Raw genomic sequence first — 69,040 nt, 5'->3', positions numbered from 1 at the left:
TGGGCTCACAATAATGTGTGCGGAGCCATCCCAACTGCCCGGTGGCTTCATTCCTGAAAGCTGAGCTGAATAAATGGGGAGCGCAATATATCTCCCTTGGTGGAGCCAGGGCTGCGGCTCTGCCATGGGAGTGCGATGTGAAATACTTTGGTCTTGTCAAAATTATTTTTTTTTACTTTTTTGAGGTTTTTTTTTGGCTCACAAGCACTATCAATGGCACAGCACGGGCAGGGAGACCCCTCAGAGCAGGAGGGACCTGTCTCAGAGCACAGCCCATGGACAGACACAGAGCAGAGGCAGTGTTTCAGCAGAGATCTAATTAGTGGTTCTAATTAGCCCTGATTTCCTCATCACCTGCAGGTCTCAGCTGCTGCTCAGGCTGTGTTGCAGAGTTAAAACATCAAGGGGTACATATGGGCAGGGGATCCCCCACAGTAAAAGCACCCTGGGATGGCACAGCCCCACTCACCTCTCTGTTCCCATGTCCCCTGCTGCAGTGACACCAGTGGGTGCTGGGGAGCAGGCAGTGATGGAGAAAAGTGCTAATTAAACCATTCCCTGACTTCTACCATGCTTTGGCTGGCAGGGAGCTACTCCAAGGGGAATAGAGAGGCATGATAGAGTAGAAAAATGAGGGCATGGGGTAGCAGGGCAATAAGGTATAAAATCGCAGCTGGGCAAAAGGGGATGGAAAACACAAGCAGTGACCTTTGCTCTCTCTTTTTTCCATCCCTGAGCAGCCATGGGAAGTGATGTTCCCAGGTCACAGCCAGCCCATCCGTCCTGCCGCATCTTGTCCCATACAAGAAGCAAGAACCCAAGTCCTGTCTGTATCTCAGACCTGTTGGGAAGCGGCTGGGACAAGCAGTGTGGTGGTTGGGATGCCCTTTGAACAACGTAGAGCAGGAGAAAGCAAAACCAAGCTTAAAGTATCCCGGTTATCCTGGTGAAGAGGGAACGACAGGAGCAGTGCAAAGTGAAAGGAGAGTTCATTCCCCCTTGGAGAGGTGGACGGGCTCTGGCCACGGCACTGGGAGCCTGCGGGCAAAAGTCTTCATCCCCCGTCACGCTTTCTTCCCCGCTCTCTGGAGATGCTCGTGCTTCCTGTGATTGCTTGGACAAACTCTTGTGAGCGAGCCAGCAGCTCTCCTCTTGTCTCTTGTAATTACTGTCCCAGCGTTCTCCTTGAGAGACGCCATCTGCTACTCCTCCATCACCAGTCATCTTCCCATCTCCCCAGCGTAGCCTTTTCCTTGGAGAAAGTGGCTAATCGTGCTGATGGTGCATCTCCCGAGATCCCACATTGCTCGTTATGCTCAATCAGATCAGAGGCGGCTGCTCCATCAGCTGATGCACCAGCCATGTGCTCTGGGAGCTCTGCTGACCCCCCCAGCCTTGAACAGGACACGTTGGCCAGGAGATGAAAAGCCAGGCTGGTGCTTCTGCTATGGGCAGCAGGAGCTGGTGACCCTGTAAACCCTTGCCCCCCCAACCCCGTCTTGTGTGGCTCATGAGCAGAACAAGGCTGTGGCTGTAGGGACCCCCACCAACTTTTCAGAAGTCAGCTGGGGGTGGTGGGATGTGCCCGAGGAGGCAGGGGCTGGGTGAGGATGGGCAGCCCATGGCAGACTTTAGGGGGCCAGCCCAGCACAGTCAGCTAGCAGTGCTGGGGTGACACTGGGTGCTGTTTGGGGGTGCAATAGCTGAAACAAGTAGTTTGGTGATCAGAAACTAGGTGTGTTTTGGAGAGCTTTGGGCTCCCAGGAGCAGCAGGGCTGGGCTTCAAGTCGCTGCAGAAGTGGGGTGGGAAGCGGCACAGCACTCGGCTGCACCACGGTGCCCGGTGCTATTAGTCTCTTGCTTTTAATCAACAGCAAATGAGTCTCTGGGGGCCTACTCTCATGCTGCAGGACACCAGAAACTTTCACTGAAGTCAATAGAAGTTACTTGAACCCTTAGGCAGAAGACTGCAGTCCTGGGAAGTTGCTAGGGAGCTGTGATTTATGCTGCGTGTCGCAGACTCGACCAAAGCTAGCGCCTGCCTCTTGGTATAATTCAAAACTAAATGTACATTTAGATAAAAAATACAGTTAAACCATCACATTTTATTAGGGAAGGGTGTGCGATAAATTTTTACGTCGAAGCTTCCAGCAGCCAAAGATGAAAAGCATCTTCAGGAAAATCACTGCCATGGAGATGGGCTTTCATCCTGCCGTATCAGGTGGCTCGTTTGTGTTTTCAAGGAATCTCATTAGAGCATTAAATGATCTGTAAAGGGTAAAACATCATTTTTTTTTTCAGTGGCTCTGGTGCTGCCCAAGCTTTGAGCCACCACGGAGCAGGGGGTGGTGGACACGCAGTCCTGGGCACACGCTGAGCCCACCGAGACTCGCTCTGCCCCACAGCCCCGTTCCCAGCCTGTCCTCGGAGCCAGGCGAGAGCGCTCGTTGTTTATTCATGCTGGCAAATGTCCTCCTAAAAGCCCCTATAAAACTGATTTTCTGTCTGTTAATCAAAATTATTGTCTACAAAAATACACGTGCACCTCCTCCAGGATTTATCGCACCGCTTTAGCTGTGTATTTATATCCCGGAGCCTGCGGATGAGCCAGGTGCCACCGGTGAGTCTCCTCTGTCCGGCTTGCCCGTGGCTTTGCACTGGTGCACAACTGGTCCCGTTTGCCGAGCGCCGTGTGCCGACTCCTTGCAGGCAGCTTCCAACCCTCCGGGCTGGGAAACCCGGCTCCTGCCTCTTGCTCCCGCGCTCTCCCCCCAGTCCTGCTGTCCTCGTGTCGTTCGCTTCCGTCCAAGACCTTGCGCCGCTCTCTCCTCGTGAAAGCGTCTGCTTGCCCATCTGCCAGGCTTTGAGAAGGGCTTCGCGGGCTCCCAGCGGCCCTTCTGCTCCAGCTCCTGCTCTCCTCTCCCAAATCCCACACCGTGACTTTGCAAGGCGATCGTAAGCTGCGAAGGAACGATTTTGAAAGACGACCAAGCACCTGACATCAGAAATTCTTAAACTGTTCCAAGGCCAGAAATAAAACCTCCACCTGAAGTCATGGGAGTATTTCAATGCAGCATTTCAGGTTTAAAACCGCTTCAGAGTTGGCGAGGACGGTTAAAGCGTTTACAAGCTACGAGGCTCACTGCATGAAGGAAGAAATAAAATGGTCGAGATGGTGAGAGATGAGCGGTTCTGCAGACATTTGTCCCTTTAGCGGCGTTTCAAGGACATCTGGCCCCACCTGGACTGGAGGAGCTGAGGGACCTTCTGCAGCGAGACAATGCACCGAGGGGATGTGTCTGCAGCAGGGATCAGCCCTGGTACAAAGGAATCCTTTGCGATGAGCCCCAAAAGCTCCAGTTCATCCCAGTCTGGAGTGTGTGGTTGCTGCAGCTCCAGCAATCTGGGGCCACCCACAAGATGCAGCCTGTCTGGGTTGGGAGAGGTGTGGGGAGGGACCCCATCCACAAAACTCTGCAATATCTCCGTTATCTCCTGGTTCCTGGCAGCACGCAGTTAATTCCCATGGAAAGCTTCCGATTCATTATTCCATCAGAAGATTGGTTTTCACAAACGAGCAGCTTTTGAAAACGCCTGCGCGTACGTAATCGGAGGCGTCTGAACTTAGCTACGGGTGGACATAAAAGAAACAAAGGTGTGTGGTTGCTTCTCTTGCACACGCTGTAATTTTTTAAAAACGAGTAATTCATAGCAAATTACCCCCGTTCCTGCACGAGAAGCACTTGCAAAATTTGTGAAGTGCTCGATATTTTTTATGAAGTGTTTCTAACCCTCCTTTTTTTGTGAAGAAAAGCTTGGCAGGGGAGAGGCTTACCTGGTCGTAAATTAGTAGGCAAATTAAAGAGGATGTACAATCTTAGGGTTTTTTTTCTCACTGTGTTTAACCCAGCTCATGCTTTTGAAATGTTTGGGGTGCTGCAGCGGTGCTCCAGGAGGGGAGATTCGGGTGCCAGGCATGAAGCTGGGACCGGTCAAGCAGCAAAGCCAGCTGTGCCCGACTCGCCTCCGTGGCATCCCTTGGGTCCCTGCCCTGCATTTATTACGAGGAAAAGAGAAGCGTCGCTGTGTCATTAGCCACCAAAGTGCTGACTGATGGAGCCTGGGAGCGTGTACCAAGGGCAGGATCGTTTTGTACGTGGCCTGGATCCTATATTTTTCTGCTGGCTTTTGCTCCCAGGCTCTGTGACACTTGGCCGGGTCATGAGCAGCTCAGCTTTGGAAGCCTTCGCCCTCCAAACATGCTCCAGGGTTGGTCGCCGGTGTTGCGAAGCTCCGTTAACCAGAGTTGTAGCCTCTCATTAAAAAGGGGGAGGAGGCTGGAAAAAGGAACCTCAATTAAGAGAGGTGAAAGTTAAAAACTTCAAGAAAAGCTTTTAATCGAAGAGCAGCCCTGCAGGGAAACGCAAAGGCGAGCCGCTTGTTTGGCAGTTTTACAGATGGTGCTAATTTCACACTTTTTTGGAGAAAGGAGAGGAAAAAGAAAAGCCAGTCGGAGTGGTCAGGAGCTTTGCAGACGTAGGACGTGCACAAAGGAATGAGAGGGAAGGGAGAAGGCGCTGTGGCGTGTTGGCTGCCGCTGCCCATTGCAGCGTGTCACCCAGGGATGGCTCTGTCCCCGGGACTGGCACCTCCGTCCCTCCAGCAGCACCCCGGGCTTGGGGTGCCACGGGGCTCCTCGGAGCCGCCCAGCTCAGCCAGCACATGGAGAAGCCCCGTTCACCCTACTGAGTGTGGGTGACTCCCCAGGCTATGGAAAAGCTCTCCCTATTTAATGTTAAGGAAAAACACAGTTCCCTGTTAATCACACCACGGGTCTCGCACATGGCATCGGCGTGGCAGCCCCAGCCGGTTTGCCGTGCGGATGCCGGATCCTGCCTCGGCAGCAGGGACTCGAGGGAGCAGGACTGCCGCTACAGCCCTACAGTTCTTCTCTTCCCTATTCTCGTTTGACTTTGTTTCTTCTCCACTTTCCACTCTTTTCTCACTTTTATAACTCTAGCTGCTTTTTTTGTTCCCCGGTCCGGTCCCTGGGGGCTCGTCCCGAGTGAGCAGACACAGCCAGCAGCAGTGATTTGCACAGAAGTATCTTCCACGTCTCTACAGTTTATGACCTGGAGGAACAATTAAAGGGAGGTTTGAAATCCCCCTCTACATCCTTAGAGAAAGCATCCTCAAAGCTCCTTCTCAAACGAAGTGGGAATAACTCAGATAATTCCGTGTTTTGCCACTGCTGGATTTTGGTGAGCTCACATTTTTGCTTGCAAGGTTTCACCACTAATAATTGCTGGTGGGCTCTCAGCGTTTGCTTGCTGACATCCTGGATCCCCGACAACCACTCCCAGGAGACATTGTCCTTCACAGGACAGAGTTGAGATAGCTCTTGCCCATGATCACAGAATTCCCAGGAAGCAAGCAACATTTTATTTTTTTTAGGATATAGTCACCAGGTTTTCATTTCTCTGGTTACAAGCATACCAGCACTACCTCATCCCTGTGCTCCCTCACTAATACACAAAGCCAGCATGGGCTTACTGGTGGAAAGCACCTTGAGGAGTGCAAGGCATGGCTCAACCCTGGCTTAATCTGTCCCAGGAACATAAGTACTCCTGGAGGAAGGAGTTATGGTCGTGAAGGTCCCACAGCTCTTGAGATTCACCTAGGTTTTATCTCAGCTCCAAATTAGTGGGAAGAGGCAGCTGCCATTCTCCTTAGAAAGATGTTTCTCCGAAGGGCACCTTGCAGTGAGGAGGTGGAAATCTTGGAACAGGCTTGCAACAGGAGTGTTAACAAAAACTAGGACATTTTACCAATCTGATCCTGTACCAAGAACCACGAGATTGGTAGAGGATCATGAAGAGTAACACTGAAACCATAGAGATCTCAGGGCAGGCTGGGAGCCAAATCCAGTGCTGGATTTGTGGTGAGGCAAATTATTCCCTGAAAGCCTTTTCTAGGTTTCATGCTTATTAAATCAAGGGAGGAGATCTCCACCTCCAACCAAAACTAACCAGTCTGGCTCAATTCTCTAATTCTGGCTGGCACACGCTTACAGCCAGATGCTGAGGAACAATCTGCAGCTGGGGAGTTATTAGCAAAAATTATTTGGTGAGTAGTTTGGAGCAAGGGATAAACTTGAAAAACTTCAGCACTTGTTGGCTGATCACAGGGAAAAAGAAAAGAGAGAACTCGGCGCCTGAATTATTTGTGATGAGTTAATTACGCCGGCAAAGGATGATGGAAGATAGGAACAGCAGGCAAAATTTTATGCCTTTTTCCACCTACGCAGTTTTCCTCAGATCCACTCAAAATTAATGTGGTGTTCCACATCAGGCCCTCTCAAGTGCCGGGTGACTCTGAGCCTAAACCTTTTTTGATTTACCACTCTGTCCAGTAGGACTGTGCATTATTTTTTTTTGTTGTTGTTCTCTCCAAGATGTAAATCAGGTGGGAAGTGAAAGGCTTTGATAAACCAAGGTCCTGCTTCTGCAGGGGAGGTGACAGCCCTCCCTAGACGACCCTAAACACTTCAAGGTGGGACAGAGCTTTCACCTTGTAAGACCAGCCTAGAAATAATGCGGTCATACGAAACCAGAAAGCAAAAAGCAAAACCCAGGAGGTGGTGGGAGAGGAAGATGAGGCACGAAGACCATGAGCTGAGAGCTCCTGGGGACATTTAGGGTTTGTAGACTCGAGGCCAGGAGTTGCATCTCCCATCAGGGTTGAGCTTGGTGAACCAAACGTCCCCGCAGCCCTGAGCAGGTTCGTCCATCCTCAGCCCCTCGGGACTGGCACTGGGGGTGGTCTCTCCCCAGGTACTTGCAGGATTTACGCAGCTCTAATTTTCCATCCCACTAAAAACTGCAGATCTCACAGCAAAGCTGCTTTCCCACGAGACTTCCCACTGCATCTTGCACATCCCGGGGGGCCGCAGAGCACCCAGCAAGCTCCGGTGCGTGTAGGCTAAGCTAAATCCAGAAGCACACAAGGTATTCCCCACGGGGGGTGCGTTACCTGCTCCTGTGTGCACAGCAGCCACCGTTGGAGCAGAGATGAAAACCCTGCCGGGATGGGTGCACCTGTAATTAATGGCAATTTTGCAGAAAATACTGCATGTCCAAAACGACCCTGTGAAGAATTGAAGCACACTCTCTTGCTCTGTGGCTTGGTTTTTTTTTTTTTATCACATGCATCAGGATTTATTGAGACATCCAGGCTGTGTTTTCTGAGCTTTAGGAGGCTCTTTCTATTACAAATCCATGGATTTCCATGCATTTGGTAATGGATTTCTGATGGAATTTTGAAACTGGAAAGAAGCCACTAGCGGGGACTCTGTAGGGCATTGCTCTTGGCACCTAAAGAAGAAAAAAAAAACGGAGAGGGAAAAACTTAATGAAAATATATATTTGTATAAACAATCAATGAAGATCGCGTTTGTGTGTTAAACAACCACCTTGAAATTGGCCTGTCTCAAAGGGCTGAGCAATTGCAGACTACCTTAGCATGAATGATTTATGACATTCATGATCTTGGCAACTGCATCAGTTTTCCTAAACCTGGCAGTGAACACCACCTGCATATTAAGTGAAGATTTATGATTTATAAAACTCACCTCATTATGCAGAGGAACATGAATTGTCTTATGTGTGCAGTCTATAACTCCTGGGACAGATGAAAAGGCAGCTATGACACACGATTTATGTGTTCTTGCTGCTGAAGTCAGTGAGGGAAAAACAGGCAGAGTAACTAGGTCTTTGAGTCAGGTATCTTCAAAGCTGTCCATGTCCCTCTCCCTCCCTGCAGAATGAGTTTGTGGCTAAAATTGCCTGCTCTCTTGATGGGGAAAAAAAAAAAAAAAACCTTGCAAAGATTAATAGTGGAGGTCATTTGAATCAATGTGCTAAATGATGGCCTCTCTCAAAAAACACAGGGCTAGGAAGCATCTGAGATGCCTCCATGGTGTTGAGCTCATTGCTTGTGTTTTTCCCCACCTTGTCCTTTTCTGATCTTTCTCACCCAGGGATGCAGGTGCCTGGTTTCAAAGAGTAAAGAGTTTTGGTCTTGAAGAGAGCGAAATGTGGCATGTAGTTGGGTGTGGAGCTCGAGCTGCCAAGAAAGGACTGAAGCGGAAAGCGCGTGAGCCCAGGGTCCAGCTGGTGTCCCTCATTCTGGGTCAGGAGAGCATCTGAGAGGCTTGAAACAGGGAGGGCTGATGAACTGAAAAACAAGTGATGTTATCCAAGGAGAAAACACCCCAGCTTGGAATTTAGCCCTGATCTACCACCTGAGCCTGAGTGAATCGTGGTGTGTGTGATGTGTTTCCTCGCTTGCTTAAAAAAAAAAACATGCCCAGACAGCAGATGTTGGTACAGTTTGACAGGTAGAGGTGTTGCGGGGCTGTTGGAGGGCCCTGGAGCACTCTGGTTACTGCTGAGAGCAGGAGAAATCCCAGCCCAGGGCTTCCCCTGCCTGCCCAGGGCACCAGAGGACATGGACTTCCCCTCCTTTGCTGTCCTGGCTTGGGCAGGGCTCCCACAGACTGGACAGGGGTGTCTGTGCTGTCCCCAGGCTCCTGGACACGTGCCTGTGGAGTGGTCACTGCAACAGGGCTGGGACCCCCATGGGACATCGCTGCTGGGGGCCAAGGTGTGATGCCCACTTGCCCCACTGACCGCAGACCACTCCTGGACCTGGCCAGCAGGCTGCAGACAGGACACGGGTGCAACAAGGACATGAGGCTCCTGCTATGCAGTAGGGCAGCTGTGTGCAGGTACCTCTGATCCAGCCAGGCAGCACCTCCCCTGCATCCTGGCTGGAGCAGCCTCCTTTCCAAGGAAGGGATGTGACCTGCAAGCAGCAGATCTGAGCTGGCCACTCAGCCGTGCAGCGCGTTGCTAATTACACCCGGGTGCTTTGGCTTCTCCTGCAGGAGCAAAACATGTGTGAAGACTTTGGGGTTGATATTGGCTGCAGTGTTACTTAAATCAATTTGAGCCGTCTCGGTGCCCAGCCTAGCCTGGCTGTTTGTGTCCACCCTGTGCTGCAGGTGCCTGTGCAGGGAATTGGCGTGGGGAAGTGGGCTGGGGAAAGGCAGCCTGGCAGAAGGTGAAGGGGCAGAGAGACCTCCAGCAACCCGGGTCCACGTGTGACCCCACCGCCTGAGCACCCCCTGCTCCCAGCTAAGCAGGGGCTGCAGGAGCTCCCGGAGATCAAGACATGGAAGTCTCAGATGTGTCCTGGAGCAACAAAGGGGTTGGCTTGTGGCAGACACAACTGTACCCAGGGTGATGGTGAGGTTTGGCTGCTCGGGGAAGGCTCAGCAGGAGGTGAGGAGCCGAGGCTGGAGGCAGTCAGGGTGTGTTCTCCTGCTGCTGCTCGTGGGGGGGACACAATTCACTGTTTGTTTTCTGCATTGAAGCTTTTTGAAATATATGTTGGTGCTACGGTAAAGGAGGGAGTCGGGCATGTGAACGATTTTATGCTTTTGCCCCTCATTGTCTTATTGCCAAGGTAGCAGAGAAGGAGCATTTCTTCTGCCTAAACCCAAATCAGGAATTTTTCTCCTCCAAATGTTACTCTTTTGTTTCGTGCCTGTTTCATGAGGCTGATTTCAGAATGAAATTGTTGTAACTGTACGTATTAAACAAATTGCTGGCTCTACCTGGGCCGGATGTGTTGGCAGCGGCTGATCCAACAGGAGCTTGCTGGCACGGGCCCTGCCAGGCAGGGAAGAGTCTTTCTCTCCCGGCTCCATATTCAGGCAGTCAGCACAAAGCAAAGCGCGTTTGCACAGAGGAGCTGCACAAGGTTCCCAGCTCTGTAGCTTACAAAGGAAAGGACATGTATTTAGGCAATAACAAAGGAAATGGCAAGTATGTATCAATGGAGTGATTTAGATTGTCTTCAGAAAAAACAAGCTGTGTTCTTTCTCAAAAGACGCTGCCTTGGGACTTACGTGCTGGCTGGAGAGTTTTCCATCCTCCAAGCTGCATCAGGAATGCGAAGCGATGGTTCTTGGCTGGTGGGTACAACTCCAGAGGGTGGGATAAACCAGCCCAGGTAAAAGGACTGCAGGCAACAGGTGCTTCGAGGAACCAGCTCAGAGGGAATAGTGCAGTAACACACCCTCGTGATGGCCTGGAGGAGGGAGTACAGAGCACTCTTAAGTTCCTACACTGTAAATTTGGTGACTCTGCAAATACCAGAGAGGGCAAAAAGAGTGGAGAGGCTGGGGAGGACAGGAGGCTAGCAGCGAGGGAGATTCACGCCAGCAGAGGCATGAGTGCCACGGGAGTGATCTTTCCAAAGCCATTTACTGATCTTATGCAGCCAGTAAGATCACCTAAGGGTGATCTTCCAGCAGCCTTCCAGTACTTAAAGGGGGCCTACAGGAAAGCTGGAGAGGGACTTTTTACAAGCGCGTGTAGTGACAGGACAAGGGGCGATGGCTTTAAACTGAAAGAGGGGAGATTTAATATAGATCTAAGGAAGAAATTTTTTACGCTGAGGATGATGAGGCACTAGAAAAGGTTGTCCAGAGGAGCTGTGGCTGCCCCATCCCTGGAAGTGTTCAAGGCCAGGTTGGATGAGGCTTTGGGCAACCTGGTGTAGTGGAAGGTGTCCCTGCCCATGGCAGGGGGGTTGGAACTAGATGATCTTTGAGGTCCCTTCCAACCCAAACCATTCTGTGATTCTATGATTTAATTAGGGAGAAATTAGGAAAGTAGAAATGGGGAAACGTGTCTGGGTCTCACACCGGTGTGCTGGAGGGTATGTGGGAGAGCAGACAAGCCCATTCCGAGACACGGGGCAAGAGCAGAGGACTGGTCTGTGCTGGAAAACCCACCATGAGCCAGGGGCAGAGGACGAATCCAGCCCTGCTCAGCAAAGGGCAGGGGGAGACTCGTGTCAATGCACGTACAACGTGAACCCTGAGTGGGGGGGTCCCCAGGGGCTTCCCTTGCCTTAGAGGTCAGCTGGCTGACCCCCACCAGCCTTCCCACCGTGCCACAGCCTGGCTACAGGTGACCTTCAAGCCAGCCTGTCCCCTCAGCAGGGCTGAGACCAGCCTTCAGAGCCTCAGCATCCTTCCCAAAAACACACTCTTTGTACCTCAGCCGCTTCAGATCAGGGTAGAAAAATCTGCGGAGTCCAGCATTTGGAAGTTTTCATTTGTAAAGCACTAATTGCCCTCATTATTACGGTTCCTGGAGGCACCTCAAATCCTTATTACGGCAGCTGCAATCGTGAGGGAGTGAGATGTGGTTCGCTGCTCCCTCCAGTCGCCCGCGTCCTCGGCTGAGTGACAGGGCTATGCCACACGCACTGCAGGAAGAAGGGCTGGTGAGCTGCTGGCAGACTCGCAGGCAGCCTTCACAACTGTCTTGCTGCTGGTTTGTTGCTCCTGTGTCGCTTTCTGATTTATTTGGGGATGTTCTACAGGCTGATGCTTGTTGCCAACCCCACTGGAATCACAGGGTGAAACCAGGGAAGCCTGGAAGGATGCTGCGGGGTTGACCAGCTGTGTTGAAAGCCCACCCCAAACCTTCATGTCCCTGCTGCGAGCCCCCTGAGATGATTACCTAGCCAAGCATCTGGCTGGCAGTTCATCACAACACTGGTGCACACAAACTACTAAATACACCAGTCAAAGACAAATGCCTGCATCCTTCCCACCCCCGCAAACGGGAGGGCTTATTTCTGTCCTGCTGCCCTCTTCTCCTTGCTTCTGCATGCCATAGCCTCCCTTTTCCCCAGCCAGCCCTCCGCTAAGCATTTGGGGACAACCCTGAATTCAGATGTGACGCTCTCCTACTGCGCACCGAGCATGGTGGGACCCGGGTGGTGACTCACCCTGACTCAGGGTGCAGACTGATGCCTCGCTGTGTTTGATCCGTCGCTGCTTTTTCCACGAGACTTCATCTCGGTGAGCAGGAAAGCGACTCAAGTGCAGCTGTTCTGGCAGCTGCCTCGACGAGCCGTTTCACACCGGGTCACCTAAAGTCACGCCGTCATCACTCGGAGTAACTCCGACGCGCTTCGGAGCCGCAGCGCGGGAGCTGCCCTCAAACCCCTGCCGGTGGGAAATTACGAAGGTGGAGAAGCTGATGCAGAGCTCCCCGCGGGCCTCGTCACGCCGCCGGCAGCCCCGGCCTGCCTTGGCACTGGCTGATGCCTCCAACATCCTGCTTCCACTGAAAACTCCATGCAACCTCCTCGCATTTTTTGTCACTTACGGTGACATCCTTCTGAGACGGATGCTTACGGAGCTGACAAACACAGCCGAGCAGCTCGAGGCTTTGCAGGAAAGGAGTTACAGCCCCGCTCCGCTGCTGATCTCTGTAGGAGCGGGAACGGGACATCCACGTGGAGTCCGGCGTTTGCGGCGGCCAAAGGGCTGCCCTGCTGCGAGACCAGCCTCTGCGCTGCTTCAGAGCAGCCTCACGTCTGGCAAGAGTTACCAGGAAGGAAATTAACTGGGTCCCCACAGGGCAGCTCCTTCGCACCATTTCTGTGTCACTGTGCCTGGTCCTCACTGCAGGTTGTCCCAGAGGAACTGTATCACCCTGCCTTGCAGTCCCCTCCCTGCCAGCCCCTCGCAGTGTTTCCCCTTTCCCCAGGAAGGCTCCAGGGCAGGGAAGTGCAGGCTCAGGGGCCAATCCTGCCTGATGCAGAGCATCCTCTGGGTCACCTGAAGCCAGCAACCTGGAAGCTCTGGATCTCTTGCAAGGGGTGCTCAGTACGTCACCCCACTGCCTGAGCACCACGGGGTACGGCCGTGGGTTTTGCCAACACTACTGGCTCCGTAGCGTGATTTAGGGAGCAGAGGGGTACTCGAGGCAGATCCCTTGTGAGGGGAGCAGAAGGTGCAAAAGATGCTGCAAGCGGTGCAGCCGAGGGCGACAATCAAGGGCAATGTGAATCTTAGTGAGCAGAAGGTGAGCATCTCACATCTCAGGAGTGGAGACTCGAATGGTCTGCTGGCCTTTCACAGGGGGGTTCTGGGGGCTCTCCTGCCTGGAGCTTGCTGTGCCTGGAAGGTGGACCCCAAGGTGCTGTGCCCAAGGCTGCTGCTGGTCACACCTGTCTTTTCTCAAGCAACCGGAGGGGGAATTTCGAGACCTTCAGAGCAGAATTTCCTCTTTCTCTTGTTTTCACCACCTCTGCAGAGACTGCTGAAGCAGATCTGCCTGTTGCGCTGTCGGAAGTGCTCCGAGGGGCTCCTGTCGCAGCCCTGCGGGACGGGACAGCCTGCGCTTCTCTCCTGAGACGCGGGGAGATCGGGGAGGAGCGGTGCAGTCAGAGCTCCCGCAGAGCCGCTTCTGAGCGCGTTAGGGTTTTAATTGCAGCCTTGCCAACACTTGGCAGTTGGCAGGGATGTGAATTAAGCTGTCGTTCTCCCAGGCTTATGATTCACAGGAGCAGCCTGGAACAGCGCTAGCACGGCTGGCTGCTGCCCCTTCCTGGTGATGGCGGAGGATGGCACTTGCACGTTCCCTCCTGCCTCGCTGGACTGGAGGTGGCCCATGCGAGGAATTGGCATTTACACAAGCAAAGGTGCGTGAGGGATGAAATCAGGAGACACGGTCTGACTGAACGGTTACCGGGAGCGGATGCCAATCCCAGCTCGGTTATACTGGCTGGTGTTTACCGTGCCCCAGCGATGGCTGCTGCCCACCCTGCCCCAGCGATGGCTGCTGCCGCTGCAGAACGAACCCGCTGAGGCAGCAGGGAGCAGCCACAGCCACAGCCAGCCGTGCCTGCCCCACCACGTACCGCAGGCGGATGGCAAACGCGCCATGCTGGCGGGGAACGGCAGCCACGGCCCGTGCTGCCTCCTCCGAAGAGCGGCTGCCGGGTGGAAGCAGCTCTGCGTGCGGCCCAGCAGCCCTCGGCACACCGAAAGGCAGTTTCTGGGAAGCAGGGAGCGCGTGTCAACGGCGCACCAGCGCCGGGCTCCGTGCTTCCTGCTGTGCAGGAGTAAGGCACGGACCCCGCTGAGTGCTCCAGGCGAAATCGTTTATTGAGCCAAGCTGGCGATCTCATATACACGCAACAAGCCCCCCTGCTGCATTTGGTCCCAGTCCTGCATTTGGTCCCAGTCCTTATTTACTGTAAGAACATCTTTTTTGTTCTTCCTCCCAAGCCGGCCGTTCCCAGCCCCGTGCCCAGCACACCTGTGGTTACTTATTGCCTGCAGTTCCCATGCACTTGTTTTTTTGTGTTCCATGATCTCATGGGAAACTCTTTTGCGCCCCACGGTCTCAGGGGAATTCCGTCTCCCACATCCTGCTATCGGAGGCACTTAGCTGAGCGCGCCTTTGGGAACCGGGCACAGGACTGGGAGGACTGGGAGGGGAAACGAGGAGACGCCGCAGACAGCGGCCTGTTGCGCGCCAAACCGACACGGCCGCGCTGCCAGCGGCCCCTGCGCGCTCCGGGAGCTGTGTGCACGCTCGGCCCGGCCCGGCCCGGCCCCCCCGGGCCCGCCCCTGCGGGCAGGGAGCGCTCCGGGGCGGCCCCCGCCCCGCGTCCCGGGGCCCGTGTCGGCCCGCCCCACCCCAGCCCCTCGCGGCCGCACTGCGCATGCGCGCCCGCCCCTGCGCCGCCGGGCAGCTTCCCGCGCCCCGCGCATGCGCGACAGCAGCGACAGCAGCTGCGCATGCGGCACGCCGGGAGCCAGCGGCGCACGCGCGCCGCCCGCCCTGACGCAAGGCCGCTGCAATCGCCCTGCGCTTTATCCTGTCCGACCTTGAGTGCGCGGCTGCGCCGAGGACCCGCGCTGCCCCGGCTGTGCCGGTGTCCAGCGGGCCGACTCGGCGCCCGCCTCTCTCCCCAGTCCCCATCGGCGGAGGTAGCAGCCTCCCTCGCGGGCCCCGAAAGGCAGCGCGCAGCCGTTCGCCGGGCGCCGGTGTCCGGGCGGGGCGCCGAAAGCAAGCGGAAAGATCAGGCGACCGTCGGAACAGCCCGCGTCAGGGGTCCTGCCGCCGCTCTGCCCCCCCCCCGCGGCCCACGTGGGTGGAGGTTTCCAGAAGAGCCGCGGCGCCGCGCGCACGCTCGTCCTTCCGCCGCTCCGTTCCGCCGCCGCCCGCCATGCTGAGCGCCCGCCGCGCCGCCGCGCGCCTCCCTTCGCTCCTGCCGCGCGCGGCCCCCGCGCCCGCGGGCCCCGGGATGGCGCAGGTGCGCGGGGGGGGGGGGGGGGGGGTAGGCCTCGGGGGCGCCGAGAGAAGCGGTGGGGGGGAGGGTGAGCGTGCGAGTGCCGGCCCCGCAGGGACGGGCCCGTCGGGCCGGCTCTAGTGCGGAGAGAATTTATTATTTTTTTTTTTTTTTAAATAAAACTGTTAATGGCGGCGAGAGCGTAGCAGCAGGCGGTGGGCGAGGGTGGCACCCCGGGAGCGCGTTCCGCAGGCCTGGGGCTGTTTCCAAGGAAGTTTGTCGTGAGATTGAATCACGGAACGGTTTGGGTTGGAAGGGATCTCAGAGATCATCTAGTTCCAACCCCCCTCGCCCCCCTGTGGAAGCGGCAGCGGAGGTGGGGCTGGGAAAGGCACGGGAAAGCGATGTGCGAACGGGCAGGGACACCAGATCCTGCAGCTCTCCGTGCTGGTCGCTGGTCCCAGTTCCAGACACGGTACTGGCCCTTGTAGCCTTACCCGTGCACGGAGCGCGGCTCGGCCGAGCACCTTGAGGAATCAGCAAAACGTTCACGGTGCGGTCTTGCTTGCGTTGGGAGGTTTTGTTAAAAACTCGTTTCCGGAGCAGGAAAAGGGATAATGCTTCCAGAGTTCTCCAAGATACTCATTTGCACGTGCAAAGTTATGGCCGCTGCAAAAAAAAAACCCAAACTGGACAGAGTTGCTGCGAAACACGGGCTGTGAATGCCCGAAGGGATGCAGTGGATGGCTGGTTGCTGATGGTGCACAAAGCTTTGAGAAACGGGGTTAATGTTTATCTGCTGCTGTTCGCTGAAGGTTCGGAGTTATTTTACTGAAATGCCTTTTGCCTGGTAGGGTGTTTGTTGGCTGTTTTGTAGGAGGGAAATCGCTCCGTTCTGGGAACAAAAGTCAGGGTTGTGCCAGGTGAATGGGAGTAGTGATTGGTTTTCCACCAGTCTCAAATCCTTCCTTAGTTTACACTGAAGATTTTAGAACTAAAACGTTGTAGTGGGACTGTGTCGCTTCAGAAGTTGTCTGCTTTTGAAAGTCTTGGGTTGAAGATCAAGTCATGTTGAGAACTGAATCTTAATTGGAATGTCTTTATTTTGTAGACGTTTTGGAATGGTCTCAGTCAAAACGTCCTCAGAGCAGCCTCCAGCAGGAAATATGCGTAAGTCATTTTCTTTGGGTTTGTTATGTTTGGCTGTTTAATATTTATCTTTGCTCTCCTCCTGATACCAGAAATGATTGTTGGAGTAACAGAGCGAAACCAGCAAGACAAGAGAAAACTAGAACCTATATGTGTAGATTCTCTAAGGCTATTGCTTTATCTCTTAACTTTTTTTCAGAGGACCTTTAAGAATTGTTCTTTCCCCGTTTTGACCACCAGCAGCACCCACAAAATGTGGATTGTTGAGATTGATTTGTTTGATTAAAAAAAAAAAAAAAAATCCCAAACCTGAAAGAAAAAAACCAACCCAGCAAACAAAAAAAAGTACTCCAAGCACTGGTGCAACAACTTGTTTTACACTGGCGTGAAATGAGGGTTACGAGTGGCTCCGTTTCACTACAGATAAAGTTTATTTTAATCGCTTGCTCTTCTTGTTGCATGATAATGGGAAGAGCAGCAGTTTGTTGTGCAACTCAGTCAGGTGTTTTATGGCTGATGCTGATTCAGGACGCAGACTGAGAAATCTGTTTGTGTGAGGAAAACTGCCCAGTTCTGGTTGGTAGAGAGAAACCGAGTGGTTGCCCATTTCCAGATTGCTGATTTGTGTTACCTGAACTGGAGTGAGGGTGACTTGGCATCTTGGGGAGTGAGGAGGTGGTAGAACAGGACCCTTCTCTGCCTTCAGCATGCTTTCTTCATGTTCCTAGAACGTGGCTTTGTTTGTAATGCTAAACTCTGACTCAGGAGTTCTCCCTAGCCTTGAAAGGGGAATACGTCCTCCCTAGAAAGAAGGAAGGAGTTCACATCTGTCTTGTGCAAGGACCACTTCTGTTTCTCAGAATCGAATGAACTTGTTGCTCCTCAGGGTCAAAAAGATGGTTATCTTTGGCTCTGGCTCCCAGGAGCCTGCATGGGTTGAGTAATTTGTTGTCTTTTTGAATTATGCTCTTCGTGTGAAGTAGTAATAAATAAACCAGTATGATTTATTATCAGCATTTTGACTCCAGGTGGATGTTTTCAACCAAGTTTGAACATCAAAAGTAACCCAGAGCAAGTCCTGTGTAGGGACAGAGTAAGTTGTGGCTTGGTTTTATACCAAAATCTTAAGGCGTGTTGAGAATATACGAAGTAAAGATTATTCTGGTGAAAAATAGTATTTTATATGTTTATTGAAGCGAGCGAGGATTTACCTATAAGTGATCTGATGGAAAACAGGCACAAGGTTAAACTCCTGCATAGGAATCAGAGAACACCTTAGGTCAAATTACAATGTGTATTTGCTTCAGCTTCTAGTGAAACATCATTTTGCCCTGCCTTCAGGAAAGAAAGTCATTTTGCCATCTGGTTATTGTCATTTATTAATAATTTTGTTTTTCTTACAACGTGCCTTACAGCTCAGAAGCGATTAAAGGTGCTGTTATTGGAATCGATTTGGGTACAACAAACTCCTGCGTGGCCGTTATGGAAGGAAAGCAAGCAAAGGTAAGGAAAAAATGAATACAGCTTATCACAGAATCACAGAATGTTGGGGATTGGAAGGGACTTCAAAGGATCATCTAGTCCAATCCCCCTGCCAGAGCAGGACCACCTAGATCAGATCACACAAGAACGTGTCCAGGCGGGTTTGGAACATCTCCAGAGAAGGAGACTCCACAACCTCTCTGGGCAGCCTGTTCCAGTGCTCTGTTACCCTTATTGGGAAGAAGTTCTTCCTCATGTTAAGTGGAACCTCCTATGTTCCAGCTTATATCCATTTCCCCTTGTCCTATCATTGGATGCCAGTGAGAAGAGCCTGGCTCCATCCTTTCCGTATTTATAAACATTAATGAGGTCCCCCCTCAGTCTCCTTTTCTCCAAGCTAAAGAGACCCAGCTCCCTCAGCCTTTCCTCAGAAGGGAGATGCTCCACTCCCTTCATCATCTTTGTGGCCCTGCGCTGGACTCTCTCAAGCAGTTCCTTGTCCTTCTTGAACTGAGGGTCCCAGAACTGGACACAATATTCCAGATGCGGCCTCACCAGGGCAGAGTAGAGGTGGAGGAGAACCTCTCTCGACCTACTAACCACACCCCTTCAAATACACCCCAGGATGCCATTGGCCTTCTTGGCCACAAGGGCACATTGCTGGCTCATGGTCATCCTGCTGTCCACCAGGACCCCCAGGTCCCTTTCCCCTGTGCTGCTCCCCAACAGTTTAGTCTCCAACTTGTACTGGTACATGGGGTTGTTCTTACCCAAATGCAAGACTCTACACTCGCCCTTGTTGTCTTGCATTAAATTCAACGTCGAATGTCCAAATCAGTGTTTTCAGAGATTTTTTCCATGGCATCCTGTTACCTTTTTTCCACAGGTGCTGGAGAACTCGGAAGGCGCCCGGACAACGCCGTCGGTGGTTGCGTTCACGGCCGACGGCGAGCGCTTGGTGGGCATGCCGGCCAAGCGGCAGGCGGTGACCAACCCGCACAACACCTTCTACGCCACCAAGCGACTCATCGGGCGGCGCTTCGACGACTCCGAAGTGAAGAAGGATATGTGAGTGAGGGGGAGGGCAGTTCCACTTCCAGCAGGAATGCGTAAAATCCAGTGCTGTATAACGTGACGCGTTGTGGTTGGAAATAGAATCCTCTTCTGGATGGAGTAGTTACGCCCTCATGTCTCAGAGTTTCGTTGCTTGTATTCTGAGGGCCAGGCTGTGATTTACTGTTAGTTACTGATTGTTGTAAGGTTTTCAGAGAAGAAGAAAAAAGCTTTACATGCTGTACAGTATGGTCAGCGTCAACCAGTGAAGACTTTTTTGATTCTTGACGTTTAGAATCAAAGCTGTACGATCATGCATGTTCATCTGCTGATACTGATTGTAGGGGCTTTGTGCTGTGTGCTGATACAGAAACTGAGTTTGGAATTATTCTGGTTTTTAGTAAGAACGTTCCATTTAAAATCGTCCGTGCCTCCAACGGTGACGCCTGGGTAGAGGCGCATGGGAAACTCTATTCTCCAAGCCAGATCGGTGCCTTTGTACTAATGAAGATGAAGGAGACAGCAGGTTGGTACAGTTTGGTCTTTTCCATGGGTGAACACACTTGTGACCTCGGTGCTGGGCAGTGGTAAATGGAAGTGCAGCAGCTGTAAAGCTACTTTTTTGCGGTGGGGATGCTTGTATAGCAGGCCCTTCGGTGGGGCAGATCATGGAACGTTGCAGCAATTTGCTATTAGGAAACCTCAAGGGGGATCAGTGTCTCTACCTTGGTCTCTGGGCACTTAAAACATGTTCTTATCAAAACTGAATGCTAATTGAGTTGATACTCAGTTTAATTGAATTGAACGCACAATTACTCAGAAGGGGGAGCTCCTTTTCCTTGTGCCTCCCTGGCTGCAGCTGAGCAGCCAGGATTTTGAGTGGCTTTGTTCTTGTTCAGCTGCTGGGTACGTAGCAAGAAAGGCAGTGTTCAAGGGACCTGATTTTTGCTCTGAAGGAATAGCTTCTCAGCCAGTGGTGACTTTAAATCTTCACTAGGGGAAGATATCCATTGGCCTGGAGAAGCTTTTTTTTCTCCTTTTCAATTCCTAATGCGATTCTTGGGGAAATTGAGTATAATGCAAAGAGATAATAGTCAGTAGCTGCCTTCCACAGCCTCATTTGGTAAACGTTGTGCCTACAGTGATAAATGCTTGCAGGGCAGGACTAAAAGTTGTTACTGAAGCTTCTTTTAGTGTTAGGTCCTGGACGTTTACTAAAACTCCACCCAAGGGTAAAAAAACAAGCATGTGGTGCATGAGCATCTAGATGTGGTGAATCTGACCTACTCTGAGGATGGTGTTCCCCTGCTTAAGCAGGAGTCTGTTTCCTCTAGATTTGTTGGCTTTTGGCCTGGATGCTGCTATAACTCAACGACAGAACAATCTAGCTTTGCAAGCAACACAGAATAGTGTAGTGTGTAAGGTCTGTGCAGGGCTAACGTATAGGTGTAATTCCTCTCTGTGCCTTCTCACTGCATCACGCACATCCTGATGTTTTAGCAGATGTGAATCTGTATTTATTTACTTCTCTTTTTTTTTTTTTTTGAGTGTGACTTGCTGTCTCAAACACTTGCAGACACGGTATACGTACGTTTTTGGTACTGTATAAATGTTACCTACAGCAGACTCTAAAGAGGACAGAAATGAGTGAGTTTTAAGTGCATCACGTTGAACACTCCAAAGAAATTGAAAACAACTTCAGTCTTGAACACTAAAAAGAGACATTAAGCTCTCAGATGAGTCCTCACTCACTGGTGGCACCCAGTTACTGGTTGAACTGTGGAGGTGCTTTGCTGTTCTGTGAGAAGTCTACGCTGTTCCATGTTACGTGGAAGGACTTGATTTCTGCACAGCTCCCTCTGCATCTTCCCAGAAAGCAGCAGGTTCTTGAGCAGCAGGCCTGTCTTCTATTCTTAGTTCAGGAAAATTATTTCACACTACATGGTAATAATGTTGTTATTCTTATCTTGTAAAGATAGCTTTCTGTTTTGTCTCCTTTTTTCTCCAGAAAATTACTTGGGACATTCAGCAAAGAATGCTGTGATCACAGTCCCTGCGTACTTCAACGATTCCCAGAGACAGGTATTCACCACGCTATAAGATTTTTCAGGCTTGTGAATCGCATTTAGTTTCTCTCAGTACGTAGCACTCTTATAGAACGGTTTGGGTTGGAAGGGACCTCACAGATCATCTAGTTCCAACCTCCCCGCCATGGGCAGGGACACCAGGTTGCTCAAAGCCCCATCCAACCTGGCCTTGAACACTTCCAGGGATGGGGCAGCCACAGCTTCTCTGGGCAACCTGTTCCAGTGTTTCACCGCCCTCATTGTAAAAAATTTCTTCCTTAGATCTAATCTACATCCTGTATCTAATCTCTTCCTCTTTTTTCCTCAGGCTACAAAAGATGCTGGGCAGATCGCTGGCTTGAATGTTTTGAGAGTGATTAATGAGCCAACAGCAGCTGCACTTGCCTATGGTCTGGACAAGTCTGAAGACAAAGTGTAAGTTCCTGTTGGTAACACCTAGCCTCTCTTAAATAAGCCTGCTGTAATTTGCTTTGTAAATGCCTTTTCTGCTTTCTTCAAATCATTGTTTGGAATTCTGCCAAAGTAGATTCGCAGCTGTGAGTCAGAGCTACGTCATGTCACCTCTGTTCTGTGCCAGCCATACTTGTTAGAGAAAGGGAGTTCGTAACTTGCAGCTATGACTTAATTATCAGAGCTGAGTATAAATTTAATATTACCTACTGGGAGCAGTGATAGATGTAGCTAAGGGCAACTGGGTGAGGGGCTGTCAGAGTTGGTGCTGAAGTGTAGCATGAGAGGTATGCTGAGGTTTCATGCCTGGCATCCACAGCTTGCATCTTCTTCCCTGCCCGCATTCAGCCTTCTGTCCCTGTCAAGGGTGGTTATATAAATGCAGGGGTTTTGTTACAGATTTTGTGTTTCTGATGTAGATTATAGTGCTGTGAAAGCCTCATGCTTTGAAAAACATGTTTCATAATGGTTCTGGTGTCCCTGCCCTTGTCGTTGGATGCGAGTGTGTCTTTTTTTTGAAAGAGGAGGAACTGCCCTCTCTGAAATAGCGAGCAAGGTTAAACATCATGCAGCACATCTCGCAGAGGAGACTTCCCACGTGGACTCGGAGTGCTCAAGGAATGTGTACACTGTGTAATTTGTTTAGTGCCATCTTTAGAGAGGCTTTTCCCTGCTGTGGATTCTGCACACTGCATCTCCTGAGGAGAATGGCTTTTGAGCCACACAACTTTGTCTGGAAAGTAATGTTTTTCTGCATCTGTTCTTCTAGTATTGCAGTCTACGACTTGGGTGGTGGCACTTTCGACATTTCCATTTTGGAAATCCAGAAGGGCGTCTTCGAGGTGAAGTCCACCAATGGCGACACTTTCTTAGGTGGAGAAGATTTTGACCAGGCTTTGCTACAGTATATTGTTAAAGAGTTCAAGAGAGAGGTAAGGTGTCTCGTCAGAATTCAGTCTTGTGTTACACTGGTTTTCAACCCCTCTTAACTTCTATAGAAGAACGGGAGTTTTCTTAAATTATTAAGACTTGGTTTGTAATCTATGGCACAGTTGAAATTTAAGAGTATTAGCCACCTGTTAGCCTTGCTTCCAGTTCTTAACACTTGTTTTCTTGAGGTGGAATATTCCTCTCCTGGAAGACAGAATAGCAAAACTTTTGCCTTTTTTCCCCTAGCATAGCAGGACTATCCTACGCATAGTCTGCTTACTTTCAGTAATCAAAATCTGCAGTCCGATTCAATGTGTCAGCACAGATGCATACAATAGAGGGTTGGCTGTAGGAAACTGCAGTGTAATTCCAGCTCCTTTGCTAATTCACTCTTGCCTTTATATTCTGTGATGCAGCAGCTTTTTCAAGCTTTAATCGGTTACTTGCTGTATAATCAGGGCTAGCAGATGTTTTCCAAATGCTAAATACATTTGCCAGAAGTAAGAGAAATCAGCAATATCAGTCTGTACAAGCATCTTCATAGTCAAGAGTGATGGGAAGGTGGACTGTAATGAAGAAAACCTCCACGATCCCTGTGCAGAAGCTGAGAGTCTGTTAACCCGTGTCATTTGTCACTTAGATGGGTGTTGACCTGACTAAAGACAACATGGCCCTCCAAAGAGTGAGAGAAGCCTCAGAGAAAGCAAAGTGTGAGCTTTCATCGTCTGTGCAGGTAAGTGGCTGGTTTCAGAGCAGGCCAGTGAAACATTTTGATACACTGAGTTTTGCATTATTTTTGTTACCAAAGCTGTCTGAAATTGCTGCTTTTTGTTTTTTCTTGTGGCAGAACAAGCTTCTGTGTAACCAAATGACATCACTTTAATAGAAAGACCTTTAGCAGGGTAAACTGTTCAGGAGCACAATTAGTTGTCGGAAGCTGAGAATGTTAGCAGGTGCTGGGTTTTGCCTTTCTTCTGGCACCCTGGTTTCTCATCTCGCAGCCGCTGTGATCTTCCTCTCAACTTGCTGTGTGTTTCAGAAGTATGATGGGCATCAGGGGCAATGGATTTAAACTGAAAGAGGGGAGATTTCGATTAGATATAAGAAAGAAATTTTTTACCTTGAGGGTGGTGAGGCACTGGCACAGATTGCCCAGAAAAGTTGTGGATGCCCCATCCCTGGAAGTGTTCAAGGCCAGGTTAGATGAGGCTTTGGGCAACCTGGTGTAGTGGAGGATTTCTCTGCCCATGGCAGGGGGGTTGGAACTAGATGATCTTTAAGGTCCCTTCCAACCCTAACCATTCTAGGATTCTATGAATCCAGCTGCAGCTAGCACTGCTGGGCTACTAGAAGCACTTGCAGCTTTGTGCAAGCAGTTCCAAAATCTTGGTGCTACTCGTTCCACTGAAGCAGCTAATTCGTCTAATAACAAGAAATAATTTCTCTAAAGAATCTCTTCTTATTTGCCTATAGAAGAGTTGTCTAGACAATGGGCAACATATAACCCTTTTCTTTTTACCACCCACTTTGTATGTTGATGCATTCAAGCATGTCCTTTATTCACTACTGAATAAGGGGCTGGACAAGCAGCAAGTCGGGGGGGGGTGTAATAGTCTTGTCTAAGTGAAATTAAGGTCAATTATATAGTAATTGAAATGGGGACTCTGCCAATTTCTAGGATCTGAATAAACATATTTTTTTTGATGGTGGTCTTTTTGTTGGCCAGTGGGGAGCTCATAGCAAGGAGTTTAGGCCAGTCACAATGGATGCATAGTTCTGTCAGAGACATAGCAGGCTCTGTTTTACTAGCTCAAGAGTTGGCAAATACAGTCTGTTCATACCAGGAAAAACTGAATTCCTTAACTCTTTAACAGTGAAGGGAGAACAACTTGCTTTTGGCCTTATTTTCCCCTAATTTTTTTTGCCTTGCTATTTATAAAGTGAATGCACACCTCTAATCAGTAATATGGGTTTAGTTTGCGTTGTGTAAACGTAATCTCTAGAGCTTAAAGCATTCATGTGTTTGATTGCTTTGCTTTGTAGAGTCTTTTGGTGTCAGCATGACTCAGCACTTGAGCAAGATGGTTTCAGTATAAGATTTGCTTTAAAAATCCAGCATGTGAAGTTCTAAGATCGTTCACAAGTAGCCATGAGAAGTGAGGATCATAGTCCCTGGCACTGATGAGCTTTGTGTTAAGTGACAACACACTGGCTGTCCGACATGAGTTATTTGCGTTTAGAAAACAGGCTGGAGTTACAAAATGTTACATGAAATGTTATTTGTTTGGCAAAGTCTTTCTGAGCTCTGAAGATGGGCTTTCTTCTGTGTCGTGCTAAAGGGAGAGGATAAAGGCTGTGACTTCCAATGTTTCAGCTCTTACCTCCTGGCTACGATAGAAATTAAATTGTTTTTCTTAACAACAAAAGACCTCAAAATAGTACAGTACTAAAATTAGAACTTAACAGTTGTGACCGCAAGATGTGTAACGGAATAATTTTCCAATCTCTTGACGGAAACGTCAAACATAAAACCCTAATGCCTGCCGCCTCTTGGAGACCCGGTTGCAGAGCAAACAGGCACATAGATGTTTCTTTTACAGGCTCTGTTCTGCCTGTACTTGATGTAAAACCTGCATGCAGCTCGTTTTCCATTCCTGCTTTTCACTCTGTGTCTGTTCCTGTGCTGCAGACTGACATTAACCTGCCGTACCTTACCATGGATGCCTCTGGACCAAAGCACTTGAACATGAAGCTGAGCCGCTCGCAGTTTGAGGGCATTGTAGCTGATCTCATCAAAAGGACGGTAGCACCGTGCCAGAAAGCCATGCAGGATGCTGAAGTCAGCAAGAGCGACATCGGGGAAGTCATCCTCGTCGGTGGCATGACCAGAATGCCAAAGGTATGAGATAAGTCCCTGTTACAGGCAAAGCTGGCACAGCTGCCCAGTGCTGTCTGTTAAGGGTGATCTGTAGCAGGAAAGTTGGGGTCTGATAACTTCAGAGCTCCAGCAGCTGAGGTGCCCCAGGAGCAGAGCAGACAGACTAAGGAGTCAAATGAAAGCAGTGGCAAGGGACTCTCATCCTGTTGAATTATCTCAGCTTGGATCTGGGGGCTGTAGCTGAAGTTGCACTTCACAAAGACAAGTGGGAGGTATCAGGAGATGAAAATTCCACTTGACTCTCTGATGCGGACCGAACATACGCAGTATTGTTCAGATACATGGTGGTGTCTCTTGGTGTGGACGTCAGTGTGTGATAAAGGTACACTTCAGTGACAATAACCTATCAGTAATCTTTGCCTTCCAGTGGATTTCTTCCACTGCATGGAGCACTTACAGCTAGCTCTAAGTTCTGCACAAGCAGAACGGCTCTGTCACCTGCTGGCTGTGTGTATTCAGCTACCTGTGTGAGCCTGGGTGTTGTCAGGTATATTTAACTGGCTGCTCCAAACCTGGTTACCTAACACCTGGCCCTCGTGTTCTGTGGTGATAAGCACCAACAGGTAACTTCAAAGCTTGTTCTGCTGACATGCACGGTCTTGCAGATAAGGTGGTGTCTGCTGGTGATTGACTGTTCTTGTTCGCAGTAACGCAGGCTGCTGCTTCGTTCCCTTGAAGTCAGAGCTGAACGCGCATGTACACTGCTCTCCTCAAGGGTACAGCTTGTCCTTTTCTACAGAGATCATCCAAATCTCCTTCCGTAGGGATCAGTCAGGCTTGGACTATTTGTTTGCTGTTAAGATTTGTAACTTGCATGTCCTTTCTAGGATAATAGATCTGTACGTGGTCCTGCTTGGGATTGATGTGGGGCTGTTGGTGGTTTTTTTTTTCTTCCCTAAGTGTTAAATGAGCCTGGTGGCTGGAGGTGATACTAGTGTGTGCAGAAGGTCACCCAGGCAGGGCAGCCAGAGCAACAAGATAAGCAGAAGCTGCTTGCTCTGGCCAAGGCTCAGGTGGAGTAACTGGGCAATACCTTCCCAAAGCCCCGGCTGTTCAGCTGGATAAAGGAAGGTGGTGTGGTTAGCTGCACATAAAGTGATGAAAAACAATTCTAGAAGCGGGGAAGCCCTTCCTGAAATATTATGTATTCTTTGGGGGTGGGAGATGATACTTAAATATTGATTTTTTTTTTTTTTTTTTTTTATATGCCCTGTTTATAACCTCCCAGTATCTGTGGCTTTGAGCTTCCATAATGATCTCCTGAGTGCCTGTAGTTACAGCTCTGGCTCCAGGATCAATGCCTGACACGTTGCACGGAGCACAGAGCCTTCTCCCGTGTATGTTGTTGAGTTTGTTTCGCCCTGCTCAGAGAGAACGTGCCACCTTTGGAGCGCTGGCATGGCCGGTGCTCCAGGAAACATACAGTGGGTGGCGAGAAGTCATATTTCTTTTGTACTGTAAAATACGCCTCCAGAGGGCAAGACTGGCACCTGATTACGTGCTCAGACGTAAAGTGGCCTCCTCTGTAATGAACACTCCTCGCAAGTGTCTCTTGGCTTACGTGCCGAGGAGGAGTTGGACATTTGCTTACGGCACAGTTTTCCGGACACGTAACGCTCACCTGTGCCCACGTGTGCTTTGTGGGTGTACTCAGAGGAGGGATGCTGTGAGTGGGAATGAATTCCCACACCCTTCTCTCGTGAGGCAGAGGAGTGGACTACTGAGCCCTGCTCTGGTGCAGACACCTTGTTGCATTCCCGTCTGGACACTTTAGCAGTAAATCTGTTGCAATCATGAGCACGTCCTTCCCACAGGGCACAGCAGTGAAAAGCTGGGAACAAGCTCAGAGTGTCTGCTGAGATAGCAGATCGACTTCTCTGGTGCAACAGCCCATTAAATAAAGAATTTGAAAATACTGTCCTTCTGCTCTGGACTTTTTTTACCTTCCCTGCGCGCTGCACCGTCCCTGACAGCCGTGTCCTGCGCAGCGTTGGCTTGTGCAAGTTCCTGGGGAGCAGTCCTTGACTCCTGCTTGCTGAGCACGGAGCGGTCCCTCCTGAACATGGCTGGGCTACGTGAAAGGACTGATGGAGGCTGCCGTGCAGCTGGCAGACTTGATTGCAAGAAAGTCTCCAGAGGAGAGGTTGTCTAGACTGAAACGAGAGCGTTTTCCAGTGCCTGGAAGATGGGGAGTTAGGGAGCAGTCACAAGCCTGAAGCTTAGTATTTCTGCCGTGCCACAGGGTTACGTGGCAGGAGGAGCAGAAAGATACAAACCTTTTGCCAAGGCTGGCGTGTTCCTGTGGCTGCAGCACTGGGCAGCACTGGAGCCTTAGTTCACTCTGCATACGAGCTGTGCTTTCTCTCCATTCAGGTGCAGCAGACTGTGCAGGATTTGTTTGGCCGTGCTCCGAGCAAAGCAGTTAATCCTGATGAAGCCGTTGCTATTGGTGCAGCTATTCAAGGTGGCGTGTTAGCTGGTGACGTTACGGATGTGCTGCTGTTGGATGTGACTCCCCTCTCCTTGGGGATTGAGACGCTGGGAGGCGTCTTCACGAAGCTCATCAACAGGAATACTACCATACCAACGAAGAAGAGCCAGGTATGAATTAACTCTAGATGGGTGGGTCTTTTGTGGTGGTCTCAAACACCCAGTGAAGGCATCCTGGTAGATAGTCTTGTCTCCTTCTTGTCTGTCAAGGGGAAGCAGCATAGAAATCAGGTTTAACGTCAGCCACTGAGTATCGCTGTTGATTATTAGTGTGCCCAAGAGGGGAGGTAAGTTGAATTCATGTGTGCCAGGATGCCCCAGGATGTTTGGGCCTGGTCAGCATTGCAGTGTGTGTGCCGTGATGTAACTGTCAACACATCATTCTGAAGAATTGTGTGGAGACCTTCTGCAACTGAGCACCACACCCGTTTGAGACCACCTTTCTTGGTCTGCGTGCCTCAGAAGGGATTATTTTTATCCTGTGTTGTAACACCCTTGTAGACTTGGGTGTGATACTTTTTTTCACTTTGCTGTGTGTGGGTCTGCTCGTGTGTGCTCTTGCTGATAACACTTATTCTCTCTGGGGTGTGAGGTTTGGGCAGGAGCCCTGCTGCTTCAGGAGGAAATGTTCTGGTAATGTGGCTGGCTGCCACTGGCATGCTGCTGGCATGGCAGTGCCAGTTTTCGTGTCCTCAAGCACATGTAGGATGTGATGCCCGTCACCTTGGCTGTTGCTAGTCTTGGTGCCTTGGTGTTTTGTCAGAGGAACAGGGGAACATGAGCATTTAATGATTCTTTCTCTCTTCAAAGTAGCTTCTTTTTATTCTTTTCCTTTTTGTGTGGTCAGTTTGTGACTGCACCCATTCACGTGTTGCAATTCACCAGGTAGCCAGTAACTTGTTGTCCCTTTTCCCCAGGTGTTTTCTACAGCTGCTGATGGACAAACTCAAGTGGAGATTAAAGTATGCCAGGGGGAGAGAGAGATGGCTAGTGACAACAAACTTCTCGGCCAGTTCACATTGGTACGTTGGCTACTTAGTTTTCATGACCTTAGACTTGACTTTCTTTGAGGAGTTCAAAGCCTTCTCCATTTCAGTTGACCACTGAAGGCAGTGTTGCGCAGAGTCATCTTATAGAAGACATTTGACCCTCTTGGTAGTTAAAAAAGCAGCCTCTGAAGGCACAGCCTGATTCCGGGGCAGCCTTTCAGTGGCAGAGTAGCAACTAGCATTTAGAATCATAGAATCACAGAATGTTTTGGGTTGGAAGGGACATTCAAGATCATCTAGTTCCAACCCCCCTGCCATGGGCAGGGACACCCTCCACTACACCAGGTTGCCCAAAGCCTCATCCAGCCTGGTCTTGAACGCTTCCAGGGATGGGGCAGCCACAGCTTCTCTGGCAACCTGGTCCAGTGCCTCACCACCCTCAGTGAAGTCCAGTCATGTCCAGAACTGAGGAAGGATGGCATCCTGCCATGTCCTGGACGGGAAGAATGGCTTGCTTAGCAGTAAAGCAGAACCTGTGTCACCTCCAAACCAAACTTGGGGCCAGTGCTTGTGGTTTCTGTGTAGAAATCTGTATCCTGTTCAATCTAGATACTGGTAATTCACCACGCAATGCCAGCAGACGTTTAGAGGGCTCGGCTCTGAGTGTTAGTGAATGGTCGATTCAACTGACAGATGATGAAGATAACGTGCCCACCGCTGTAGCCTTGTACGCGGAGCTCGTGTCCGCGCAGGAGCTAATGGCAAAGCGCTTCTTGTTCTCAGGTTGGGATTCCTCCGGCGCCGCGTGGAGTGCCCCAGATTGAGGTCACTTTTGACATTGATGCTAACGGTATCGTTCACGTGTCAGCCAAGGATAAAGGCACCGGGCGCGAACAGCAAAGTAAGTTGCTCTGGGATGCTGCCCAGGGATGAGGAGGAAAGGTGTGGAGCAGTGGTGGTGCTGTAGCACGCTGGGGGCACTGAGGGTGACACTGGGAGATTCCAAAGGTAACGGAGTGCTGTGCTGATGGGCACCCCGCAGTCCAGGAGTGGGCACTGTGCAGCATGTTGCTTGATTAAGAGTAAGGATGACGCAAATGATCTGTTGCCAGTGCAGCATAAATGCCATTGAAGTCATCTTAACCTAAGTGCATCCTCTGGAACAGGGGGGTAAAGGGTTACTGTGGAACGAAATAGGGAAAGGAAGTGACAACTTGCCTGTAGTTTCATTTTAAAGAAGTGAAGTTGCTATGAACACGTAGTGTTCTGTTGCCCTTTCTGTTAGCCTGCTGACAGCTTGCCACCAATGGATGTTCTCTCCTTGCACATGAGGCAGTGATGAAGCATCTGCCTATACCAAGGTCAAGGACGCCCTCACTGGCAAGGTTTTACCACATTCCAAGTCGTTTTGCACTGTGTGACAGTCCTTCCTTGGCCTTGCAGTCTGCTGTGATGGCTCCAGCAGCGTTGCAGCAGAGTGCAACTGTTTGCTGGAGTTTCCTGCGCGTGTCAACTGTGCCTCAGTCCCCAGGGAGGCGTTGGGCACGCCGCTGTTTGTGGAGCAGTGCTCCTGCTGCTTCCAGGGGTGTCTTGTGTCACTGAGGAGCTCGGAGCAGTGACCTTCTGCCCTACATTACCCTGAAGGGACCAAAATTGGGGTCCAGCACCTTGTAAAAGTCCCGCTGCTGACACACAAAGAGATCGCTGTCTGTTTGAGCCTGCCTGGGTGAAGGTGCTGGCTTTCGACAGCGGAATCGAAGTGGGAAGATCTCTGTTGGATCCAAGGCGTGTCAAGTACAGCTGAACAGATCAGCCCTGTTCTAATTACTTCATTACAAAGGGCTTGGAATTCAAGTATTTTTGAAGCAGCAGGTGTTTTGCATAACCACCTTGTTCATTTTCATCCATTTGGGGCTGGAAACGTCTCCAAATGGCAGGAGGCTCGGGGACTTCAAGCTGTCAGTATATTTTACTCTGTAGTGCAGTGAAACATTAGACTCAGTGTTCTGGGGTAATTAACGACACAGTTGACGTTTTCTAAAGCTCTGTTGTGGGCTCAGAAAATTAATTTGAAGCATTTGTAGCTTCCCCTGATACAAAATAAATCTCTTGTGCCTCTAACTGGGAAGCCTCTGTACTGCACTCAGTTGTTTCTTGGAGGCAACTGCTTGATGAGCAATCACAGATATGCTCCAGCTAAAAATGTTGTCAGCTCTGTATTGTCAACTTGGAGGTACACGATAGTCTTCACCATACTGCTTGGCTTTTAGTTTAAATGCTTCCAAAAACATGCTGCTTGTTACTGTGATTTCCTTGTAGATTTTCCATGTGTGGCAGCCTCCTAGGTCTCAATAAATGTCTCCTGGTAATAGGCGACCAGAATTTTTGAGCTGCCTGTTTGCAGACGTGATCCTAATTGTGAAACTGAACTGCTCTTCTCCCACCTGCTTCCAAAGGACACACATGTGTGTTTCTTTGTTCAGGGTTTTGTACAATTGACAAGTACTGTGTAAAAAAACTTGTTTCTAATTAAGATCTTAGGATACCTTTTTTTTGGACTTTGTGGTATCCTGGATATCAGTCCTCTCTTTAGCAATGAAATTATGCTGCGCTGCAGAAATTAGCTGAAGTCTAGGCTATACTTTTTGGCATTAATGCAAGGAAAAAAAAAAGGGATGGAACCTTTAAGAACCTGCCCATAGAATCACACCATGTTCACTTCAGGGCAGCTGAGGAGCTGGGTGGGGAACGTTGTCTTATCCTGCCACCAGCCCAGGCAGCTTTCCAACAGTGAAAGGAATCTCTGTGCCCTGCTAAAATGGTTCTTTCTGTTTGGATTTTTTTTTGGTTGGTTGTTGGTTTTTTGCTGTTTTTTTAGTTTTATGTTTTAACCTGCTAGAATGCCCCTTTGGTTTGGAGCCTTTGTGTGCACAGTCACTTTCCAGGAGAATTAACTGAAGAATGGTCCGAGTGACTTGCAGACTGTTGGGCAGGAAGTGTCTGGCAGAGGTGGGGAGCTTATAGATCTAAGATCTGTCTTTCATCTTGCCAGCAGCATCCCCACCTCTCCAAAGACTGCCTGTCTTTGTACTGCCCACGGGGGTCTTCACAAGTGCGGAGTCCTTGAGCAGGGCTGCTGCCTTTGAGAGGGTTTGGGAAACAATACTCTCCTCAAAGATGAGAGCATGTTTTTTTATTAATGCTTCTTCTGTCATGCAGTTGTTATCCAGTCTTCTGGTGGCCTTAGCAAAGATGAAATTGAGAACATGGTGAAGAATGCAGAGAAATATGCAGAGGAAGACAGGCGAAGAAAGGTAACGTGATCGTTGCGGTGTCTTCCAACTAGTAGTGTAGCTGCCGGGTGTTGCTGTGCTGTGCTGTTGACTGGGCCCACCTTGAAGGAGCTGTAGGTTCTTGTCTGCGTAGTCCTGAGCTGTTTGCTTGTGCAGTCACCTGAATATCTGCTTGCTTCCTTACATTCCATTTACGCTCGGCGCAGGTAAAGCCATCAAGAGATGTTTGAAAGCCTCACTGACTTTGTCAAGAAAAAACTGATACTTGCCATCGTTGAGTGACTGAACCTGTGATATTCATAGGATTAATGGATGGAACTAATTGGTTTAATGAGGGTAGTACTAATGAGTTATGCTACTAAATATAGAGCATTGATTTTTAAGCAGACACAGTGAAGGCCTGCTCTGCCGTATGGCACCAGCATGTTTAGCCATTGCTGAAACTAGCACACTGAATTTACCCACTGGGTGTTCTCTAGTCTGTAGAAACCCACCTCAGGTGCTCAGGCAGCACTTTAAATCTCACCCTCAGTAGTGAAGGGATCACTACACCTTCCTGATCATGGTTTTACTGCCATGGAAGTATCACGAATGCATAAGCAGAGTTATCGCTCTGCTGGACTTGGCATCCTGCTGTGAACTTTGACATCCCACAAAGAGTGAAAACATCATGTAGAAACAAAATTATTTTTCATCAGCTCTCCACTGTAAGCAGTCAGTCTTCTGAGAATACTGTCACACCCTTGTTCAGATAGAGTCTTTTTTCAGATGGAAAGAGCTGAGTGTCCCAGAGACCGTTGCTGGTGAAATAGTTCATGTTGACACTGGGACTGAAGTATATCTCAGCAGGACTACTGCTCCTCTGTTGCCTGTTGGTTGTCTTTGCAGCAGTAATGTGAGGAACTGGTATTTCTTAACTTGCACAGTGGTGTTTTCCCACTGTTGGGATTTTACAAGCATTTGTAATAAGGGGAGATGCGTAAAAACAGCATTTTGGTTCTCTAGCACCCTTGTTGCTGAAGAAGCTTAAGAATATATTCCAAAAGCCCTGTTCCTTTCCCGAGGAGCAGAGCAGAGAGCTGTGCTGGCTCTCTGCAGTTGCTGGCTTTTTCAGCGTGCCAACAGTCACGCTGCATTAGCTGCTTCTACTTCCAGGGAAGTGAGTTTGAGTGTGAAAGCATGAGGACTGCCTTGCACAGGCTGCCTGTTTGGGCTTTCTGGTGCCCAGTCCATCTAGAATGGTTTCCTTGCATTTCTTCCTCCCTTGCCGTTAAGAAGGACCCTGGGTGGGAGCTAGAATGGACTTTTTGGCAGTTTGGGGAAAAACATCCGCTGCTAGTTCATACGTGCGCTACTCGTGTCTCCAGGCAGTAGAACCTTACGAGCTCTCTTACCCAGGAACGTGTGGAAGCTGTAAACATGGCCGAAGGCATCATCCATGATACAGAGTCTAAGATGGAGGAGTTCAAGGATCAGCTGCCAGCAGATGAGGTAGGTCGTTGCCCATCCCGTAACAGTGAAGGAGGTAAGATTCCTTACTACGTCTTTGCTCAAATTCTCACATAACTCGCAGCTGGCTCTGGCCAGTGGCACCAGCTCTGTGCCTGTTTCCATGCTGGGTAAAGATGGCACAGTTATTAACTTCTGTTTCTGCACTTGATGAGTGGCTGATGGGACGCACTTAGAAGAACACGGCTTTGATAGCAGCAAATACCCTATTTCAAAGTGTGAGTTTGGTATCTCTGAAGATCTAAGAGCCTGGGAAGCTGTTAATGAAAGATTTCTGCATGAATTATGTCCTTGACTTGGCCTTGCCATGATTTGATAAGAACTGTAGTGTTGTCTGTGTGAGAGGAGAGTGTTGCTCAAAAGCTGGAGAGTGTGTAGAGTACCTACCAGTGGGGTCGAAGACAACGCAGCGCTGTGGGCCCAGCAGTACAAACACAGCACCCGGGAGCTCGGAGGCAATGAAAATTACTTACCCACTGAACTCCAATTTTTCTTCTATCTTTGGAGTGAAGTGGATATTTAGTATCAAAAGAGTGCTTTTTCATACCCTTCGAAGCGACAGTTTAATTTCTGCGTTGTGAATTTCAAAAGCCTAGTTTGAATCAGATTACACAGTCTTCACGTTAACAACTCTCGAAAGCGGAATAAAAGGGCTCCTAGGGCCTCTGAGAGCCAAAGATGATGGTTCATTGGGAAGTAGCCTCTGATGAGTTTAAATCACAGAATGGTTCGGGTTGGAAGGGACCTCAAAGATCATCTAGTTCAACCCCCCTGCCATGGGCAGGGACACCCTCCACTACACCAAGTTGCCCAAAGCCTCATCCAACCTGGCCTTGAACACTGCCAGGGATGTGGGGCATCTACACCTTCTCTGGGCAACCTGGTCCAGTGCCTCACCGCCCTCTGAGTGAAAAATTTCTTCCTTATATCTAATCTAAATCTCCTCTCTTCCAGTTTAAAGCCATTGCCCCGTGTCCTGTCACTACATACCCCTGTCCAAAGCCCCTCTCCAGCTTTCCTGTAGCCCCTTTAGGTACTGGAAGGCTGCAATAAGATCACCCTGGAGCCTTCTCTTCTCCAGGCTGAACAGCCCCAACTCTCTCAGCCTATCTCCAGAGCAGAGGTGCTCCAGCCCTCGGAGCATCTCTGTGGCCTTCTCTGGACCCACTCCAACAGCTCCATGTCCTTCTTGTGTTGGGGACCCCAGAGCTGAGCGCAGCACTGCAGAGGGGTCTCACGAGAGCAGAGCAGAGGGGCAGAATCCCCTCCCTCGACCTGCTGCCCATGCTGCTTTGGATGCAGCCCAGGACATGGTTGGCTTTCTGGGCTGCCAGCGCACGGTGCCGGCTGATGGTGAGCTTCTCATCCACCAGCACTCCCAAGTCCTTTTCCTCAGGGCTGCTCTCAATCCATTCTCTGCCCAGCCTGTACTTGTGCTTGGGATTGCCCCGACCCACGTGCAGGACCTGGCTGTTTTGGAGTCCAGCTCCCCTCTCTGGGATGGATATTGGCTGACTCTGTGTTTAGAATTAGGACCGCTGGAATTTAGGAGCACAGAGCCTAAATCCCTGTTCCCTGCAAGGACTGTTGTTCCCTGTAATGTCATTTGGAAATAGCAAGGGAAAGGGAGGAGCAGTGCTTAGAAGCAAGGCCTGCGTGGTGTGGGTGGGGATGGTGCCCGACACAGAAGGCATTGATCCCCTTCCCCTTCCCGCGGGACCGAACGAGCTCTGCCCACGTTTTGACTGCGACTGGTGCTGAGCAAGCGCCGCCGGCACAGCTGTCCCCCAGTAACCTCGCTTCTCCAGGCCTGCCTCTCCAGCAGCGTGCCAGTCTGACAGGGAAGTGCCAGACCGTGCGGAGGGTTTGACAGATGGCTCCAGGGGCTGGGATGAGACCACATTGCTTTGGTTTGCCTCTCTGCTCCTTCTCCCACGTGCAACAAAGGGATTAAAGAGGGCGCTGAACAGCCTTACTCGTTGGCTTTCTGACAGAGCCTTAAATATAGATGAAAACCAGCTTTCTTTTCCCTTTACCCTGGCTCCTGGGGTGACTGCCTCACTGGTGAGGTGTGCCAGGGAGAGCAGCTCTCACCCTTGGCGGGCTGTTCAGTCTCTGCAGGGCTTTCTGTCCCTGGCGCCTCTGCCAAGGCTGCAAACAAGGGGACCGATTAATGCCAACTGTGGCACATTTAGTGAAGTGGACAGGTGCCCGTTGGGAACTGAGCACAGTCCTCGTCCCCGCAGACCGTATGGCTCAGTTTGAGACTTGAGTCCGTGGCTTCTGGCCAAAAAAAAAGGTAGTTTTGCTCTGGCCAATAGGTGGGTGAAATGACAGGAACGAGATTCTCAGTGAACAAAGTGCAAGACTTCATGGGTTTTTGTGACTTTATTTGCAGTGCAACAAATTAAAGGAAGAAATTGCTAAAATGAGAGAACTTCTGGCTCGTAAAGATTCTGAAACGGGAGAAAACATCAGGCAGGCAGCAACCAGCCTGCAGCAGGCTTCTCTGAAACTCTTTGAAATGGCATACAAGAAGGTAGGTTCATGGTCATTGCCATTGTACAGCCCTCAGATGGGGAGGGGTGAGTCGGGACAGCACGTGTTTAGGCAAGAGCTGTGCTTGGAGGTGGCACTGAGTCTCGTGCAGCCCCCTTCGAGTGACACTTGCCAAAGGGGCAGGTGTAGAAGGTCGGGTGGAGCTGGAGGTCTGGAGTCTTGGCCGTGGTGCCGTAGGTAGCCTGCCTCCCAGGCAGCGTGTTACGTTACCGTACAGCGTTACATGGAGACATGCTGGAAGCTCCTAATAAGGCACATCAGGAAGAGTAAGGACAGGGCTTTCCCCTAGGTGTTTAGAGTGCCTACAGAATCAAAATAACATCTGCATTTATTTTTAAGGCTGATTATATAACAGGCTTCCTGTTCAGTCTGCCTAAAATTACAGTTGTAAGGCCATCGGGATTTTGTTCTCAATCTCCTTCCCGTTCGAGCCCTGGCAGACGTGTACGTCACCTGTCCAGGGAAGTCTCTCGGGGTGGAAGTGGCACACTCTGCCCAGGTGACCTCGGTGGTGCTAAGCTGTCCTTCCTGTGGAAAGCTGCTTTTCTGGTGGTCAAACTGAAAACGTTCAGTGCTGCAACATAAGCTTGTTATGTCCATTGGGAAAGCGTAAATAATGGGAAGACAGTTACCTCCCTCTTAGCAGCAGTCATGCAGAGAGGAAGATTGTTTCCATTCTCCAGTGAACAATTACCCTTTTCACTGAAGGAAAGGTTTCTTCAGTCTAGAACTAACCTCAGCAGCTAGCTAGGAAAAAATGCCTGGGAGAAGCATTTTGTTGTTCCTACAACTAATAAGCCCACTCTTTCACAGATGGCCTCCGAACGAGAGGGTTCTGGAAGTCCGGGGGATCAGAAGGAAGAGAAGCAATAAGGAGTCTCTGTCTTGCCTTGACTAGAGTATGAAGAAGAGGTCGATTTTCTTGATGCTTGGGAGAGAAGGGACCTTCCTGAGCAGCAATGGGCAGAATTCAGACTTACTGTGTTTTTGCAGTATTCTATATATAAAATTCTTTAATGTATAAACTTAGTGATGTGTCTGCTAGATAAATTGTCACTTGATGGAAGTTAATTCATGCCAGACGGAGTTGGGCGCTTGGCCCCGTGGTATTCAACTGAGGCACCTGGGAACTTGCTGATCATTTATTTCTGATACTTGACACAATGGTGTACTAAATCTGATATCAATGTTTGGAAACCATGTCACTAAATCCAAGGGTGGAGACGGAAGTCCTGCTGGAACTGGGAGAAGAGTAACACCTGTGTGGACCCTCCTTGTGGACCTGAGTACTTGTGAGCAGGTAATAAGGCCTGTGAGCAGCAGTGACAAGGCTGGTTATGTTACTGGAGAACATTCAGATCTGCAGCTAGGTTAGTTACCCCTGTTCTCAAGGAGAAGGGTTACTTCAAATTCAGCTGTAACATTATTTCTTACAAAAGAGGCTACGTGGAAGTTAAATACTTTGCTTGTCTGAGCCTTCTGCTGCATCCCGTGTCTGTTCTCTGCTTATGGTAAAACAATTTCCTTGATAATAAAACTGTTATTGGATCCATTCTGGATTTTTTTAAAATAAAAGCAGAAAAGTGTCCAACATGGAGTTCTTGGTGTCCTGGCCTTTGATGGAGAACATGATCATGTTAACTGCCTGTGAGAGCTTCTGGTGCGGAGGGAGGGGTAGGGGGAACACTCAACCAGCTGTAGTGGCAGCAGCTTTCTGGAATTTGTGCTTCATTCACATGCAGAAAGAAGGAATCCGGTGTCACATTAGGGTGCATCCCTTCTCAGAATATCACTGCTGTGCTCCAACAAGGTGCTGGGAAGTCCTGCTGTGATCTGCAGCAGCAGTGGGACTTCACCTTCAGGCACTTCTGAAACAGGCTGTAGAACCTGGAGCAGCAGTTGCCTGCTGCTACTTCTAGCAGCCAAGTCTTCCAAGGAGGTGCAGTCTCCTTGCCACAATATATTTGTTTCTTTTTTTTCCCCTTCTGTTACTCTGTAATTGACTGGAAAGAAACTGCAAAGTTTACAGCCGCTTCATCTTGACAGCTCAGATATTTAGGAGGGAGGAAAGGATTCTTATTTTTCTGGCGTTCTAGACAGTTTCCTAAATAAGAGAAGCTACTAGGGAAGGCTACAAGTCCTGATTCTGTGAACTTTTCTTTAAGCTGTGGACTGGAAGGGACCAAGACTGTCTGCTTCAGACACTGAGCTCTCCCCAGCAGTCCTAGCAAGGACTGGAAGCAGCTTCCATGTCACAGTAAATCAGCCTAGCCCACTGAAGTGGCAGAGAGGGGGGGAAAACTTTAAAGAGTAGTGCGTGAGCTAACTGTAAAGCAAGATGGAACTCAGAAGTATTTTAGCCTGGGCATAAAAGGTGAGGAAGGGGCCTGGTGCAGCTGGAGGAGGAGGTAAGAGGCCATGCCGTAGGTGCCCAGCCTGCAGCGTGCTTGGTGTGCCATGGTGGGGCAGGCAGGTGTGCAGGGGGGTCTTAACAGCAAGATAGTGGAGTTCAGTGCAGCATGCCAGTCAGGGGGAATTTCCTCTGGGAGGTTGTGTGGTTATAGGTCTTCCACAAGTGGCGGAGTGGTTACAGTGGTGCGTGGGTCCAGGTCCTGGGTTTGGTGTGGTTCTGTTGAGTGGCAGGGCTCTTATTTGTCACAGGCCGAGAAGTGCTTCGCAGATCGTGTGACCAGCATGGTTCCCTGGAAGCTTTGAGAAACACGTGGCTAAGGACACGTGTGTTCACAGCAACTGCTGCTCCCAAGGGCTGTTTGTGCCATCTAGGTGTCCAACCACACGTGTCTTACGTGTGAAACTATGTGCTTCGTTCCGTCGCAGTGTAACGCTGCTCCTGTCCTGTATGTGGGGTTTGCAGGGAGCACTTTGCTGAGCATCTCCTGAGAATAATCTCCTTTATAAAACTCAATTGCAGGTGACTCGTGTCCTGTATTTCCCTCAGCCGTTGCTCCCGTCGACAGCGATCCCCTGTATGAAACTGCAGTCTGAAAAAGAGGAGCAATTCTCCAGCAAAACGAGTTGGGTATTTCAGCTGCTGAAAAGAAACATCCTTAAGTGAAACAGTTTGAAAACCATCCTCTGTGGAAGCTTTTCCTGCTGTCTCCCTGGAACTGCAGCCAGATGTTCCTGCGGCAGAGCCAGGGGCAGCCCAGGACAGCGCTGCTGCCGCTCGCGCGCTCTTGCCTCTGTTCTGGGCTCCTAGTGCTGTCAGGGCAAAGGCCATCATCATCTCGTAGCCTCCAGGGTCCTGAATCATTGATCCACGTTGGCCCTTATTTCTTGAATGAATGCTTTCCCCTGTCACGGTTTAAAGCCATCTGTCATAGATGTTCTTTATTTTTTAATGCACTGTTCTGAACTCCTCCATTATAAGCTAAATTATCCAATTGGGGAGGGAGAAGTGAGATGAGGTGATGTATGTCATGCCGAGAACAGTTTTGTGCTGTGAAAAATCTGCCAGGAAGGCAGGAGGTGCAGGAACTGGGCTGTCCTCTCTCATAAAAAGGAGCAAGCCCTGTCCTGAGGAGTTGGCTGCTGCCATCCCATCACCGGGAAGGTGTCCGTCAGCACGGGGAGAAAGGGCGTTTGGGTTTGTTGCCCGCTGTCATTTTCCACGTAGGAAGGAATTCTTCCATTTCTTTCTAGGAAGCCTGTAGCCCCAGCAGCGCTGCAGCTCTGGAATAAATTACTGGTCTGTAGGAAAAGTTTTGCACGTGTTCTTGGAGGAAAAAAGGTGAGCGAGCGACGCTTGTGGTGCGTGCACCCTCTCGCGGTGCCCTCGGCGGGTGGCAGCGGGTCAGGGCCAGGCACAGCTCTGCAGGTCGGGCTGCCTTGAAATAAGGCGTTCAGTAACACGAACAGGAGCGGGATGGTCGATTCCAGCGTCGCAGCTCCTGCCTGGCTTTAACAGAAGAGGGAAGGCTGAGATTTCCATCAGGTGCGGAGTATCTCCACGTGGCTGCAGTGGCTTTTTCCTTTCCTAAAAGTGTATTCCCCCAGCTCAGGACGGCCGCTTTGGGGAAGCATGCCTGGTGCGTTGCCTGTAACAGGCAGGAGATGTTCGGCTTCCTTGGGGATAGCAGGAGGAAAACGAGATGGAGCCTCTTCCCCCTTTCTCCACGAGTTCTGCTGTGAAGGCACGGCTCCTTTTCAAAACGCCTCTCTAAATAGTGCAGCAGTTTACTGAAAAAGTTCTAATTCAGTGGATCTGCTTCCACCGCTGCTCTCGGCTCCTTCCTCGTTCCCACGGAGCTGTGCCGGCTGTCGGAGCCAGGCGCTGCTCGGCATCTGTGTCAGCCGGGCTGCAGGAGGAACTGATGGCAGCGTCTGTCGCATCGGGAAGGCTGGAGCAGAAAGTGCCAGGGCAAAGTGGGTGCGTTGGGCTGGGGGGCGATAACCAGGATGCTCAGTGAATGGTCTTTGGAGTAGAGTCCCTGGATGGAATCGGAAGAGCAGGACTGCCAGGGAAGCACGGGGTAAGTGGTTGTCCGCCCGCCCATCTGCGTGCACCGTCCCTGTCATATCGGGCATAGAAACTTCCATCTCAGCAGATCATCTCCTAAAGCCAGGCATAATCCTCCTGTTTCGAGGAGGGTTGTAAAGGGCTGCGTGGGACCAGATGCAGGTGGAAAAAAACACAGCAAACCCCACAAGGGTTGAAATTGATACTTGCTGAGCCCCAGAAGAGAAACAGGACTTTAAATCCAACCAGGTAGTTCAGAAATTCACAGTGTGTGCCCAGCAAGACCCGGTCGATGGAAAACCCAGCTCCACGCTCAGTCCCAGACCTGTCTCTGCTCAGGTGCCCAGGCTGCCCAGCTCTGCCCCGTGCCCAGCTCTCAGCCGGGCTTCGGTGCTCCTTCACCTCGGGGACACGCTGAGCCGGGGAAACGAGAGGGAGCGTCGCCAGGAGAGCATCTCCGCCGGGAAGGCAGCAGGGACGCAGCCTCTGGCACCGCTTCATGAAAGAGCCAAGCGAACGGCCTCAGCGGCGTTCCACCATCGTGTTCCCCACCAGTCCCGTGCTGGGGGGTGCCGGGGGCAGAGTCAGCGGGCGGTCCCCGGGCCGGGGCACTCCCGAACCCGCTGCCCGGTGTCTTCGGGGCAAAAAAAGGCAGGTTGTGGGTTTGCGAACGCGGGCACCGAGGCTGCGGTTGTGGCCAGCTGCAGCTCTGGGACACGTGCGCCAGGGTGTCCGGCTCTTGGCACCAGGGCGGGCGCGTCAGGTCGCCACCGGGACGCGTTCTGCAAGATGCCGGGATGAGCCATCTCAAATGACGCGTTAAAACGAGCGGCGAGAAGCGCGGGGTGACGCCGCGGCTCCACGGAGCACTCCCATGTGCCCCCGCCTCCCTCCAGATGCCGATGGCCGCGGCCAGGAAGGGCCGGGCGTTTCCGAAACGCGGCTGCGGAGCGGGGCGGCCCGGCCCGGCTCGGAGGCGGGCGGGCGAGCAGCGGGAACGACGCCCGAGACCACGCCGCCGCTCGGCGCGGCCCCTTTAAACGCGCCCTCCGTCGGCCGCGCGGCTCTCGCGAGAGCCGCCGTTGCGCCCCGCCCCTCCCCGCCGGGGCGGGCGGTGGACTACGCGCCCCACAGCGCCCCGCGCGCGGCAGCGACCAATCGCGGCGCGGGCCGCCAGCCAATGGCGCCGCGCCCCGCGCCCCGCGCGGGCGGGGCGGCCGCCCCCCGCCCCCCCCCCCCTCCCCGGCCCCGGTCCCCCGGAAGTGATGTCAGAGGCCCCATGTGAGGCGATTGCAACACATGCAGCGCGGCGAGGGGGAGCGCGAGCAGCCGGTGTCCGACGTCAGCGCCGCCGCCAGCCGCGCGCCGCCGGGGGGGACCGCGCCTGAGGTGAGGGCGCGGCGGGCGGGCGGGCCGCGCCGGGGCCGGGGCCGGGGTCTAACCGCTGTGTCTGTGCCGCCGGCCCGCCGCAGGCCGCAGCCGCCGCCGCAGGAGGAGGAGGAGGAGGAGGAGGAGGGAGAAGATGGCGGACGATCCCAGCGCTGCCGACCGCAACGTGGAGATCTGGAAGATCAAGAAGCTCATCAAGAGCCTGGAGGCGGCCCGCGGGTGAGCGGGGGGTTCCGCGCTGCCCCGGCGGCGGCGGGGGGGCGGCCGCGTCGGGAGTGGGGAGGGGGTCCCGGCTGGAGCGGGAAGCGGAGCGAGGGGCTGCCTGGGGCGGGGGGAGAACGAGGCGCAGCCCCGGCCCCGCCGCCGCTTTCCCGGTGCCCTTTTGTCTCGCCGCGTGGGGAAGAGGCCAAGTCCTCGCGGCCGCGCAGGGGCCGGGAGAGGAGAGCGAGTTCGGGGCCCGGCGAGCAGGGCCGGGCGGGCCGCGTGCCCCCCCGGGACACTGGGGAAGGCTCGGTAAAAGGGAGCGTAACCGTCTTTCCCGCACGGGAAACGGCAGCGGCTGCCGCTCAGCTCCCCGCTCCCTCGGCCTGGTCGCGGGCTATCAGCTGTCCCCCCCCCGTCAGCGGGTGAGTTCCCTGCGGGGGTGTCACAGGTGGCCGTCCCGGCCCCGCCGCACCGGGCAGAGGAGAGGGGACGTGGGGCCCGTGCTGGCTGCGGAGCTCCAACGTCGTGTCCGCCTCATCCTGGCTGCCCCGTGCCAGCTGGCACCGGGAACGGTGGATTCCAGCAGGAGTAGACGGCTCCGCTGGCCCCTCTGCAGGCTCGGGCTCCTCCCGAGGGACCGGCTGGCCGGAGGAAGGCGGGAGGAGGAAGGCAGGGAGGCAGGGGCCGAGGCAGCAGTTACTTTATTACGGCACTTATTTGATCTTCCTCACTCCCTCGCCTTCCAGTGAAAGCACTTAGCTCCATTTCCCTGAAATCCAGCTCTTTCAGAGTGTGGATAGCGTTAAATTTGAAGTTGCTAATCTCACTTATATCGTCCTTGCACGTTGATTTCTTTTTTTCCCCACCAGAAGTAAAGTTGCCGGATGTTCTTACAGCCTGTCCCGTGCCCAAGGTGACACGGTGCCTGTTCTGTGGGTCACTCTGCAGTGGCTTCTTGCACGGGTCGAGAAGCCACTGGGGCTCCAGTAATCGTAAGAACTGTTGGTACTGGAAGTGTAAAATAGCAAAGAGAGTGAGTGTGTGTGTCTGCATACAATGCAATAAAATAAAAACAAGGGGCGATTCCTTAGCTGCCCCTGCGGCTCCAGTTCCCAGGGGCTCATCTGAACCAGTGTTCATCGAACTGGGGCACACTGGCATCGTACTCTGGCCACCCAATTACAGGTTGCCTTTGGACAGCTCACGTGAGCCAAGATGTTTGTTCTCGTGTGTAGAGTAGGCTGGGGGAAACATCCAGCTGAAAACTGGCCCAGGCAGGAGGGGGAAGAGGAGGAGAATCCAAGCCATAAGTCTTTTTTTTTTTTTTTTTTTTTGAATCTGACTTATGATGTAGCTGTGCAAGGGCTGTGGGTGTGGGAAAAGGGAGCGGGGAGCCAGGGTTTTCCTTCGCTGCCACAGAGTGGACTTTGACTGCTGAAGCTGATCACTTAGCTGTGCCTTCACGCTGCATTGTGCCTGCGGGGAAGTCCCAGCAACTACGGGAGTGTGCAGGCGATTGAAGGAAGTTGAAAGGGCTTGGGGAGCTATGGGTGTCCTTTGCAGTGTGTGAAAACAGCTGCTGGTCCCTGTAGCAGCGCTGAGGGAGGCTGGGCTGTGTTTTGGAAAGGTACAGTTAGTCTTTTGGCTCTCCCCGATTCAAAATGTGGTAGCACGAGCATGTCTGCCTTCAGCGCTGGCTCTCATGTTGTTTGAAATAGATGGATGTTGCAGAGAACAAGATTAAAACTGATATTGGGGAGCTCCTGGGAGAGGTGAGGCTGAAGGGCCCACTTGGAGCAGGTGGCTGTCAGGGGTAACAGCTTCTTGGGGCCACAGCCCAGGTGTCTTCTCTGTCGGTGATCCCTGGCACATCTCTGCTTCGTGGTAAAGATGCTGCAAGAGCGATAAAATGCATGTGGGAGGTTTAGCTGAGCCCTCTGGGTCCAGCATGTCTCTGAGATGTCAAGATACTGCTGTTCCTTAGTTTATGTGCTAGCTGCTAAGCCGCCACCTGATGAAGGCTGCTGATGCTAGCAATCCTTCTGTAAGCAAGGTTATGCTGGTTAATGCGTGTTGTGCTTCCGGGAAGTCCCTGCTAAAATTGTCCAAGTCTCTGTGGGTCCAGTAAGGGGAAGAGATGCTACAGCTTTTGCCACCAGAAGCATTAGGCTCCCTAGCACAGGAGGTGTGAGGCAGTGAAACAGGCTTTTCCGGCCTTTGGGAGAGTCGCTTCCTCTTCCCGTGAAGTAGGAAGACCTGTTCTGGGGTGGTTTAGGGGGCAAAGCCTTTCAATAGGGTGATGTGGAGGGCCAGGGACTTCTTGGCGTCTCCACCTTCCCTGACTCATGTAGTCCTAATAGTGACCCAGCAGCAGTGTCCCAGTTTCATGTGCTGGTTGTTCTCGCAGTGGATCAAAGGGATGGGAAATGGAGGAAGCTGGAGCTAGACGTTCCGTTCGGCCGTGGTGGTTGGGGCAGCTCTGCTGTTATCCAGCTATTTCGGTAAAATCTCAGTGAAGCCTGCAGGATGTTATCAGAATGTTAACTGAGCGTGAGAGCAAGGAAATGCTTTTCTCGTGACTGGGATGGATGAGGTAAGTAGCAGTGTTTGGTCAGAAAAACCAGGGGAGAAGATGAGAGCTTCAGCTTTACCAGGAGGTGGTCAGCTAGAGGCCAGCAAGGGTAAGACTTCTTATCAAACTTTAAGGTAGCATCCTAGCAAGAATGTCCTGTGGTATTTTTTCCAGCCCTGCTTAGGAAAGCTGGCTTTCTCACTGACCTCTGGATAGCAAGAATCTGGCAAATCAAAACAACGAGAAATAATTTTTAAAAACCCCAAACCCACCTCAAAGCCCTGTCTCTGCTGGCAGGGAGTAGAAGGAGCTTTTGTCTGTATCTTGCTTCCTGAACCAGAAGTGTCTGTTGTATCTTCCTAGCTCTTCCAAAGATGAGTTGCAAACTGTCTGCTACTGAACAAAGTTAATGAGTTGATCTTTCTGATTTGTTGAGGAGGGAAGGGGGAGTAGCTGGTGTCTGCAGATATGTGTGAGTGAGAGCGAACAGGCCCGAGTTCTGCGCTGCAGGCAATTAACCTTTCTAGGCAGAAGAAGATGAGGGTGGAAGGCTGGTGACGAGGCAGTTATGCCCTTGTGAGAAGTCCAGCCTTGTCATTCCTCTCTGGTAGCTTGGAGTGCTCAGACTTTCACCAAGCATCTCTGTCTCTCCCCTACAGAGGGATTTTGCTGTCAGTCCACAGCTCTGTTTTACAAAAACTAAATTTGGTGAAAGACCGTGCCCCCCAGGAGCTGCAGCCATGTCTTTGCGTGTGGATGTTGCAGCAGCTGGAGTAGAAGCGGTGTCAGCTGCTGTGTTTTTCCCTTCACCTCTGTCGCGGGGCTTTTCTGCTGTTGCTTCGTGAGGTTTTCCAGTGCCAGTGTTAAAGTGACAATCACTCTTTGTTCCTTTGGTCTTCGCAGTTCTGAATAGTTAGCAGAGCTGGGGTCAGTTTTTTCTGCTAATCTAAGCTGCCAATGCCTGGCAAAATTAAGTACCAGCAACAACTCGCAGGCTCCTTGCAGGCTTAGGCCTGAGATGTCACGTCTGAATTTGGGAAACTTCTCCAAGTCTTGGAAACGAGGGCTCTCTTCCTGCAACAGCTCTGCTCAGAAATGGGTTCTTAACCCCTCTGCTGGCCAGGTGGACTTTCTGACCCTGAGTAAGAGCGCAGCAGGTGCTGGTGAAGGGCCTGGAGCTGCATTATGGTGGTAAAACCTTCAGGAACCTGCTCCCTGGAGATGTTTCTGCTGCCTTGAGCTTAAAGGCAGGGCTGGACTTCTGCTCAGAGCAGTAGCCTTACGAGTTATTTTATTGAAACAAGGAAAGAGGAGGCAAAGAGAGTGGTGTCGTTGAAGGCTCTGACTGAAAGCACAACTAGGGTTGGTAAACTGTGTTGAAGAACGTCTGTCCAAATTAAGTATTTTGGAAGGTGGGAGGAACAGGGTGTATGCAGGCTGGTCAGTGAATGCAGAAACTAAGGCTGAACAAGTGACTTACTCTGGTTGTAACTGGAAGGAAAGTGTCAAGGCAGGAGAATGGAGACATGGCAAGAGAAGGGGAAGTCTTCGTGTCTCCAGAGCCATGGGAAAGCAAAGCGGTGCAGTTTCCAGCTAGGGTTTGGATTCAGCCAAGGTGAGACTTCCATCTGCTATATGGGTGAAACCAAATGTGAAACAAATAAGGAGTCGCCAGGAAGGACAGAGGCCTGAAAATGTGTGGGAATTCCTGGAAAGTGAAACATATACTAGTTGGGCTTGAGGGTGGGAAAAGCTGACCTGGTTTCCCCAGCTCGTGTTGCAGAAAGCATTATTTGCAGCTGGGTTCTCCAGCAGTCCACCTGGAGCCTTGCTGGTCCTGATGGAAGGGCCCAACTTTGGAATTAGCCTCAAGCTGCTGCTGTTTCCCAGCCTTGTGCAACAGGGATGGGAGGCTGCTTGGGTGAAGGTGGGTGGCAGGCTGTGCATCTCAGCACCTTGTGCTGGGGTGTCCTGGCATGATGCCACTTCTGTGAGTAGGCAAGTTGACAAGGCTGAGACCTATTTGGACAACCTGGTGGTTCTGGAGAACAAGAGGGTTGTGACCTGTTCTCCTGGTAGCGTGATGGGCCTCCAGAAGTGACCTGAAAGCCCACTGTGGTGTGAGTTTACACTGCAGCTGTGAATGCCGCAGCAGCGGTAGCTGCTGGGATGTGTTTAGGGAATTACTGGGGTCAGTTACAGGGAGGTGTCCTGTATGAGTTTGCCTTGTTCCTGATCGCTTTTGGACAAAGTGCTGGGAAAGCAGCGGTGCCGGAGTTCTGTCGTGCTGCAGGGGTGAACTGTATTCCTCTGTTGAATTAGGTGGTGCCGATACTCCCTCACTGCTGGGAGCATCTGCTTGCCTGTGGATGGCTGGTTCTGCTGGTGGCCCGTGCTGTACAGCTTCATTGCACTGAAGTTGCGAGTGTGCTGGAGTAACTGTTGAGCAGTTGAACGTGCTGCAATAGTTGACTCTTAACTCTTCTTTTGCACCAAACATGCACATAAGATACAGTACGCCGTATGTAGTGATGCAGTGCATCCTACGTGAGCATAACAATGCCACCAGTATAGCTACCTTGTCTTTAATGGTGGCATACATCAGGAGGCGGATTTGGTGTGGTCTTCCATCGCTGTGACTAGTTTCTGGCTGTGCTGCTGGAGATGTGTCGGTTCGGAGGTTCCCTCCCCTGCTCCCAGGCTGGCAGCACATCTCTTTCCCTGCCTTCTTTATTGGGATCTGTTTGTCATTGTGGCTGTGCCTCAGATCCGGGCTCTGGAAACAGTTTAACCGTTGATACAGGATCTGTTTCTGCAGAGCTGAAGCTTTCACCTTAGGACGTGGAGTATGATGGAGTCCTTGAAGCAGGCCTGGGTGAGCTGGTCGATCTGGGAAGGGCAGTGCTGTGGCAAGGTGCTACTTGGCTTTCCAACTTGTGCTGTGTTCATTAGGTTGCAGCGCTGATATGATGTGCTAGTGCCCGTCATGGCATAGCCTTGAGGGTCTCCCCACAGCAAGCTGGTGTCTACAGTGGACCTACCTTTGCTAAAAGTCTTCTGCTTGGGCTGGAGTCCGGGCTGGGCCAGCCCTGGGGTAAACGGCTGTCTTTTGCTCTGCGGGAAGCATGGAACAGGTGAGTGGGGCAGGACTGGAAGAGTAGCATCTGCGGGGTGGCACGTGGTGGCTCTTGGAACTGACTATGAGTTTTCTGCTTTGGCTTTATGATCTGTCATTGAAGTGTGGAGCATTCAGGGAAGAGGTCAGGATTGAAGTTCCTACCGAAGCTGAATTGCTTCCTTGAAGCAGTGCTTTGTCAGCCCACTTGTCTGAAGGGTAGTGTCTGAAGGAGGTCACATTCCTGTCAGAGGTAAAGACTATGACATTAAGAGCACTTAGGGATGATAGGAGCACTTCCAGGGATGGGGCATCCACAACATCTCTGGGCAACCTGTTCCAGTGCCTCACCACCCTCGTTGTAAAAAATTTCTTCCTCAGATCTCATCGAAATCTGCGCTCTTTCAGTTTAAAGTCATTGCCCCTTGTCCTGTCAGTACACGCCCTTGTCAAAAGTCCCTTTTGCTTCTGGTAGTGTGGGAAGAAGGAGGGGACGTTTGCAGAGAGGCCGGAGTAGAAATAGTCCAAGGCAGAAGTGATCCCTGAGAGCTCGGTGGCAGGTAATCACGTAGAACGTACTGCAGCTGCTTACGCTGCTTCTCTGCTTCCACTGTTGGAGTCTCTTCAGGCTGCCAGTCTCCGTAGTGCTGGGGTCAGAAGCTGGATGTGGATTTCGTGTGAGCAGGGCTGATCAGACCTCCCGGGACTAAAGCAGTGTCTCTGAAGAGCTTGTGTCTGGGTGGGTGGTCTGAGAAAGCTGCCCTCTCCCTGTGCCAGGGGAGAAGGCAGCCAGAGCAGGGGAGAGTGTCCAAAGGGTTGTTGACATGCTACTGGTTGCCTGTGTCTAATTGTTGTAAAACATTTCCTGGGCTTTCTCATCCGCCTGCTCTACCTGTTCCTTTTGAATTATGGCAACAATTAGGCAGTGCTGTTTTGAGAGTGCGTGCTCGCAAGTGGCAGAAAATGACCCGAACTGGGAGAAGGGTTATGCGTCAGACAAGAACTCCAGTAAGTGTTTGATAGCCTTTGGTGGTTCAGCAGCCTGATACCCTCTTTTACAACTGCGTAAATCATTAGTGAACAGTGTGATTCATACACAGATCATCATTCACATTAGAGCTCATGAATAAGGCCCTGACTGCTGAAGACGAATGACACGGTAGATGGGATTGAGCACCTCAAAAGAGGACAGACTTTGTGGCAACTAGTTTGTTTTTTTTTTTCTCCCCATTAGCTCCTTATTCCCATGTAGCTCCGAGGCATTAACATCTTAACAAGCAAATCTGGATTTGTTGCTTCAGTCCCTCAGTGTACATCTTATGCCCAACTGGTCCATCAGCATAATGCAACAAGTTTTTTAAACTTGGAGCATTAATAATTGGAGAGGCAGGAGGGAGAGCAGGGGAGCTGTGGCAAGCCCAAGCCTCCCAGTGAGTCACAAATGTCTGAAGTGCAGAAATGTCTGTTCCAGTTACCGGTAATTGGGCATCCGGGCTTTCTGCATGAGGTCAGATGCAGCCAGTAAGGCCTATTCAAAACATGCCGATGCAATTATGTTTGGGGATGTGTTGCTTTTGCTCCAAGGATTTCTGAGTGGCATTGATTCACCTTCCCTGTGGGATGAGGAGTAGCCACTCGTGCTGATTCAGTGCTCGTCAGCAGTACGGGGTGAAGCAGGATCTGCTCCTCGAGCTGCAGAATGGATTTGGGATGTGGGCGCTGGCGGCTGCCTGAGCAGCGGCCACAGTGTCCCAGCTGGCTCCGGTTGGGAACGGGAGGAGGCTCGGAGCACGGAGCTGCTTACGTTGACCTCTGTGCAGGTGGTGCGTGCCGGACTGCTGGGCAAGGGTTCACTGTTACCTGTGCAGCCTTCGGACACGCGATACCTGGCCAAATTCTCTGCTGCGCGGAGAAAAAAAGATCCGTGACCTGATTCTTCTTTCACCTCCTTTGTGTCCCTGGGGAGCGGCGCGTGTGGAGCTCAGGAGGCAGATCCTGGCCACGGGCCAGCGGCTGCTGAGGGAGGGGGAAAGCACTACCTTGCCTGACCCTTGGTGAGACACTAGCCACTCTTGCCTCTGGTCCTCTGCGGAAGCAGCCATCTGCTGCCTCCCTGTGGGAAGCTTTCCCGTGCTGCCGAAGCAGGGGGTGCGCCGAGGAGAGCAGGCTCGCTCTTCCAGAGTGGGTTCTGGTTTGGAGCTTTGCTCCCTAGCTTGCACTGTGGTAAGCTTGCTTGGCATCCAGGGGCTCTTCCTCTTGGAGAAGGTCAGTGGGATAGGGTAAGAGGGCAGAATACCTTTTCAGGACAGCCTTACCGCCTGTGTTCAGGCCGTTTCTGGTTACACGGAGGGCTTTTTGTGTGTCACCTTCCTGGAATGCTGGCAGATGTGACAGGAGATTCCTGTCGAGGGCTCTGGGACAGAACCGCAGTGCGAGAGCTTGGCATTGTGTGAGCCGGAGTGGCAGTAGCTGCGTCGCCTCACGCTGTGCAGCTAAGTGGTTTTCCTTTGTCCAGGGGAGAGGTGGCATTCAAAGACCACGGGGAATTAGCTATATTAGGAGTGTTTCTTCGGCTCAGGGGAGGGGGGGCTCGCCTTCTCCAGTTAATGCTTATGCTGAAAAGCACTCTTGAGGAAAGAATGACTGGTCTCCTGGCTCTGCAGTCCTCCCCTCATATCCGCCCTGCCCCCATCTTGTGCTTTTTCTGTGCTTACGAGGTGGCGCTGGATTCAGAGAGGTCATCTCTGCCTTACTTATGCTTGGGAACTGGTCTCCACCATATCTTCATACCCTTCTTTGGATGACCTGGAAATCTTTGAGGAACAACTCGTATTCATGTGGCCTTTTTGTAGATGATGCAGAGTTCTGGTGCATACTGTGGTGAAGTGCAGGAGGGTTGTGAGGTTCTTGCTGAACCGATGCTGTAAAAAGTACTGCCAACAGCAGCACAGCTTTCAGCTCAACTCTACATTAAACTTCAAAGGAACTAACGGTAGGTCCCATTGTCAGCGAACTGGTGTTGTGTGCTCTGTCTAGGTATATGGGTGCAGTGCTTGTCTCTTGCTCGAGCTGTGCTTTGAGCCCATCATCTGAACAAGGAGTGGGATTTCATCTCTTTCTGATGGAGACACCACGAGAAGCTGTTGCTCTCAAGCAGCGATTAGATTGAGGCATGTTGGCTGTTTGTTGCAAAGCATTCAGCCGATGTTCTTGCATACAGGTAGTTCTTTGGGTAAGCTTCCAGGTGATGTTACTTCTGAAGCACTGAAGGGATCCTAGACCCTTAAGATTGTCTCTGCTCTTTCCTAGCAGGCTCACAGGATTTCCAGGAAAAGTTACGTAGCTTTTGCATCTGCTGTTGTCTCTCTAGATTTGGCATCTCAAGTGGACTTGAGCCGCTTCTTATTTGATGAAGGCTTTGTCTTATTAAAAGACATTAAGTCTTTAAAGGGCACAGCTATGACTCGTTTACGTACTTCACAGCCACGTTTGGTAAGTTGTAAGAGTATATGTGTAGAACTTCCCTACAGCAAGGTCACTGCTGTTGCGTACGGGGCTTATATGAATAGGGAGTGTCTAACACCCTGTGTTTAGTAAGAACACCCAAACCAGCAATTTTCTACTTGCCTGTACCAAAGGACACTTAATTTTTATAGCATTTCGTTCAACATCTCTGCTCAGCTACAGGATGAAAAAAACCCTCAAATATTCTTTACTTACATTGCTGCTTGTGTTGGACTGTGCTCTCAACGTAGTCCCTCACTGAAGTATCGTGTACCTCCAGCACTAGGTGGGTATTTGTTCAGAAGCAGTGCTCTTCTCTTGGACCTGTGGTGTGTGCCTGGTGAAGTTCTGCCCTGGATTGTGTAGATGCTGCTGGCATCTGTCTTGCAGCTGGCTGTCAATGTGTCAGTGGTAGAACCGATCTAGCCATTGGATAACGTCCGTAGTCTTGGCTGTCCAGGCAGCTCGGGTTCCTGGGTACACGCGATGCCTGCTCAGTAATCCACAGTCCTCTTGGATGGAGACCAACAGATGTTACCTTGGGAAGGTAACATGGCTTGAAGCAGTATGTGGCAACAGTTATTTCATAGAAAGCTTCCTCGCTGTGGTATGTGGTTAACATCGGATCATCTGAAAACTGCTCCACGCTCCTGCCAGTCACATCTGGGCCGTGTGCCGCCCTTGGTTCCCAGGGAAAGCAAGACACTCATGAAGCTAGTGCCCTGTAAAAATAAGTTCATTTTGAGTCATAGAGACTGACTGCCCGCCCTTCCTTGCCTCTGTATCTCCACATGACACTCCGTACTATTAGTGTAAAATGTTTCATTGTGGAACAGCTACAGCTCAGCTGCTGTTTGTCAAGTCCCCTCTGATACCACAGTGGAGGCCAGTAACTGCTATTTGTGTAGCATGTCTGTTAAATTAGTGCGTTCCCTTGCCAGCACATATCCTAAATTCCCGGAGACAGGTTGAGTGACTGTTCCTCCTCAGACTTCTGGCTGGGGTTGCTCTTGTCTGTCAAGTCGAGCATCGGTACGGTGGTGCTTGCTGTGTTTGGTACTTCATGTGGTCTGCGGCCATTTTACTGACAACGCTGTTTAAGATGGTAGGAGTCTTTCAGAAAACCACTAGACTAGTTTCTAGTTTCAGCTGAAAGCTGAAGGTCTAAGGCTCTGCTCAGCTGTTCCTTCTGATGGGCAAAAGAGTAGAAACCAAATCCCTGTAGATGAAGATGACCACCCAGCACAGGAGGCTCGACTGCCAGCTGTAATGAAAACCATCCATGGGGTATACTTGGCAGCTCATTTCAAACGTGATACACTGCTCGCTTTGTGCATTTGCCTTCTGTTGTGGTGGCTTCCTCATGCTCAGCCGTAAAACACGTACACAGCGGGCACCGTGCCTGGTGCCAGACGTGACCTGGGACTCGGCGCAGCAATCCAGCTGGTGTCTTCGGTGAAATCCCTGCCCTTCTTCTGGAAACCCACCGGTGCCGGTCTTGGTCTGCAGTGCCACAGCTGTAAGGCACGTGGGATGCTCGGATGGTACCTCCTAGGCAGTACAGGAAGATGTTGTGAGGAGAACGAGCCGCTTAGATGCCGTAGTACCTGCGTGCAGGAGTAGTGGCAAAACTTTTCCCTTCGGCTTGTTGGGACTAGGTTCGGGATGATTCAGCTCCGCACACGCTGACATTGCTGTGACAACTTGTTAACGTTTTCTCTTAGGTCTGTCTGCGACTGGGAAGGCTGTTTGTTTTGTGGTACGGTTGTCTAAAATTCAAACTCTAATCCAGAAACCTCAGTTATTCTAAAGAACTTGCTGTCTTGGGAGAGCAAAACATGCTTGGTTTTGCTTCCCCCTTTCCCCTGCACCGCTGCCTGGCAGGTTGTCGGAGCAGGAGTGGAGCCCAGCTGCAGTGCTTTAGGAGCGAAGCTGGAGCCCTGATCATCATCTGTCCTAGAGATACCTAATGCTGGCACCTTCCAGGCCACGCTAAGTCTGAGCTAATTGCCAGTTCCTGGCAGGGCTGGCACAGCGTGAGCAGTAACTGTAGTACCCAGGCAGTGAAGTGTTTCTGCCTTTCCTGAGGCTGACCCTTCATTGCCCCCTTGTTTCTTTGCAGTGTGTGGACAGGTGCCCTTAATGCCTTTCCTTGTTTCCTCCTCTGGGGTTCCTTGTGCAGTGGCACACGTTGTGCTGCCCTGTGGTCTGGGATGCTGGTTTCCTCTGAAGCAAACCTCTGGTGGAGCATTTCGGGTCTTGACGCATGTACTTGTGTTACAGTGGCAGCTGTTTGGCTGCTGTGCAGTATCTCCTTAGCCCAGAATAGGGGCAGCAACTGTGGCTACTCAAAACTTCCTGGCTTGGTTCGGTCTGAAAGCATTAGCTTCCAGCTGATCTAGTGTAATTTGTCTCAGGTGCACTAAAACCAGGGAGGGAAACCTCTTGGCGATGCTGTGTTTTGAAATGGGTATCCTGTTGAGCAGAGTGTCATCCGGAGTGCTTTGGGTCTGCTGGAGGGGTGCTGGGGATGAGGCAGAAGAACCAGCTCATTGCACCTCCGATCTCGAGCTGCCAGTGCGAGCACTGCCCTTAATCTAGATTGATTACTGAATTGTTCATTGTAACAGTTCTGTAACGAAGTTCTGCCTGGCGGTGTGCTCCCTGGGGGATTTGTGGTTGGCAACAGCCTGCCAGGCAGCAAACGTCCCGTGTGCTCCAGGGATGGGGCATCTACTACTTCTCTGGGCAACCTGGTCCAGTGCCTCACCACCCTCTGAGTGAAAAATTTCTTCCTTAGATCTAATGTAAATCTCCCCTCTTCCAGTTTAAAGCCATTGCCCCGTGTCCTGTCACTACACACCCTTGTCCAAAGCCCCTCTCCTGCTTTCCTCTAGCCCCTTTAGGCACTGGAAGGCTGCTGGAAGGTCTTCCCGGAGCCTTCTCTTCTCCAGGCTGAACAGCCCCAACTCTCTCAGCCTGTCTTGCAGTTACAGGTGCAAGCTTGCTTTGGGAGAGGGAAAACTGCTCTCCCGTGGTGGAGTAACAAGGTCTTGGTGGTGCGTGAGGAAGTTCCCCGGCCATCCCGGTCACTCGTGTGCAGATGTGCTTCCGCTGGTGTCTCACTGGTCTCGGCCTCTCTGGGACACGATCTGATTTAGCGATCAGGTGTGCTCTTTTAAGGCAGAGGGAGAGGAGCAGGGAGCAGGGAGTGCTGACTGTTACCTTCAATTAGCTGGCTGCCTAACGAAATGCTCGGGTGGATTAGCTGGCCCCAGCAGGCGGTGCAGCAGCAGCTGGGCAGGGGCTGTCCCCTGTGGCGTGCTGGGTGCCTGGGGACACGGGGTGACAAGCTGGCTGACTCCTTGTGCTCCAGGCTCCAGCGGGCTGGGATGCTGTGAGGTGCTCCGGCTGCTCCCATGGCAAGCTGCACGCCTGCTCTTTCACTGGACTCTGCAGGAATCAGTGTCTGAAATAGCTTTGGCTGAGCAAATAGTGACGAAAGCACGTCAAACCCAAGAAATGTACTTCTTGTTGGTAATGGAAGGTGCTCTTGGATATAAATCCAGGCTGGAATTTGCTGAAGGGTTGGACCAAGCACAGTACTGTGCTGTGTTAAACGAGTTTGAGACTTGGATGAGGGGGAGTGCACCGTCTAAGAGACCCTTTTCATTTGCTCGTTTGCAGTAATAAATCCCGAGGGCTCGTGAAGTCCACCGTGTTACCTTGGGCAGGGCGTTGCTAAGGAGCAACGATTTGACTGGCACACGTGACTCTGCCGTGTAGATAAGAGGCTGGGTGTAATAGAAATAATCACCAGTTACTCCAAGGTGTGGGTTTGGCTCTGCTCCGGCCAGCAGTGCTGCTAGCGCCGTGTCACTCTGGCCAGTGTTTCTGGGGCAGTGGAACATAACACGAGGCCAGGGGCTGGGATTTGAGGGGCGGCTTGCGTTGGTAAACTAAAGGTCCCTTTACAAGGGCTTTTTTTACTGGAGAATTGCTCTTGGGAGGGCACACCCAGTCTTCTTCCTTGCTATTCCCACCTGCTTCCCCTCTGTTCTTGATACAGGAAAAATTGCATGAAATCTCTTCCTAGCCGGAGAGCGGTGGAGCGGCCAAGGAGCATACCGGTCCCACCTGCCACGTCGGGATGCCCTTAGTTTGTGCGGCGGGTTAGGCGTGATGTGCGGAGCTCTCTCATCTCCGGGAAAGCTGAGAATCTCCTCTTTCAGAGGACGAAACAAACTGCGTGAGCTTACCTCAAGAGTGCCACTTTCAGAAAAGTCGGGAAGAGTCGCTTTCGCTCTGATCAGCCTCTTGCTCAAAGGAGCCTGCTGGGAATGAGAGGCCATTATATCTCCCCTGAGGCTTGTGCCGTTCACTGGGGTAGCTAACTGCTTTAATTGAGTGGTAGACGGAGTATTCTTGGCTGGTGTGACCTGGAAGGCTGCTAGCTGTCAGCATGGCTCAAAGCTCCTTCTGGGAATAGTGTCTCTTTGCGACTTTCTTGATTAGTGTGTATGGGGATCTTGGATATTAAAACCAATTAGTTGTCTTTAAGGTCAGGGACTTATTTGACCTACCAGCATCTGTTTCAACTTGGCCTGGATTGAAGATCTTTGGAAGAAGGGCTGTGCAACTTCTGTAAAGAGGCTAATGAAGGTGATGCTTTTTAAAGCACTTCCCTGCATGACAGTCTGAAACAGCAGCAGGCAGGTACTGTGTTAGTCGTCTCCCGTAAGAAATTTAAAAGAGCAAAACCCTCTCTTTTTCATTTTTTTTTAATGGCTGAAAAGCACTTTGTTGGTTCTCTGACTCACAATCCTGAGTAGAGGGTTTTTTTCACAGAGCTTAGCTCGTTTGCCCTTGACAGGGCTGGAGGACACGGTGAGATATTTGATTTTTATGCCATTACTCTAATGTGAAGTATGAGGTCTGGGTTAAATTTGAGACAATGCAGAAGCAGCACTTCAGGCATCTGGGATGCTTCAATGACAAATGGGAGGTACCTGCTGGAACTTCCCCCATTTTCGTTTTGGCTTTGGATGTGTTTGAGCCATGAGGCTGCTTTGGGGATTAAGACCTCTGCAGGATCCACCCCAAAGCTGTAGGAAAAATTAGTATCAAATGTACTTTTTTTTCGTGTATTTTAAGCCAGTTCTGTGATTTGTGGGGTCTTATCTTCTGACTCCGTGCCTGGGCTTGGTGCTTCTGAACTAGCAGTCATGGCTTAAGCACACTTTATTTAAAGCAGCTGCCAGAGTTGGTGAGTTTCTCTGGAAAGCAAAGTGCTAGTGGGGAAGTAGAAAAGACTAACTGCTACAAAGGATCCTTCCAGTTCAGTTTTCTGTACTAATCTGAGGAGAACAAAGTGTTAACGCAGCATTTGGGCTGGCTAGTGCTCCAGCTGTCTGAGAACAAATGGAATGGGCTTAAAAAAGTCTTTAAAGTATGTGGCTGCATTGTTTTAAATAATCTCTGCTGGGGGCTGCTTGCATGCCTTTAGCTTGCAGCCCTTAGCCTGTACGGATGTTCTTTTTTCCAGAGCAGTATCCCAAGTTAAATGAGGAGCTTTTGGAGGACTTGATTGGTAGCAGCTAACCTGAACACTTGGTTATGGAGTCAAATCCTCTGAAGAGCCTGTTTTGTTTTCTTTTCTCTCCCAGCATTGTCCAGCAGAAGGAGAATTACACCGATAACAGTGAAGTGAAGCATCCTTGGGGGGGAGGGAGGAGAGACAGCTGCGTGCATGGAATACGGTATGAATACACTCGTTGCTTTGGCTGGTGGCTGCTCACAACCACTCTTTTTTTCCTTTCTCAGCAATGGTACCAGCATGATATCCTTGATCATTCCCCCCAAAGACCAGATTTCGCGAGTGGCAAAAATGTTAGCGGATGAGTTTGGCACCGCCTCCAACATTAAGTCTCGAGTGAATCGCCTTTCAGTACTGGGAGCCATTACATCTGTACAGCAAAGACTGAAACTCTATAACAAAGGTAACTCCTAGCTTGCGTGGATGCTGGCAAGCTGCCCTTACTGGGAAGCAGCCTTAAGTTCCTGCTTTATGCAGTTTTTTGCTACTCAAATCTGTTGGCCTGTGCCGCTGTTTCGCGCTGATATTCCAGGTATGTTGCCCGTGGGTGACTACTGCAGGGGCAGACCTCAGGACTAGAGTAGTAAGATGGTCTTTGTCTTAAATAAGTGAGCTCAGGATTCTGTCCTTAGCAGTGCTGACTCTTCTAAACTTGGCCAGCTTTAAGAGCTGTTCCACAAAAGTTCATTGCCATTAAACTAGTGGTTTTCCGTCAAGCAGAAACTTATGTGTGCCTTATGCATGCCACTGGGCAGCTACCATCATTTTGGGAGGAAATACACTCAGGCCATCTACCATGAGTACTGGAAAAGAGTTCATCATTACTGTCTTTACACAGGCAAGTGGCTGTCATTGAGATGATCAGTCTATAAATCGCTGTTAAGTGATTTTTGCTGCATTTTTCTGCATTCTGTGAGCTTGCAAGCTCATGGGTTTAACAGACAGGTATGTGTTCTTGCAGCTTTGTTGCAAGTCTTTCCATCGGTGTTACATTGAGATTCCTGCTCTAAGCTGCTCAGTATAAGTGCACTGTATTAGTTTGTTTTCCATTATAGAGATCTGGGGGGAAATGGAAAGTAAAAAACTTGGGAACTTCAATTTCAACTCTTCCTTCAGTCTCAAGGGCCGAGCAGTGAAGTTTTTGATGGGTACATCTCACAATGTTCCTTAGTGATCTAAAATTGCATTGTGTCCTTTGTAGTACCTCCAAATGGTCTGGTTGTTTACTGTGGAACAATTGTGACAGAAGAAGGAAAAGAGAAGAAAGTCAACATTGACTTTGAACCTTTCAAACCAATCAATACGTCGTTGTATTTGTGCGACAACAAATTCCACACAGAGGTAAGAAGTCTCCTGTTGCCTTCTGGTCTTGCAGTAGACAAAGCCAGACTGCTTTGCTAGGCTCACTGGAACGATCCTTGGTGTGCTGGAGTCCACAATCTGTAGAACAGCAGGCTTTAAGGCATCCTGCTGGTGAAGCCACTGGATGGCTTGTGACTGGCTAGTGTTCAGAAATGTGTGATGTTTGCTGAAAGCAGTTGAGATATTGTCCAGCTCCTGCTACAGCTGACTTTATGGCCCAGCTAGTAACCGCTGCGTTTGTGTAACCCCCAGACATAAGCTTGCCTCTGTAACTGGAGGCAGCTCTTTTTTCTCAACCTTAGAGGCCTGTAGATCTTATTCCAAGCCAGATCTTAAAGTAAAACCAGGATAATATTAGTGTTGCCAGTCTTGACGTCACATGTGTTAACTGAGACCCTGGATGAGAACTGGCATGTGCCTAATCTTCTGGGGTGAAGTGGGATTGTTTTTATCTAATATCTGCTTATTGTAGTTAAATGAATGGTTTGAGACATAGCTAAATTAAGGTGGATTACACTAGTCTTGACTGCATTAAGTCGGTTTGTTGCTTCCAAGTCTTGTTTTGGCTCTGTTGGCAGTTGCAGAGGTCTCAATATTTATAGCAGATGACTGACTGCCTTTCATCTCCATGGTGTTCACCACGATAAATGTGTGGGCTGAGTCTTAATTGACTGTCATCAAACCCGTATGACATGGGCTTGACAGACCCTTCAGTGATGTAGTTCTGGTTTGCTTGGATTTTTGGAGATCTTGATCCATGACTGGGTTTCAAAGGGTAGGGGTACAGGAAGGAAAGGTATGCTTGTTGCACAGGTGAGATACATCCCTATTATTCTCTCTCCCCACCAAGGATGAAATCCCAATACATCTTTGACCTACCAGGAATAACAAAACTGCACACAGGTACAGCTCTTGAGTTCTGCTGAGCCCACACGTCCATAAGCCATTTAAAGCAAGAGGTAAATAAGATTGAGGAGAGAGCCAGAGGTGCAAAGCCAAGGGAGATACTTGTCCCTGCAGTTGTTGGCAGAGGGTGGACAGTGGTGGGTTGCCTTCTGCCCTATCAGGAAAGGGATTAATTTGGTCTTGGCTGCGGTTACTGCCTCAGGGCACTGACTGAATACAAAAAAAGTAGCTGCTGCCCAGTGGGTTGTTCCCAGGAGGCAGCTGTAAATACACTCTTGCTGGTGGGTAGCGTTGCTCAGCAAGAGAGTGGCAATAACTTGAGAGGAATTTGTGGTAATTGCTACTACTGATGATGTGATTACCAACGGCACCTTTCTCCATAGGCTGCTTGCTCTCCTGTGTCTTTTGAGCATCTGATGATTTTAGTTGCTGTTGTCTGCACTGCAGAATCAAACCTAGCTGTGGAAGCCTGCTGTATGCTGTCCTGAGCAACGAGATGATGTTTGTCCTTCTCAGTTGGCTATCGAGCTGTGTTTTTAATCCAGTGATTTCCCCAAACACGCCACTAGAGCTCAACAGATGGGGCATCTGGCTTGGTACATCAACGGATTTCCTATGAAAGTGAGAGCATGCCAGGGAGCAGAAAAAAGTTGTGATCTTCACCTTTAGGCTGAAGCTGCAAAGAGAAGACTCGGCCCAGGCTGAAGGAACAGAATAGAATCGATAGTCCCTTTTTTGTGCTTGATAGGTCAGACGGGGGAATTGCTGACGTAGAGCTAATGGAAGGGAAAGTGAGGGAATCGCTGATCGTTGGGTACTTTATTAAAATAAGAGGGATTCAAGAGCATCAGAGCTGTAGAGCATCTGCTGCCTGGTAAGAGGATCTGATAAGGTTTCCTCTAGATGTTTTATTGCCCGTGTGAAACCGATGTAACTTCCCAAGAGGGATATGAACCCCGATGTGTGTCTGAAGGGTAGGATTTACAATGACTTATTTTGATACCTTGGCTGGAGCGTTCATTCCAGTCACACGCTTTACTTGGCTCTGCCCCAGTTAAATAGATTGCGATGTAATATGCCACTTCCTCCTCTCATTCATCCCACTGCTGAGGAATTAATACACAGTATTTATTTTGGCCAGTAGGTTCCATTAAACCTTAGTGTCTGTTTCTTTTAAGATTGAAAGCTGTAGACTTGGTTGTGTGGATTTTGGACAAAGATGACTGATGGCTTTTAGTCTTTCCGTTCAGCCCAATAATCAAGCTGGCAGGCATGCAGGCAGTTAAAGGGCCTGTGCAGTAGACCAACACCATCACTCTTCCAGTATTAAACCGGTGACTGAAAACAATTTGAAAGTGGACAAGTTCTCCATCCTGCTGATACGTTTTTGCCAGCCAGAAGGAGGATTCTTGCTATTGCTTTTGTTGGGCATGTGCAAGCGTGCGCTGAATGTGCCTGCTCACTCCGGCTGCCCTTGAGGGAACAGTAGCTCACAAATTACCTCGAAAAGGAGCGTACACTTTGTGCGTCCCACACCACCAGAACCGGGGAGGAAACTGGACAAAAGTAACTCAAAAGCCGTGATATTAAGCAGTGCTTTAGTTGTTAGTCAACTTAACTGACCTTACAGGATGAAGTTCCTTGCAGGGAAGAGAATTGAATGATAACTTCATTTTCCAGCAAATATTATGATCTGTCTTCTCTATAGCCAGCTATGCTCAGGACAATTATTACTGCCGTTACTTAATTCTGCTTTTTAAGACTGAATTTGTCAAAGCCTCTGTAGATTTTGCCATTCTACTTTTGGGACTTTATGAAGTCAGCAAGTGCAGCAAACCAGTATTGGTGGTAGTCAGCAAGTTGAAAGCTGGTCTGTATTGGTGCTTTGTGGTATAAAACTGACTGATCAGTGGACAGAGCAAGTCCTGCTTTCCTGGCTGGAACGCTAGGAAAATGACTCTTCCAGTTTTGCCAACCAGAGAGGTGATGCAGCCGTTTAAAGGTGTAATCCCTTTCACTTAACGCTCTCCAGAGCCGATCGTTAGGGTTTGGCTATTGCATCTGCCTGTGACACCGTGTGGTGAACTGATAATGCTGTGAAAATAGTTACCACGCTTAATTAAACTTTGCTTTTCTTTCTGCTCTTGGCAGCATTGTGTGAACTAGTAATCAGGGGTAGTCTCGACTCCTGAATCTGCTGCTCTTCCTCTAGTTTATTTGCACAAATAGCAATGGCCACGTACGTAACTAAAATTTCTTGAGGTGTATTGTTTCTGGTAGCCTCTCTGAACCAGAGTCCTTAAACTGGTGCTTACTGCTGACAACATGGTTTTCCGTTCCAGGCTCTTACAGCGCTGCTCTCCGACGACAGCAAGTTTGGCTTTATTGTAATAGATGGTAGCGGTGCACTCTTCGGAACTCTTCAAGGAAACACACGAGAAGTCCTGCACAAATTCACTGTGGATCTTCCAAAGAAGCATGGTAACGCACTGGTCTATCTCTAGGCTGTTTGCAGCAGAATGTCATGGGGTGGGAACCGAGGGTAGCAGCAGGGAACTTGGCCTGTAGGTGTTTAGCTCTACTCAATTCTTTGCTCCCTTGAAATCTGACAGCAAAGCCTCTAGTCTGAGCCTTCTGTCAAAATTAATGAATCACTGTAATACGCAGTCGATCTTCCTAAAGTGGCACTTTTTATTTCTTGGTACATTTGACCCTTTGCTTGGTTTTGGGACAGTCTTAACTAAATAGTACTAGCACAGTAGTAATGCTACTTGGTAGTGTCTTTAAAGTTTGAGTCTGGTGGAGTGACGTGCAAACCACAGTGAGAAGCAGGAAAGCGTTCCTTGCAAGAAGCACAGAAGCCTAATGGAGCAAGCACAATTCCAATTCCATTATGTGATGGAACTGTATAATGGCTGTGGTGATGGCTGTGTTGTAGTGAGCCACTGATGAATTCAGCAAATTGGTAGCTGCTCCTGGTTTGCTGTCCTTCCCTGTAGATTAGGATGGGAGAAAATGAAATAGAAATGTCTCCCAGTATGTTTCTGCGACAGAAACTGCTGGGATGCGTTGCATCGGCAAGAAAAGTACGTGAGGCAGTGTAACAAAGGAAATTGCTTTTAATGAAGGTACAGGACATAGAAAATGCACACAGGTGTTCAAAATTTCTATTGAGAGTTGTGAGTCTGTGTAAAAAATAAAACCTAACATATTTGCCTCTGTGGGATACATGGAGAAAAATCACTTGCTGTTTCAATGAGTGCCCCTGGCTCTGCTTGTGGCAAACGAATTCTGACGGCTGCATCTGGCCTTGGCTTCAGTTGGTCAGGGCCCAGTTGGGACCGTGTGCTAATAACCTTCCTGAAATGAAATGAAATGACTTTCAAACTCCTACCTCACATCTGCTCTCTCGTAAAGGTCGAGGAGGTCAGTCTGCCTTGCGTTTTGCTCGTTTGAGAATGGAGAAGCGACACAACTATGTAAGGAAGGTAGCAGAGACAGCCGTGCAACTGTTCATTTCTGGCGACAAGGTGAACGTGGCTGGTCTCGTTTTAGCTGGATCAGCTGACTTCAAAACTGAATTAAGTCAATCTGACATGTTTGATCAGGTGAGTGACCTTTTCTGAGCAAAGCCCAAACGTTTAAGCTGTCAGTCGTAACACGGTGATATTAGTAGCAGCTCTGGTCTGAGATGCATCTTGGGAGGAATGTAACCTCGGTGTCTTCAGTGATTTGATCAAAACTAAAAATCTGCTGTATCCTAAAGAGATCTCGCTTTCCTGATACCTCCTGCAAGGAAGTAAGATCTCATTTTTCTAGTAACAGTGCTAATAAGGAGTCTGTCCTCCCTGGTTTGGAACTGACACTCACGTTCTTTGTGTTTCCAAATCTGAAGTAGAAGCTTTGTTGGAATTAAGCTCCACTAAACCTCATCTCCGTGTCCCTGCTGCCTGAAAATTGTGCTTCAATATTAAGCATTCAGAGGTCCCTCTGACTCAGAACCTCTGCTTGCAAGTGAAGCAAAATAGATTAATGCTGTGACTCTTCCTCGGTACTTATTCTTGTGGCGTTATGAAGTAGTCTCATGGCAGTGCTGTATAATAGACTCTTTCTCATGTCTCCTCTTTTTGTTGTGTAGCGGTTGCAATCCAAAGTGCTCAAACTAGTTGACATTTCATACGGAGGAGAAAATGGATTCAATCAAGCAATTGAGTTGTCAACTGAGGTCCTCTCCAATGTGAAATTCATTCAAGAGAAGAAACTAATAGGTACGTGACTACATGCTCAGCCTCCTCCTGAGCCAAATGTGCTTGTCTGAATATGCTGATCTTACTTTAGACCACCTGGTAATACCTCTGTGTGCTGCCTCGGCCCTGCAGTGCTTTCTGAGTTGGGCAGAGCATGATTTATAGCATATAGAACTTCTTTCTGTTACCTGGACACCTTCTCAAATGCTGCAGGACTTGGTGAGACTCAAAGGAGTGGGGATTTTTGTTGGTTTTTTTTCTCCACCAAGCTTCTTGGCTCTTCTGTGTTTATCTTTTCATCAGAGATTGCCTTAATTTCAGGCCTTCTGGTGATGTTTGGGTGGGAGGGGAAAAAGTATCTCCTCAGGTTGTTTGCATCTTCAGCAAGATGAGAGTTAAGATTTATTTTGTTCTAAGACGGCGGGAGAAACAATCCCTTGTCTGACTGTCCCCAGACACGCGTTGCTCGTTTGAAAGCACAAGAGGGCAATAGCAGCAGTAGCTACTTTACACTGAAAAGAGTGAGGTTAAACAGTGCCTGCTTTAGTCCGACCGATTGTTTCATAGCCTCCCAGTGGAGTGAGATTCCTGACAGGGCAGTGTTTGAAGCTGACTTTCTGCCCATGAGCGTTCTAAACTACATGCTTTGACATGTTGTCGTATCCCTTGCTTCCTTCAGCAGCATTGCAATCTCCTTTTCCAGTTTCTTCTTGCATTCAAATCAGGCTTGTTAAAAATCCACGTGGCATGATCAGTGTTCCTGACAATCTTTCTTTGTATCCTGGCTGCAGGACGATACTTCGACGAAATCAGTCAGGACACGGGGAAGTACTGTTTTGGCGTTGAAGATACACTAAAAGCTTTGGAAATGGGAGCAGTAGAGATACTGATAGTCTATGAAAATCTGGATATAATGAGATACGTTCTGCACTGCCAAGGCACGGAGGGTAGGTAGCCCTTCTGTGAGACCGCAAGGTCCATGAGGATTTAAGACCTAAGCCGTCTCGCTTGGATAGATTGCGCTGGAGGAACTCCCTAAGTAGACCTTTAAGGACTTGATCAAGGGAATGTTGTGTAGGCGAGCCACTTAATTTGCAGCTTTCCAGCTCCTCTGGGAGAAAAGTCTGAAACTTTTGAGCTTTCACTGTGGAGAAAGAATTGCAGTGTTGGGTGGCAGTTTGTCACAGAGCCACCATGAAACCTGCTTTTCAGTTGTGTAAGTATAAATGTGATACCAGTGCATTGTAGAGGGGAGATCGACTTGACCCTTATGGCCAGAAACACAATTCTTACTGCCTGTAGACAAACCATATGCCTACAGCAGGACCTCTGCCTTTTTTGGTGTTGGCACGACAGTTGTTCTCTACTGGTGTGCCCTGTTCAGTTTCCCACAGAGCTGCAGCTAGAAAGAAAGGCAATATCAATGATCAAACCCTCCGCGTTGTAATTGCTGGCTGTTGTCAGTCTTGCTGTCTTTGAACTTGCACCTGGTAGTCTTATCTACCCTAATATTTTTTTTTTCCTCTCCCTTCTCAGAGGAGAAGATCCTGTATTTGACACCAGAGCAAGAGAAGGACAAATCCCACTTCACAGATAAAGAGGTATTTCAGCTCTGGGGCTTGTAGATTTATTCTCAGTGTACTGGTGCAGCATTCTGAATATCTGAGCTTAGTTTGTCACAAGCACGTGAGCACGATGACCTTTCTGGTACTTAGATGAGACTTGAAGACAGAAGCCTGTGGCTCTTCCTGTTCGCCTTCAGTGAAACCCCTGGATTCTAGACTTAGTTTTCTCCAGTCTTTCCTGCTGCCAGTTCCAAGGTTGTGTAAACGAGTTGAAGCCACAGGCAATACGGGGTCTTTGACCACCGTTAAACCATCCACTAGAAGAGTTCGGTTGCCACCATGCAATGTGCAGGCTAAGATCTCAAACCATTACTCTCTGCTTATTGTGCACTGATTTAGTCAATATAAAACAACTGTGAGGCTAGAAACTATGACATGGATTTAAGTCCAAGGGAATGCTTGCTTCTAGATATATTTGAAATGTGGATCTGTCATTCCCTGCCTGTGAGTTTCTTGCCTGTACAGGTCAAAAAACCCTGACTGGGAAGAGTGGGTGCAGTGTCTGCATTACTTTGCAGAGTAAGCTGGGCAAAAAAAGGTCCAGCAAAAAAAGGTGGTCATCTCTGTCTCATGTTAGGACGGCCAGGGTAGGAATTTCCAGCTGCTTTCCCTCCTGATGGGGTAACTGCTTATTCCTTCCGTGCATGGAAGGCTTACAGTGTTATCTGAAGTGATGTCACGTTCCTATGCCAATCATCACTTGACCTTCTGCTTATAAAGCTGTGCTGTTTGCCTAGATCAGTGTTTCCCAGAGCAAACAGTGCCTGCTGAGGTGAGTGACAACGGACTGGTTGCGGGGTATGGAGCAATTCTGAAGAGACAGTGAAAACTCAGAGTGTAGTGGAAGGTGACGGTTGAGCCAAAGAATAAACAAGGCATTTTCTCTCCTGCTTCTCCACTGACTTCTGTAGTATGGAAGCCCAGAACTAGGCCTGTCAGTATTTAATTTCTTAGCACCAGGAGCCTTCTGCTTGTGCTGGCACGTGTCTGATACAGATGTCAGCGATGCCTGCCACCTGGGCACGAGTGCTGGGCTGCTCCAGCCTGCAGAGCTCTGTCTCTGTCTTAGGACTGAAAAGACAGTGGTCATGTTTAAGCCAAAGACAACTTTTGGTATGAATTTTTCTCAATAATTAACGTGCAGTGAGCATAACTTTTTTTAATTTTTATTTTTTCCCCTCTCAAATATCTACACAGACTGGCCAGGAACATGAACTGATAGAAAGTATGCCCCTTCTGGAGTGGTTCGCAAACAACTACAAGAAATTTGGAGCAACATTGGAAATTGTTACAGACAAATCACAGGAAGGATCCCAATTTGTGAAAGGATTTGGAGGAATTGGAGGTAAACTGCAAGAGAAAGATGTGGTTTTGTCTTTTTTAATGGTTGATTTAATAATCTCATGCCAACACCAGTGGGATTAATCTTAACTCCTATTAGTCACGATACCAGTTCAAGAAACTGTCACGTTCATCAAGGCTCTCCAGGTGGATTCATTCCATGTTTAGCAGGACGATGCTTCGTGTTAGGCAGCTGTCACTTACCGACTACTGCATTCCTTAGATCCTCTTGTGCTTTGGAGTGCTCAGAGGGTGGACTGTCCTTCTCTCCAGCTGCTGAATTTCAGTTCAGAAAGGCTCTGAACTGCTTCACTGTCTTGCACAGTTGTTGTTTCGTGGCAGACCGTGCCCTGCTGTGTAGAGGTGGTGTATGACAAACACCAGCTTCGTGTCTGAAGCAGTTGGATATCTGTTACTCATCTCAGAACTTCCCTGTACTTTGCTCCCCAGTCTTCCGCTTCTTTTCAAAATAAAAGTATTTTTAGCCCATCTTCATGGAGAAATGAGGCTTCTGAAATCCTTCAGTCCTCTTCAGCTCACTGAGGAGTTTCAGCAGAGGTGCACATAGCTCATGTGCTTCAGTCTGACACAAATCATTACCAGGGTAGAGTGAAAACACCTGCTGTGCACCTTGTTCTCCCCAGACCAGGGATTCCAGGACAAAGCTGTTGCTTATTTGCTGATAGGCAACTGTTACCACTTGCTGTGATTAGGTTGATGGATGTAAACCCAAGATTAGTATATTGTAAAGAGGAATTTCTAGGGGCCAGAGAACACCACTCAGAAGGAAACAAGCTTGAGTTGTTTGGCTACGTAAGGAGCAACAGGTTTCTAAGTTTTCAAGGTTTGTAATTCCAAGAGTCCCTCCTGTCCTGCCAGATCCAGCCTCTGTGTAGTGGGATGCTCTTTACTACCCTGCTTCAGTCCCTGTAGACTTGAAAGGAAATACTCCTTGAATACCCTTCCCCTAAGTGAATGTTTCCAGGGATAAAGGCTTCCCAGAAACCCATGACTGGTGCAGGAAAACAGCTGCTAAATCCTGCGTTTACTCCATTGTAAAAGCTACTTTGGTGTCAGCTGTCTTCTCAATTTAACTGACCTTCATCTGAGCAGTTATATTATGACAAATGATCCATTACTGGTATCTTTATGGAGGTACAGTCCTCCTAGAATAGGCTCAGTTCTTCCAGAAGAAAGCTGGCCTGTGCTGGGCAGGTAGGTATTTCTTCCTTTTGGCAATAGATCCCATCAGGTTGTAACACGGATGTGGCATTTTCACTCCAGCTGCATGTCTGCTGTCAGCCATCAGTTTGAGCCCAACCTGCAATACAGGTGCTGAGTCAGCCTCTGAAAATTTAATTGAGAAACTCTGGATGCGCAGACAGGGCTCAGTAAACTGTTTAAAATGCCTTTCTAGCTCTTGGAATTTCGAAGAAGCTAAATAAAGCATGTTGTTTTTACCAGGTATCTTGCGGTACCGAGTGGACTTCCAGGGAATGGAATACCAAGGAGGAGACGATGAATTTTTTGACCTTGATGACTACTAGGTAGTCGACCTGGGTCCGGCAACACGTGCCTCGCCCCTCCAGCATCCAACCCAAGGAGCAAACTCATGGTGGAAAACACAACAGATCCCTGCCTTAGAATTGGAACATTTCCAGAACTTGATCCACGAGCATTGGATTTAAAAAAGCAAAACCCTACACTTTGATTTGTCATAGTGTCAGTACAGCAGCAAACTACTAAGTTCCTATATGCCACTTCGGACTAATTTAAAAAGAATCCCAGTTTTTACTTTTACTCAATGGTGAAATTGGTTGCTCTTGTATTTTATGAAAATGATTTTTTTAACCTTCATGATACATTAACTGCTGTAAACCTCTTCCTTCAAAAATTAATAGAAGTAAGATCCTACTGGTTCGTTTCTTTTTACTTTGATTGGAGAAATCAATTGCTGCATTTTGCAGCACCGTGACCCATTTACATGGCATTCTCAGCTTAGACTGCAGGAGAAGAAATGCAATTGGAGACGTTCATTCTCCTCGAAAGAATGAGGAGGCACTTGCCTAGAGTGCTGCCCTGTAACGTGTGGCTTGCAAATTCAGATGGTTCGGGGAGGCTTACCGGCCAAACGTGCTTTAATCTAGCTGCAGAAGCACTGCTCTTACAAACTAGGAAATGCACTTCATTGATTGCAACGAAAACGCTGCTGAGGTCTTGGGCTTAATTTGGATTTGAGCAGTGCAGCCTTCAGGATTTTTTTTTTTTTTTTTTTTTTTTTGGTCTGGACAAAAATAAACATACGATTTAAGTGAAGTAAGGTACACTTTGCTTTGTTTTGTTCCTCAGTTAAGTGGGTTTTTTTGGGTTTGCTTTAGGACTGCGTAAGGTTGCCTTGATTATGTGAATTTGAACCCGCAGTTCTTTAATGGAAGCGGGTATTTTACAGGAATAATTAGTTAAGTGGAGTCCTTGATGGAAACCTCAGTGCTGGTGCGTTCGGAGCATCTGATTACTGATAGGTGGAACATTAGCACAACCCCTGGGGACGTCGGTCTCCCAGCACTAAGGCAGTCTGTCCTCTTGGCTCCCGGAT

At 50.0% G+C, this 69,040-nt stretch overlaps 2 protein-coding genes and 1 non-coding gene across 3 annotated transcripts; all 3 read left to right on the top strand.

The window, feature by feature from the left end:
* The first annotated feature begins 15,111 nt into the window (after positions 1-15,111).
* HSPA9 (heat shock protein family A (Hsp70) member 9) lies at positions 15,112-37,693 on the top strand. Its single transcript, XM_086621308.1, has 17 exons — positions 15,112-15,198; positions 16,286-16,344; positions 17,739-17,826; positions 18,692-18,873; positions 19,260-19,384; positions 20,867-20,940; positions 21,253-21,359; positions 22,165-22,327; positions 22,966-23,058; positions 25,015-25,224; positions 27,637-27,864; positions 28,671-28,775; positions 29,526-29,643; positions 31,962-32,056; positions 33,434-33,526; positions 35,943-36,083; positions 36,917-37,693. The coding sequence occupies exons 1-17, from the start codon at positions 15,112-15,114 to the stop codon at positions 36,974-36,976; spliced, it is 2,028 nt and encodes a 675-aa protein (XP_086477434.1). The 3' UTR covers positions 36,977-37,693.
* LOC147527654 (small nucleolar RNA SNORD63) lies at positions 28,107-28,174 on the top strand. Its single transcript, XR_015222621.1, has one exon. It is a non-coding gene; the product is annotated as a small nucleolar RNA SNORD63 (small nucleolar RNA).
* A 4,407-nt stretch (positions 37,694-42,100) lies between the features above and the next one.
* ETF1 (eukaryotic translation termination factor 1) lies at positions 42,101-68,725 on the top strand. Its single transcript, XM_086621635.1, has 10 exons — positions 42,101-42,191; positions 57,191-57,366; positions 58,165-58,304; positions 61,574-61,712; positions 62,649-62,839; positions 63,370-63,499; positions 64,270-64,425; positions 65,015-65,079; positions 66,301-66,448; positions 67,909-68,725. Exons 1-10 carry the CDS (start codon positions 42,106-42,108, stop codon positions 67,989-67,991), a joined length of 1,314 nt encoding a protein of 437 aa, XP_086477761.1. The 5' UTR covers positions 42,101-42,105; the 3' UTR covers positions 67,992-68,725.
* Positions 68,726-69,040: the final 315 nt, after the last annotated feature.

This window comes from Tauraco erythrolophus, chromosome 16 (assembly GCF_009769465.1).
Source record: "Tauraco erythrolophus isolate bTauEry1 chromosome 16, bTauEry1.pri, whole genome shotgun sequence".
NCBI classification, from domain to species: Eukaryota; Metazoa; Chordata; class Aves; order Musophagiformes; family Musophagidae; genus Tauraco; species Tauraco erythrolophus.
The sequence above is the reverse complement of the archived record's forward strand: the minus strand, read 5'-3'. Positions and strand labels throughout refer to the sequence as shown.

What these genes read in the sequence shown, in the direction of transcription:
- HSPA9 (XM_086621308.1), top strand. Translation starts at nt 15,112, where the DNA reads ATGCTGAGCGCCCGCCGCGCCGCCGCGCGCCTCCCTTCGCTCCTGCCG. An exon ending in GCCTCCAGCAGGAAATATGC is followed by an intron (nt 16,345 to 17,738) that starts GTAAGTCATTTT and finishes CGTGCCTTACAG; the next exon opens with CTCAGAAGCGATTAAAGGTG. An exon ending in GAAGATGAAGGAGACAGCAG is followed by an intron (nt 19,385 to 20,866) that starts GTTGGTACAGTT and finishes TTTTTTCTCCAG; the next exon opens with AAAATTACTTGGGACATTCA.
- ETF1 (XM_086621635.1), top strand. Translation starts at nt 42,106, where the DNA reads ATGGCGGACGATCCCAGCGCTGCCGACCGCAACGTGGAGATCTGGAAG. An exon ending in AGCCTGGAGGCGGCCCGCGG is followed by an intron (nt 42,192 to 57,190) that starts GTGAGCGGGGGG and finishes TTCCTTTCTCAG; the next exon opens with CAATGGTACCAGCATGATAT. An exon ending in ACTGAAACTCTATAACAAAG is followed by an intron (nt 57,367 to 58,164) that starts GTAACTCCTAGC and finishes TGTCCTTTGTAG; the next exon opens with TACCTCCAAATGGTCTGGTT.